This window comes from Myxine glutinosa, chromosome 8 (assembly GCF_964187855.1).
Source record: "Myxine glutinosa chromosome 8, kmMyxGlut1.1, whole genome shotgun sequence".
Taxonomy (NCBI): Eukaryota; Metazoa; Chordata; class Myxini; order Myxiniformes; family Myxinidae; genus Myxine; species Myxine glutinosa.
In genome coordinates, this window is record NC_136268.1 from 167,123,893 (window position 1) to 167,195,981 (window position 72,089).

Consider the following 72,089-nt stretch of genomic DNA (forward strand, 5'->3'; position numbering starts at 1 on the left):
CCCATCATCATGCTTCTCTGGTGCAGATTCTATAAAAGCTGCCCATCCTCATGCTGCTCTGGTGCAGATTCTATAAAAGCTGCCCATCCTCATGCTGCTCTGGTTCAGATTCTATAAAAGATGCCCATCATCATGCTTCTCTGGTGCAGATTCTATAAAAGATGCCCATCATCATGCTTCTCTGGTGCAGATTCTATAAAAGATGCCCATCCTCATGCTGCTCTGGTGCAGGTTTTATAAAAGATGCACATCATCATGCTGCTCTGGTGCAGATTCTACAAAAGATGCCCATCATCATGCTGCTCTGGTGCAGATTCTATAAAAGCTGCCCATCCTCATGCTGCTCTGGTGCAGATTCTATAAAAGATGCCCATCATCATGCTGCTCTGGTGCAGATTCTATAAAAGATGCCCATCATCATGCTTCTCTGGTGCAGATTCTATAAAAGCTGCCCATCCTCATTCTGCTCTGGTGCAGATTCTATAAAAGATGCCCATCATCATGCTTCTCTGGTGCAGGTTTTATAAAAGCTGCCCATCCTCATGCTGCTCTGGTGCAGATTCTATAAAAGCTGCCCATCCTCATGCTGCTCTGGTGCAGATTCTATAAAAGCTGCCCATCCTCATGCTGCTCTGGTGCAGATTCTATTAAAGATGCCCATCATCATGCTTCTCTGGTGCAGATTCTATAAAAGCTGCCCATCCTCATGCTGCTCTGGTGCAGATTCTATAAAAACTGCCCATCCTCATGCTGCTCTGGTGCAGATTCTATAAAAGATGCCCATCATCATGCTTCTCTGGTGCAGATTCTATAAAAGATGCCCATCATCATGCTTCTCTGGTGCATTCTATAAAAGATGCCCATCCTCATGCTGCTCTGGTGCAGGTTTTATAAAAGATGCCCATCATCATGCTGCTCTGGTGCAGATTCTACAAAAGATGCCCATCATCATGCTGCTCTGGTGCAGATTCTATAAAAGATGCCCATCATCATGCTTCTCTGGTGCAGGTTTTATAAAAGCTGCCCATCCTCATGCTGCTCTGGTGCAGGTTTTATAAAAGATGCCCATCATCATGCTTCTCTGGTGCAGATTCTATAAAAGATGCCCATCATCATGCTTCTCTGGTGCAGGTTTTATAAAAGCTGCCCATCCTCATGCTGCTCTGGTGCAGATTCTATAAAAGATTTCCATCATCATGCTTCTCTGGTGCAGGTTTTATAAAAGCTGCCCATCCTCATGCTGCTCTGGTGCAGATTCTATAAAAGCTGCCCATCCTCATGCTGCTCTGGTGCAGATTCTATAAAAGTTGCCCATCATCATGCTTCTCTGGTGCAGATTCTATAAAAGATGCCCATCATCATGCTTCTCTGGTGCAGATTCTATAAAAGCTGCCCATCCTCATGCTGCTCTGGTGCAGATTCTATAAAAGCTGCCCATCCTCATGCTGCTCTGGTGCAGATTCTATAAAAGATGCCCATCATCATGCTTCTCTGGTGCAGATTCTATAAAAGATGCCCATCATCATGCTTCTCTGGTGCAGATTCTATAAAAGATGCCCATCCTCATGCTGCTCTGGTGCAGGTTTTATAAAAGATGCCCATCATCATGCTGCTCTGGTGCAGATTCTACAAAAGATGTCCATCATCATGCTGCTCTGGTGCAGATTCTATAAAAGCTGCCCATCCTCATGCTGCTCTGGTGCAGATTCTATAAAAGATGCCCATCATCATACTGCTCTGGTGCAGATTCTATAAAAGATGCCCATCATCATGCTTCTCTGGTGCAGATTCTATAAAAGCTGCCCATCCTCATGCTGCTCTGGTGCAGATTCTATAAAAGATGCCCATCATCATGCTTCTCTGGTGCAGGTTTTATAAAAGCTGCCCATCCTCATGCTGCTCTGGTGCAGATTCTATAAAAGCTGCCCATCCTCATGCTGCTCTGGTGCAGATTCTATAAAAGATGCCCATCATCATGCTTCTCTGGTGCAGATTCTATAAAAGCTGCCCATCCTCATGCTGCTCTGGTGCAGATTCTATAAAAGATGCCCATCATCATGCTTCTCTGGTGCAGATTCTATAAAAGATGCCCATCATCATGCTTCTCTGGTGCATTCTATAAAAGATGCCCATCCTCATGCTGCTCTGGTGCAGATTCTATAAAAACTGCCCATCCTCATGCTGCTCTGGTGCAGATTCTATAAAAGATGCCCATCATCATGCTTCTCTGGTGCAGATTCTATAAAAGATGCCCATCATCATGCTTCTCTGGTGCATTCTATAAAAGATGCCCATCCTCATGCTGCTCTGGTGCAGGTTTTATAAAAGATGCCCATCATCATGCTGCTCTGGTGCAGATTCTACAAAAGATGCCCATCATCATGCTGCTCTGGTGCAGATTCTATAAAAGATGCCCATCATCATGCTTCTCTGGTGCATTCTATAAAAGATGCCCATCATCATGCTTCTCTGGTGCAGGTTTTATAAAAGCTGCCCATCCTCATGCTGCTCTGGTGCAGGTTTTATAAAAGATGCCCATCATCATGCTTCTCTGGTGCAGATTCTATAAAAGATGCCCATCATCATGCTTCTCTGGTGCAGGTTTTATAAAAGCTGCCCATCCTCATGCTGCTCTGGTGCAGATTCTATAAAAGATGCCCATCATCATGCTTCTCTGGTGCAGGTTTTATAAAAGCTGCCCATCCTCATGCTGCTCTGGTGCAGATTCTATAAAAGATGCCCATCATCATGCTTCTCTGGTGCAGGTTTTATAAAAGCTGCCCATCATCATGCTTCTCTGGTGCAGATTCTATAAAAGATGCCCATCATCATGCTTCTCTGGTGCAGGTTTTATAAAAGCTGCCCATCCTCATGCTGCTCTGGTGCAGATTCTATAAAAGATGCCCATCATCATGCTTCTCTGGTGCAGGTTTTATAAAAGCTGCCCATCCTCATGCTGCTCTGGTGCAGATTCTATAAAAGCTGCCCATCCTCATGCTGCTCTGGTGCAGATTCTATAAAAGATGCCCATCATCATGCTTCTCTGGTGCAGATTCTATAAAAGCTGCCCATCCTCATGCTGCTCTGGTGCAGATTCTATAAAAGATGCCCATCATCATGCTTCTCTGGTGCAGATTCTATAAAAGATGCCCATCATCATGCTTCTCTGGTGCATTCTATAAAAGATGCCCATCATCATGCTTCTCTGGTGCAGATTCTATAAAAGATGCCCATCATCATGCTTCTCTGGTGCAGATTCTATAAAAGCTGCCCATCCTCATGCTGCTCTGGTGCAGATTCTATAAAAGCTGCCCATCCTCATGCTGCTCTGGTTCAGATTCTATAAAAGATGCCCATCATCATGCTTCTCTGGTGCAGATTCTATAAAAGATGCCCATCATCATGCTTCTCTGGTGCAGATTCTATAAAAGATGCCCATCCTCATGCTGCTCTGGTGCAGGTTTTATAAAAGATGCACATCATCATGCTGCTCTGGTGCAGATTCTACAAAAGATGCCCATCATCATGCTGCTCTGGTGCAGATTCTATAAAAGCTGCCCATCCTCATGCTGCTCTGGTGCAGATTCTATAAAAGATGCCCATCATCATGCTGCTCTGGTGCAGATTCTATAAAAGATGCCCATCATCATGCTTCTCTGGTGCAGATTCTATAAAAGCTGCCCATCCTCATTCTGCTCTGGTGCAGATTCTATAAAAGATGCCCATCATCATGCTTCTCTGGTGCAGGTTTTATAAAAGCTGCCCATCCTCATGCTGCTCTGGTGCAGATTCTATAAAAGCTGCCCATCCTCATGCTGCTCTGGTGCAGATTCTATAAAAGCTGCCCATCCTCATGCTGCTCTGGTGCAGATTCTATAAAAGATGCCCATCATCATGCTTCTCTGGTGCAGATTCTATAAAAGCTGCCCATCCTCATGCTGCTCTGGTGCAGATTCTATAAAAACTGCCCATCCTCATGCTGCTCTGGTGCAGATTCTATAAAAGATGCCCATCATCATGCTTCTCTGGTGCAGATTCTATAAAAGATGCCCATCATCATGCTTCTCTGGTGCATTCTATAAAAGATGCCCATCCTCATGCTGCTCTGGTGCAGGTTTTATAAAAGATGCCCATCATCATGCTGCTCTGGTGCAGATTCTACAAAAGATGCCCATCATCATGCTGCTCTGGTGCAGATTCTATAAAAGATGCCCATCATCATGCTTCTCTGGTGCAGGTTTTATAAAAGCTGCCCATCCTCATGCTGCTCTGGTGCAGGTTTTATAAAAGATGCCCATCATCATGCTTCTCTGGTGCAGATTCTATAAAAGATGCCCATCATCATGCTTCTCTGGTGCAGGTTTTATAAAAGCTGCCCATCCTCATGCTGCTCTGGTGCAGATTCTATAAAAGATGCCCATCATCATGCTTCTCTGGTGCAGGTTTTATAAAAGCTGCCCATCCTCATGCTGCTCTGGTGCAGATTCTATAAAAGCTGCCCATCCTCATGCTGCTCTGGTGCAGATTCTATAAAAGATGCCCATCATCATGCTTCTCTGGTGCAGATTCTATAAAAGATGCCCATCATCATGCTTCTCTGGTGCAGATTCTATAAAAGCTGCCCATCCTCATGCTGCTCTGGTGCAGATTCTATAAAAGCTGCCCATCCTCATGCTGCTCTGGTGCAGATTCTATAAAAGATGCCCATCATCATGCTTCTCTGGTGCAGATTCTATAAAAGATGCCCATCATCATGCTTCTCTGGTGCAGATTCTATAAAAGATGCCCATCCTCATGCTGCTCTGGTGCAGGTTTTATAAAAGATGCCCATCATCATGCTGCTCTGGTGCAGATTCTACAAAAGATGTCCATCATCATGCTGCTCTGGTGCAGATTCTATAAAAGCTGCCCATCCTCATGCTGCTCTGGTGCAGATTCTATAAAAGATGCCCATCATCATGCTGCTCTGGTGCAGATTCTATAAAAGATGCCCATCATCATGCTTCTCTGGTGCAGATTCTATAAAAGCTGCCCATCCTCATGCTGCTCTGGTGCAGATTCTATAAAAGATGCCCATCATCATGCTTCTCTGGTGCAGGTTTTATAAAAGCTGCCCATCCTCATGCTGCTCTGGTGCAGATTCTATAAAAGCTGCCCATCCTCATGCTGCTCTGGTGCAGATTCTATAAAAGATGCCCATCATCATGCTTCTCTGGTGCAGATTCTATAAAAGCTGCCCATCCTCATGCTGCTCTGGTGCAGATTCTATAAAAGATGCCCATCATCATGCTTCTCTGGTGCAGATTCTATAAAAGATGCCCATCATCATGCTTCTCTGGTGCATTCTATAAAAGATGCCCATCCTCATGCTGCTCTGGTGCAGATTCTATAAAAACTGCCCATCCTCATGCTGCTCTGGTGCAGATTCTATAAAAACTGCCCATCCTCATGCTGCTCTGGTGCAGATTCTATAAAAGATGCCCATCATCATGCTTCTCTGGTGCAGATTCTATAAAAGATGCCCATCATCATGCTTCTCTGGTGCATTCTATAAAAGATGCCCATCCTCATGCTGCTCTGGTGCAGGTTTTATAAAAGATGCCCATCATCATGCTGCTCTGGTGCAGATTCTACAAAAGATGCCCATCATCATGCTGCTCTGGTGCAGATTCTATAAAAGATGCCCATCATCATGCTTCTCTGGTGCATTCTATAAAAGATGCCCATCATCATGCTTCTCTGGTGCAGGTTTTATAAAAGCTGCCCATCCTCATGCTGCTCTGGTGCAGGTTTTATAAAAGATGCCCATCATCATGCTTCTCTGGTGCAGATTCTATAAAAGATGCCCATCATCATGCTTCTCTGGTGCAGGTTTTATAAAAGCTGCCCATCCTCATGCTGCTCTGGTGCAGATTCTATAAAAGATGCCCATCATCATGCTTCTCTGGTGCAGGTTTTATAAAAGCTGCCCATCCTCATGCTGCTCTGGTGCAGATTCTATAAAAGATGCCCATCATCATGCTTCTCAGGTGCAGGTTTTATAAAAGCTGCCCATCCTCATGCTGCTCTGGTGCAGATTCTATAAAAGATGCCCATCATCATGCTTCTCTGGTGCAGATTCTATAAAAGATGCCCATCCTCGTGCTGCTCTGGTGCAGATTCTATAAAAGATGCCCATCATCATGCTTCTCTGGTGCAGATTCTATAAAAGATGCCCATCATCATGCTTCTCTGGTGCAGATTCTATAAAAGATGCCCATCCTCAAGCTGCTCTGGTGCAGATTCTATAAAAGATGCCCATCATCATGCTTCTCTGGTGCAGATTCTATAAAAGATGCCCATCATCATGCTTCTCTGGTGCAGATTCTATAAAAGCTGCCCATCCTCATGCTGCTCTGGTGCAGATTCTATAAAAGATGCCCATCATCATACTTCTCTGGTGCAGATTCTATAAAAGATGCCCATCATCATGCTTCTCTGGTGCAGATTCTATAAAAGATGCCCATCCTCATGCTGCTCTGGTACAGGTTTTATAAAATCTCCCATCCTAATGCTGCTCTGGTGCAGATTTTAAAGAATCTGCCCATCCTCGTGCTGCTCTGGTGCAGATTTTAAAGAATCTGCCCATCCTCGTGCTGCTCTGGTGCAGATTTTAAAGAATCTGCCCATCCTCGTGCTGCTCTGGTGTAGATTTTAAAGAATCTGCCCATCCTCGTGCTGCTCTGGTGCAGATTTTATAAAAGCTCCCATCCTCGTGCTGCTCTGTTGCAGATTATATAAAAGATGCCCAACCTCGTGCTGCTCTGGTGCAGGTTTTATAAAAGCTCCCATCCTCGTGCTGCTCTGGTGCAGGCTTTATAAAAGCTGCCCATCCTCATGCTGCTCTGGTGCAGATTTTAAAGAATCTGCCCATCCTCATGCTGCTCTGGTGCAGGTTTTATAAAAGCTGCCCATCCTCGTGCTGCTCTGGTGCAGGTTTGATAAAAGCTGCCCATCCTCATGCTGCTCTGGTGCAGGTTTTATAAAAGCTCCCAACCTCGTGCTGTTCTGGTGCAGATTTTATAGAATCTGCCCATCCTCATGCTGCTCTGGTGCAGGTTTTATAAAAGCTGCCCATCCTCGTGCTGCTCTCGTGCAGGTTTTATAACAGCTTCCCATCCTCATGCTGCTCTAGTGCAGATTTATAAAAGCTGCCGATCATCGTGCTGCTCTGGTGCAGATTCTATAAAAGCTGCCCATCCGCATGCTGCTCTCGCGCAGGTTTTATAAAAGCTGCCCATCCTCGTGCTGCTCTGGTGGAGGTTTTATAAAAGATGCCCATCATCATGCTTCTCTGGTGCAGGTTTTATAAAAGATGCCCATCATCATGCTGCTCTGGTGCAGATTCTATAAAAGATGCCCATCATCATGCTTCTCTGGTGCAGGTTTTATAAAAGATGCCCATCCTCATGCAGCTCTGGTGCAGGTTTTATAAAAGATGTCCATCATCATGCTTCTCTGGTGCAGATTCTATAAAAGATGCCCACCATCATGCTTCTCTGGTGCAGGTTTTATAAAAGCTGCCCATCCTCATGCTGCTCTGGTGCAGATTCTATAAAAGATGCCCATCATCATGCTTCTCTGGTGCAGGTTTTATAAAAGCTGCCCATCCTCATGCTGCTCTGGTGGAGGTTTTATAAAAGCTGCCCATCCTCATGCTGCTCTGGTGCAGATTCTATAAAAGATGCCCATCATCATGCTTCTCTGGTGCAGGTTTTATAAAAGATGCCCATCCTCATGCTGCTCTGGTGCAGATTCTATAAAAGCTGCCCATCCTCATGCTGCTCTGGTGCAGATTCTATAAAAGCTGCCCATCCTCATGCTGCTCTGGTGCAGATTCTATAAAAGATGCCCATCATCATGCTTCTCTGGTGCAGATTCTATAAAAGCTGCCCATCCTCATGCTGCTCTGGTGCAGGTTTTATAACAGCTTCCCATCCTCATGCTGCTCTAGTGCAGATTTATAAAAGCTGCCGATCATCGTGCTGCTCTGGTGCAGATTCTATAAAAGCTGCCCATCCGCATGCTGCTCTCGTGCAGGTTTTATAAAAGCTGCCCATCCTCGTGCTGCTCTGGTGCAGGTTTTATAAAAGATGCCCATCCTCATGCTGCTCTGGTGCAGATTTTAAAGAATCTGCCCATCCTCATGCTGCTCTGGTGCAGGTTTTATAAAAGCTGCCCATCCTCGTGCTGCTCTGGTGCAGGTTTGATAAAAGCTGCCCATCCTCATGCTGCTCTGGTGCAGGTTTTATAAAAGCTCCCAACCTCGTGCTGCTCTGGTGCAGATTTTATAGAATCTGCCCATCCTCATGCTGCTCTGGTGCAGGTTTTATAAAAGCTGCCCATCCTCGTGCTGCTCTCGTGCAGGTTTTATAACAGCTTCCCATCCTCATGCTGCTCTAGTGCAGATTTATAAAAGCTGCCGATCATCGTGCTGCTCTGGTGCAGATTCTATAAAAGCTGCCCATCCGCATGCTGCTCTCGTGCAGGTTTTATAAAAGCTGCCCATCCTCGTGCTGCTCTGGTGCAGGTTTTATAAAAGATGCCCATCATCATGCTTCTCTGGTGCAGGTTTTATAAAAGATGCCCATCATCATGCTGCTCTGGTGCAGATTCTATAAAAGATGCCCATCATCATGCTTCTCTGGTGCAGGTTTTATAAAAGATGCCCATCCTCATGCAGCTCTGGTGTAGGTTTTATAAAAGATGTCCATCATCATGCTTCTCTGGTGCAGATTCTATAAAAGATGCCCATCATCATGCTTCTCTGGTGCAGGTTTTATAAAAGCTGCCCATCCTCATGCTGCTCTGGTGCAGATTCTATAAAAGATGCCCATCATCATGCTTCTCTGGTGCAGGTTTTATAAAAGCTGCCCATCCTCATGCTGCTCTGGTGGAGGTTTTATAAAAGCTGCCCATCCTCATGCTGCTCTGGTGCAGATTCTATAAAAGATGCCCATCATCATGCTTCTCTGGTGCAGGTTTTATAAAAGATGCCCATCCTCATGCTGCTCTGGTGCAGATTCTATAAAAGCTGCCCATCCTCATGCTGCTCTGGTGCAGATTCTATAAAAGCTGCCCATCCTCATGCTGCTCTGGTGCAGATTCTATAAAAGATGCCCATCATCATGCTTCTCTGGTGCAGATTCTATAAAAGCTGCCCATCCTCGTGCTGCTCTCGTGCAGGTTTTATAACAGCTTCCCATCCTCATGCTGCTCTAGTGCAGATTTATAAAAGCTGCCGATCATCGTGCTGCTCTGGTGCAGATTCTATAAAAGCTGCCCATCCGCATGCTGCTCTCGTGCAGGTTTTATAAAAGCTGCCGATCCTCGTGCTGCTCTGGTGCAGGTTTTATAAAAGATGCCCATCATCATGCTTCTCTGGTGCAGGTTTTATAAAAGATGCCCATCATCATGCTGCTCTGGTGCAGATTCTATAAAAGATGCCCATCATCATGCTTCTCTGGTGCAGGTTTTATAAAAGATGCCCATCCTCATGCAGCTCTGGTGCAGGTTTTATAAAAGATGTCCATCATCATGCTTCTCTGGTGCAGATTCTATAAAAGATGCCCATCATCATGCTTCTCTGGTGCAGGTTTTATAAAAGCTGCCCATCCTCATGCTGCTCTGGTGCAGATTCTATAAAAGATGCCCATCATCATGCTTCTCTGGTGCAGGTTTTATAAAAGCTGCCCATCCTCATGCTGCTCTGGTGGAGGTTTTATAAAAGCTGCCCATCCTCATGTTGCTCTGGTGCAGATTCTATAAAAGATGCCCATCATCATGCTTCTCTGGTGCAGGTTTTATAAAAGATGCCCATCCTCATGCTGCTCTGGTGCAGATTCTATAAAAGCTGCCCATCCTCATGCTGCTCTGGTGCAGATTCTATAAAAGCTGCCCATCCTCATGCTGCTCTGGTGCAGATTCTATAAAAGATGCCCATCATCATGCTTCTCTGGTGCAGATTCTATAAAAGCTGCCCATCCTCATGCTGCTCTGGTGCAGATTCTATAAAAGATGCCCATCATCATGCTTCTCTGGTGCAGGTTTTATAAAAGCTGCCCATCCTCATGCTGCTCTGGTGCAGATTCTATAAAAGCTGCCCATCCTCATGCTGCTCTGGTGCAGATTCTATAAAAGATGCCCATCATCATGCTTCTCTGGTGCAGATTCTATAAAAGCTGCCCATCCTCATGCTGCTCTGGTGCAGATTCTATAAAAACTGCCCATCCTCATGCTGCTCTGGTGCAGATTCTATAAAAGATGCCCATCATCATGCTTCTCTGGTGCAGATTCTATAAAAGCTGCCCATCCTCATGCTGCTCTGGTGCAGATTCTATAAAAACTGCCCATCCTCATGCTGCTCTGGTGCAGATTCTATAAAAGATGCCCATCATCATGCTTCTCTGGTGCAGATTCTATAAAAGATGCCCATCATCATGCTTCTCTGGTGCATTCTATAAAAGATGCCCATCCTCATGCTGCTCTGGTGCAGGTTTTATAAAAGATGCCCATCATCATGCTGCTCTGGTGCAGATTCTACAAAAGATGCCCATCATGCTGCTCTGGTACAGATTCTATAAAAGATGCCCATCATCATGCTTCTCTGGTGCATTCTATAAAAGATGCCCATCATCATGCTTCTCTGGTGCAGGTTTTATAAAAGCTGCCCATCCTCATGCTGCTCCTGTGCAGGTTTTATAAAAGATGCCCATCATCATGCTTCTCTGGTGCAGATTCTATAAAAGATGCCCATCATCATGCTTCTCTGGTGCAGGTTTTATAAAAGCTGCCCATCCTCATGCTGCTCTGGTGCAGATTCTATAAAAGATGCCCATCATCATGCTTCTCTGGTGCAGGTTTTATAAAAGCTGCCCATCCTCATGCTGCTCTGGTGCAGATTCTATAAAAGCTGCCCATCCTCATGCTGCTCTGGTGCAGATTCTATAAAAGATGCCCATCATCATGCTTCTCTGGTGCAGATTCTATAAAAGATGCCCATCATCATGCTTCTCTGGTGCAGATTCTATAAAAGCTGCCCATCCTCATGCTGCTCTGGTGCAGATTCTATAAAAGCTGCCCATCCTCATGCTGCTCTGGTGCAGATTCTATAAAAGATGCCCATCATCATGCTGCTCTGGTGCAGATTCTATAAAAGATGCCCATCATCATGCTTCTCTGGTGCAGATTCTATAAAAGATGCCCATCCTCATGCTGCTCTGGTGCAGGTTTTATAAAAGCTCTGGTGCAGATTCTATAAAAGATGCCCATCCCCATGCTGCTCTGGTGCAGATTCTATAAAATCTGCCCAACCTCATGCTGCTCTGGTGCAGGTTTTATAAAAGCTCCCATCCTCATGCTGCTCTGGTGCAGATTCTATAAAAGATGCCCATCATCATGCTTCTCTGGTGCAGATTCTATAAAAGCTCTGGTGCATCATCATGCTGCTCTGGTGCAGATTCTATAAAATCTGCCCAACCTCATGCTGCTCTGGTGCAGGTTTTATAAAAGATGCCCAACCTCACGCTGCTCTGGTGCAGGTTTTATAAAAGCTCCCATCCTCTTGCTGCTCTGGTGCAGGCACCCTGCAGGTGACCTTGTTCTTCTGAGACATACGGTTACGACACGGTCACGGTTAATACACTGAAAATAATGTACCTTTATTTGGGAGGTGTATAGACAACTGACACCTCCATCAATCGCTCCCGAAAATAAAACAAAAATAACCCGGGTTACATGCATGAAGTAAAATATTCCCACTGCTTATAATTCAAAACACCTCCCTGCCCTGGAAAATGTGGGGACAGGAATACAGTTCGGTATTGTTTGTCTTGTAATACCTTCTCCCACCTGGAGGGGGCGCCACATGATTCACATTTACATGGAGTTTTTTTTGTTTTTTTTTTGTATACAGAGTCGAGGCTCGTGAAAGAGCTAACATTTATCAAACAAAAAATCAAAGAAACAAGCAAACAAAGTATATAAAAAGGGGAGCGGTCGACAAGATGGGGAGAGAAGGGGAGGAAGCACACAAACACAACATTTGAGAGCAGGGACATCGGGAGATGTTTTTGGAGGGAGAGGGCCTGGGGGAGGCAGGATAGGTGTAAAACGCAAGGACACCAAGGACTTCCAGGAAAGAAGTCAAAAGTCACCTCAAAAAAGTGGATTTGGGGTGAAATTAGCGGGGATAGAAAAGATCAAGGGTTTGGATTGGGGAAGATAAGAGATGGTGGTGAACAGCCGTTTTAAAGACCTGGAGGGAGGAGTGGGATTGAAGAGAGTGAGGGAGTTTGTTCCAGAGGCGGGAGAAAAGAGGAATGAAGGAGTGAAGGTGAGCAGAGAGTCTTGATTTTGGCAGTTTAACCATAAGAGGGTTGCAGGCAGATCTTGTGCGACCTGCAGGAATATTTGGGGGACAGAGACCAGAGAGAGCTGGGGGAGCAAGGCCGGAGAGGAGTCGGTAGAAGACGGAAAGACCACCAACCTGCCTGCGGTGAGTGAGTGAAAGGCCCTCGGAGATAGCGTCATCGCGGGAGATTCCAATGGCTGAACGCTTTGGTTTCAACAGCGTGAAGACGAGCTGGGTGTGAGGCAGGAGCACCAGCCCAGAGGGGAGAGCAGTACTCCATTGAGCTGTGGATGAAAGCCTTGTATGTGGTGAGGAGAGGGAAATTTGTAACATTCCCTCTTCCCCCAAGACCACCGACAAAGATAAAAACACTCCTGTACACCAATTAGGGTCATGCTGATCCAAAGTAGCATGTCTGGATGGGCTCAGAATTGAAGGAGTAGCGTGACAAACGTGAGGATGGTGGGAGGATGTCAGTCCCTGTACATAAAGAGTCCTGACATGGTGGTGTTCCTGGTGCTGAAACGGTATCTTCGCAATGTCTATTCTGGGTTGGCTGCCATTGACTTCCGAGCAGTCAATTTGGGCATCATCATCATCATTTGACAAAGGCATACGCCCGTGGTCGCCTCCTCAAATTATACAACACCGGAACCACTTCAGCCGCTTTCGACACAACCCGTCTTTCCAGCGCTGCGGATTTAAGGTCAGTAATATTGCACCCTGACCAGTCTCGGATGTTATAAACCGAACGCATCTTTGGTCAGCCTACCAAACGACGACATCCCTCCGGAAAACCATCCACTGCAGCTGCTGCTAATCCACCGTGCCGAATCACATGGCCCAGCCATGCTGCCTTGCGCTCCATCACATTGCTACTGCTGAAACACCATCGGTCGCTGATCATATCCATTAGACTCTCATGCCTGGTGTCGGTTGCCTTTAATGACAAGGTGGTGGCATCATACATTACTCTTGACATGATTAGTACCTGTGCAAGCTGTGGCTTTGTTCCTAGGCTGACACGGGTACAACGCAGGTATTTGCACCATCGAAGGATGGATTTACCCATACCTATTTGCATTTCGACCAACTTGCTGTCATCTAGAGTGTGGTTGATCAACACGCCCAGGTACTTGAAAGATGTGACACAGGGTATTGGTATCAGGTGGTATGTGATAGTGTTGTCATGCATTGTTGGCTGGATGTTGGCATCTTGCAGGATGGATAACTAACCCATACCCATCTGATATGTCATCCCATGATAGCAAGCATCTCTTCTGCATCACCGCAGTCATCACCAGGTCATCGGCGCATCTGATCTCCTTTAAGGAGATACCACTTACGTCTGGTAACCTTGGGTGTGCTGTGCGCTCATACCGCTCTCGCATGAGACACTCAGTGTATAGGCTGAAGAATGTAGGGGACAATGGGCGGCCTTGTCATACTCCGACTGGTGTCTCAAACTCGTCTGTCATCTGGCCTTTTCAACGGAGCTGCCCATTTGAGTTGATGTAGAGATCCTCATACGGTCTCATCACATCCTCTTCCATACCAAGATCCCGCAGTTTCGCAAACAGAAGTGCGTGGTTCATAGGGTCAAATGCCTTCTTATAGTCAACAAAGACCAGGTGGAGAGGGAATTTGGCTATTTGCCTGCTATTTGCTATTTTGCCTGCCAGGAGAACGCTACCTGCCCGAATGCATAGTGTCAACTTTAAGGTTTGGTGGAGGAGGAATAATGGTCTGGGGCTGCTTTTCTTGGTTCAGGCTAGGCCCCTTAGTTACAGTGAAGGGAAATCTTAACGCTACAGCATACAATGACATTCTAGACGATTGTGTGCTTCCAACATTGTGGCAAAAGTTTGGGGAAGGCCCTTTCCTGTTTCAGCATGACAATTCTGCCGTGCACAAAGCGAGGTCCATACAGAAATGGTTTGTCGAGATCGGTGTGGAAGAACTTGACTGGTCTGCGGATAGCCCTGACCTCAACCCCATCGAACACCTTTGGGGATGAATTGGAATGCCGACTGCGAGCCAGGCCTTATTTCCCAAAATCAGTGCACGACCTGACTAATGCGCTCGTGGCTGAATGGAAGCAAATCCCCGCAGCAATGTTCCAACATCTACTGGAAAGCCTTCCCAGAAGAGTGGAGGCTGTTATAGCAGCAAAAGGGGGACCAACTCCATATTAATGCCCATGATTTTGGAATCAGATGGTCTATGTTCGGGTGTCCACATACTTTTGGTCATGTAGTGTATCTTTGGATAGGAAGCACACATTTTTGGGTAATAGGTTGTAGACAGCAACCACCCATTATGGTACTACTGTCCTGACTTATACATATATACTAAATATATAAATATATAAAAAGATTATATATACTGAACAGCAAAAGAAACGTCAGTCAGAATCAATATTTTGGAGTCTTTATTTTCAAGTCATGATCAACACGAATTGAGATTTAGGAAAGACATGAAACATTACAGGTATGGTCACCACAGTTCAAACAATAATGTGAAATGTTCTGAATAAGAAAAACACAAGACCAGGTGAGAACAAGGGAGGTCAAAATCAGTATCTTGTGTGACCCCCGTGAGCGTTGATGACAGCCATACATCGTCTGTACAGGCAGTGGATTAATCGGTTGATGAAGGCATTTGTCACTTGGGCCCACACTCTGAGAAATGCCTAACTGAGTTGAGCTGCAGTTGTCGGCCTTGGTCGAACGTCATTCAGTCTTCTTTGAACCTCGTCCCACAAGTGCTCTATCGGGTTTAAATCTGGGCTGAGCGCGGGCCAGTGCATGGTTTGGATGCAATTCTGTTGCAGGAAGTTCCTTGTTGCTCTGGCAGTGTCGGCACGGGCGTTGTCCTGCTGGAAGACATGATTTCCGTGACGTCCAAAATGTGGCACATCGTGAGGTCTGAGGACTTGATCGATGTAGCGAGCAGCTGTGACACCATTGCCTCTTCTTGGACCAATATTCTGGAACACCACAGGACCGACTTTGTGATTGAGAGCAATAGCAACCCATACCATGATGTTTGGACCATCCCACGAGTCTCTTTCCATCACACAGTCATCTGAGTAGCGTTCCCCATGTCTATGCCAAACTCTCACTCTGCCATCTGCCGTGGAAACACAGTATCGGCTCTCGTCCGAGAAAAGAACGGTTCTCCACTGCTGGTAACGCCAATTGTGATGCTGTGTGGCTCACTGTAGTCGGTCACGGCAGTGTCGAGCTGTAAGAATGGGGCCACGATACGGCCTGTGACAACGGACATCCCTGTTCTTCAAACGTCGACGGACTGTATCACCACTAATGTGTCTCTGGTGGGTTCCAACTGTTTGTCTTGCAGTTTCTGTAGCCCTGGTAAAGCGATCTTGGATGTGATGACGCACAATCTGTCAATCCTGTCGTGGTGTTGTTACCCTCGGTCTGCCACTGTGTGGGCGGTCATCGGTGCTGTTGGTGGCCTGGTATCATTCCTGTAACCTGTAGATGGTTCTCACGTTGACATGGAAAGCATTGGCAACCATTCGTGCAGTCTGTCAGCTTGCAATCATCCAATAGCCTGGTCTCTCTGAATCTTCGTAAGTCTGGGCATGCGCTGGCATCGAAACATGAATGATGAACACACGTTTTGGGGTGCCTTTTATCGGGAAAGTCACAAGGACACGCACGTGCATTTTGATTTCCATGGGAATCATGCACGACTTTGTACCATGGTCGTTTTTTTGCCTGTGTTTTGGTGACCTGTTTTTATCCACTTGTGCACCACTGTCGGTAGTTAGAATTAAATTTAGATACAGACTAATGTAAATAACGAGATATCTAAACGAAATGCATTGATATTTCTATGGGAAATGTTCAGGAATTATTTTTATGAAGTGACGTTTCTATTGCTGTTCAGTATATATATATATATATATATATATATATATATATATATATATATATATATATATATATATATATATATATATATATATATATATATATATAAAAATATATAAATAAATATATATACTATATGCAATATGCATATATGCAATATGCATATACTATATGCATATTATATATGCAATATATATATATACAATATATATGTGCCATAACAATGCTCCGTGAATTCAGGTGTGCCATATAAACCATTCTCAAATGTTGTACTTGTGTGCTTTTCTCTCTGCCCCCATCTTGTCTCCCACTCCCTTTATTTTGTCTTATGTGTCCGTTTTTTCTGTTTGTTTTTTTGTCATTTATGTTAGCTCTTACACGAGCCTCGATCTTGTACACAAAAAAAAAAAGAAAAAAAAAAAGATCGTTTTAAGGCCATTTTTCCCCGCTAGAGCGGGTGTTAGCCTTGTGGGACCCATGGCAATCATGGTTCCCTGTTTGAGGCAATGTTTTTATGGCCGGATGCCATTCCTGACCCTAACCCTTAGTCGCCTCTTACGATGCGCAGGGATACAGTGTACCTATTCTAAACCGGGGTACACACCGGGATCATTCATCCCAGCAAGCTGGTACTCAATTTGCCGACCTCGGAAAGATGACAGGCTGAGTCAACCCCCCTGGTGTTAATTCGGCGATCACCGGGATTCAAACCCAGGATCCTAGAATCCCAAGCCGCACCCTAATCGCTAAGTAGAATCCCAAGCCGCACCCTAATCGCTAAGCCAACACCAGGCTCTATGATTTGGCTTTTGTCTTTTCGGACACTCATGAAACAACTAAATTCTAGCAAAGATCTTATGAGTTTACCGACCAGAAAGAAAATTAGAGAGTTCATAGAACACCTTACCCCGCGCAGTCTCTTGAGAAACACGGACACGGACGGGGTCGACGAGCGGCAAATTCCATTGGTCATGATGACGTAAAATGCTGCAATAATTTTCCAAGTACTGCTAAACGGAAGGGGTTTGAAAGTTTCAAAAACGTGATCTATGTTCTACAGTGTTCAAGTATATAATTAAATTGATATAAAACAGTGATTTTAAAGGTTGTCGAAAAAAAAATCCCGTAGTTTACCGACGTTGATGCAGCGTCTTTTACGACACCCTCTCGAACACACATTACATTAGTTTTTTGTGCCTGTTGTTTGTGTATTTTATGACGTCTTTAATAACAGGATGTTTCCTGTTTGGAATGATTTTCAATCCTGTTTGATTACCAGACAGTTGCGGACAAAGTAAAAATATCATCTCACTCCTCTCTGAACACGTGTGTTTGGGACGAATGATAAACGACAAACTTGTCCAAATATCCATGTTCCGTTTCATGTAAAAAATATAACATTCCATTTAAATCAAGCTGATAGGGTGCCGGCTAGGGTGCCGACTTAGGATCCAAGGATCCTGGGTTCGAATCCCGGTCGATCGCTGAATTAACGCCAGGGGGTTGACTCAGCCTGTCATCCTTCCAAGGTCGGCTAATTGAGTACCAGTTCACGGGTAATTCCCTGTTTGTCGTTAAAGGTGACAAAAAGGGTTGGCGGCAGGAAGGGCATCCGGCCGTAAAACATTGCTTCAAAAAGGGGACCAAAAAAACAACAACAACCACGGTTCCCGAAAAAGGCCAACCCCCGCTTTGCGGAGAAAAATGGCCTCTAAAGGTGGTTTTATTTAAATCAAGCTGATGCTCAATCATAAAGTGACGTTTGTAGACAGACAGAGACAGAAGTGACCCGATTGTTTAATCCTGCTTTTCGCTTCACCTGGGAGAGGTAATGATATGAAATCATACAGGTTATTACAAGGTAATGCAAATGGAGCACTGTATTGCAAGATACCGACACTCAGTGCTGTGTTTTGGGAGATAACCATGGCGACCCAAGGGGAAGCGCTTGGTGACGCAGTCCTGGTGTGGTGAAAGCACCAATTCAGGTTTGACAAGATCTTTTGATTGGTTAAAATAACATTCATAACTGCACAACAGTCCTGAACTTCATTCCGCAGAAACAATAATCACCATTAGGCCCTAGCTGGAAAGACTTCAACTCGCATCCAATTTGAATCCCTGACTTCAACTCGCATCCAATTTGAATCCCTGACTTCAACTCGCATCCAATTTGAATCTCTGACTTAAACTCGCATCCAATTTGAATCTCTGACTTAAACTCGCATCCAATTTGAATCTCTGACTTCAACTCGCATCCAATTTGAATCTCTGATATCAACTCGCATCCAATTTGAATCCCTGACTTCAACTCGCATCCAATTTGAATCTCTGACTTAAACTCGCATCCAATTTGAATCTCTGACTTAAACTCGCATCCAATTTGAATCCCTGACTTCAACTCGCATCCAATTTGAATCTCTGACTTAAACTCGCATCCAATTTGAATCTCTGACTTAAACTCGCATCCAATTTGAATCTCTGACTTCAACTCGCATCCAATTTGAATCCCTGACATCAACTCGCATCCAATTTGAATCTCTGACTTAAACTCGCATCCAATTTGAATCTCTGACATCAACTCGCATCCAATTTGAATCCCGGACTTCAACTCGCATCCAATTTGAATCTCTGACTTCAACTCGCATCCAATTTGCATCTCTGACTTCAACTCGCATCCAATTTGAATCTCTGACTTCAACTCGCATCCAATTTGAATCTCTGACTTCAACTCGCATCCAATTTGAATCTCTGACTTCAACTCGCATCCAACTCTTCCATGAGCCTAGACCTACGTATTAAGTGAATAAATAAAATCCATGGATCCATGATATATCTAGCAACGTTGGATTCATAAATAAGCAGCGTGATGTAATTATCAAATCTTTATACAAACATCACTGTTTGTGGTGTACTGATGGACGTGTCGTGTCACCCCAGATCCAATCTTTTGAAGTACCGACTTCTTTCCTGGAAGTCCTAGCAGTGTGCATGTGTTTTTTTTACCTCTCCCACCCTCCACCCCCCATTCCCATGCCTCCTCCCCCCAAGCCCTCTCCCTCCCACAGATCTCCCAATGTCCCTGCTCTCAAATGTTGTACTTGTGTGCTCCCCCTTCTTGTCTCCCGCTCCTTTTATTTCGTCTTATGTGTCCGTTTGTCTTTTTTGTGATCAATGTTAGCTCTTACACGAGCCTCGACCTTGTATACAAAACAAAACAAAACTGTAAACCCCACCATCAACAACATGTGTCTCCGGATTTTCACAGGTGGTCCGTCTCGGGAACGAGGGAATATTACAGACCGTACCTCACCAGGTTACAACCACACACCTTGTGGGAAACCCTAACAGCCACCGCAGCCTGAGGCAGTGTGCTTCTTCCACATAACTCACCTCAAACAGACTCACCCTGTCCTTGTCAAAACACCTGCTACGATCTGCCTTGACTTGCCAGAGAATGGCCATCAATTTCTTTACTTTGGATTTTCAAGGACAATGTGGCACATAAGTCTTCTCACGCAGCGTTAATGAAGACTTATGAACATCTGCCCCTCACATCATGTTCCTCCTGTCGAGGATAAACAATCTGGGGCCTTCAGCTGCTTTCCTCCTCTTTCCAGGAGTCAAAATCCAATGCAAAGGTAAAATCAAAACAGACTGTGCGCAGAAAATGTCCACTTCCTCTGAGTCTTTGAGGTCAGGAAAGAGACAGAGATCATAGTTATTGGGACATGCAGAGTCGTCCATTTGTCCTTTAAATGACCTGCATTAATACGTTGTTGAGTTACGTCGTCACCTGCTTGATGCATTCAACAATTTCCACCTGTTCGTTCTAACAAATTGGTTGTGAAGAAACGACCATTTCCGCTACAGAAAATGGTAAGTGCTTCATCAAATTAATGAAAGGCAAAATGATGTTTGCATCCATGAGAGACAAAGTGGTAATTGGCGCAGTGTGCGCCACACGTTTCAGCTCCGTTAATTCAGAGACTCAAATTGGATGCGACGAGCAGGGACGACAGTCCAATGATTTAAAATCGAGGAGGATTTTGTACAGCAGGTCAAGGCTCGAGGAAGACCTGGAACACTGAACGGATGAGGACGCAAAGAACGAAAGCAACAGTACAGAGATGGGTGAGTGGGGGACACTAACGGCAGAGTTGAACCACAAAAGAGAGGAATACCTGGATAAATAATGGGTGTGGGAGGAAGGAGGGGTAGCGGAAGATGCATGGGGTGAACAACACGGATACAGAAGCAAACTCTCAGGAAGGGAGAGATGGATATTTGGAAGGAGGAGGGATTGGGATGTTGTCGATGGTATAGAGAGAGGATCATCGTTTTGGATGGGGGATGATCTGAGAAGGTGATGAACAGCTATTATCACTATATATATATATACAAGATCGAGGCTCGGCTAAGAGCGAACATTAATCACAAAAAACATAAACGGACACACGAAACATACAATAAAGGGAGCGGGAGACAAGATGGGGAGAGAGAGGGAAGCACACAAGTACAACAGCAGAGAACAGGGACATCTGAGATCTGTGGGAGGGAGAGGGCTTGGGGGGAAGAGGACAGGGGAATGGGGGTGTGGGGTGGGAGAGGTATAAAACACATAGACACCGCTAGGACTTCCAGGAAAGAAGTTGGTATTTCAAAAAGGTGGATCTGGGGTGAATTAACGGAGGTAGAAAATATCAAGGTTTTGGATGGGGGATGACAAGGAATGGTGGTGAACAGCTGTTTTAAAGACCTGGAGGGAGGAGTGGGATTGAAGAGAGTGAGGGAGTTTGTTCCAGAGGCGGGAGAAAAGAGGAATGAAGGTGAGCAGAGAGTCTTGATTTTGGCAGTTTTACCATACGAGAGTTGCTGTCAGATCTTGTGCGACCTGAAGGAATATTTGGGGGACAGAGCACAGGTAGAGCTGGGGGATCTAGGCCGGAGAGGACTCGGGAGAACACAGAAAGACCTTAACCGGCCTGCGGTAAGCGAGTGAAAGGCCTCAAAGTTAGATGCCAATGATTTTGAAAGCTTTGGATTCAATAGAGTGATGCGGAGCTTGGTGTGTGGCAGGAGCACCGGCCCAGAGGGGAGAACAGTACTCCATTGAGCTGCGGATGAAAGCCTTGCATGTGGTGAGGAGCTCAGGTGTGCCAAGGAAGGACTTCGCACGACGGAGGATGCCCAGTCGGCGACTGGCTTTTGAGGCCAGATTTGAAATGTGGTTTTCCCAAGAAAGATCATGGCAGATAGTGAGACCCAAAAGCTTGAGTGACAGAACTTCTTGGAGAAGATTGTTCAGAAAGTGGATGGGAGGGTTGTCCAGTCGGTCTTTTCGGAGAGACATAGTAAGAGTGTGAGATTTGTCAGGAGTGAAAGACATGTTCCACTTGTTTGCCCAGTCTGTGATTTTGTCCAGGTCTGCAGAGAGTGAGGACTGAGGAGGCTGCAGACTGCCGATCTGAGGGATGAGGAATGGAGCGGCAGAGAGTGGAGTCATCAGCAAAGAGATAGAGAGGATTTTCCAGAGAGTCGGAGAGATCATTGATAAAGACCAGAAAAAGCACAGGGCCCAGAACACTGCCTTGGGGAACTCCAGCCTGAACAAGAAGGGGAGATGAGAGAAACCCATTCAGGGTCACATGTTGACTGCGACCGGTGAGGAAGTCTTGGAGGGAAGGATGATATTGAAGGGTATGTGGAAGGTGAGAGGTTGTGCATAATGGCTGATAATATAATAGTTTGTAGCGGTTACCTTATTCGCATGTCGCGGTTAACTTATTCGCATGTCGCGGTTAACTTATTCGCATGTCGCGGTTAACTTATTTGCATGTCGCGGTTAACTTATTCGCACGTGGCGGTTACCTTATTTGCATGTAGCGGTTACCTTATTTGGTCATAATTCACGTGCACGGGCCTGTGGGGCTTTTGGTTGTGTGGACGTGACGCACGCGCGGTTGTTGGAGCCACGCCCTCCGAAGAGGGTTTTGGCTTTACAAAAGCTGTACGACTTCCGTTCGCGATCAGTGTGCTGGAGATTTCTGTACCAATAAACGAGCTTCGAACCCTACGAAATGGCCTCGTCTTCTCGCCTTCCACAACTCCTAAACTGGTGACCCCGGCTGCCCCCGAACGGATTCAGGGGCTGCAAACGAACACGGCAAACGCACCCTGGCCAGGGAAGCCACCTAAACTGGTGACCCCGGCTTCTCCCGAATGGATTCGGGTGCAGTTTCAAACGCAGTTTCGATCGAACTGCCGGAGTTTTGGAAACGACGAGCGGCCATGTGGTTCGCGCACCACGCTCGGCTCCTCCTCTACGACCAGAGGGGCGAGCCTGCTCCAGGACCCTCCGAAGGAACGCAGTTACGAGATGTGGGTGGCACTGCTGCTCATCTCTTGCGCGCGCACTGACGTTGGCAGCACGGCTGCTTCGTTACCTTCGTGCGCACTGCTGCTCGCAACTCGCGCAACTACTACTCCTACTCTGAAACATTGGGAGGCCCGCGAGGAACCTCGGCAGCCTCCCCCGAGGCCTTGACCAGCCCCTCGGTCGGCTCAACCCCACACGGGGTTTTTTCACGCATACCGAGGCCGAGCACTGCTCGAGCCTTCTCGGCACTGCCGAGCGAGCCTGCAAACTACGTACATGCCCGTGAGAGTGCATTCTGGGGGGGGGGGGGGGCGCATGTAGCGGTTACCTTATTCGCATGTCGCGGTTAACTTATTTGCATGTCGCGGTTAACTTATTGGCATGTCACGGTTAACTTATTCGCATGTCACGGTTAACTTATTCGCATGTCGCGGTTAACTTATTCGCATGTGGCGGTTACCTTATTTGCATGTAGCGGTTACCTTATTTGGTCATAATCCACGTGCACGGGCCTGTGGGGCTTTTGGTTGTGTGGACGTGACGCACGCGCGGTTGTTGGAGCCACGCCCTCCGAAGAGGGTTTTGGCTTTATAAAAGCTGTACGACTTCCGTTCGCGATCAGTGTGCTGGAGATTTCTGTACGAATAAACGAGCTTCGAACCCTACGAAATGGCCTCGTCTTCTCGCCTTCCGCAACTCCTAAAAGTTCGACAAAACAACTCTTGCTTTAAGGTGTGGATTTGAGGCCTACAACATAGTGATAGGGAGCACATGATTCAACTAGATGGTATTCATAGAATACTTATGTTCATAGATTCATTCATAGAATACTCAACTTGGTGTGAGCCAACTCTTCTGTTTTTAAACGTTTCTTTTTTTTGATCCAATATGGCTGCGAGACCACGTGAGCGATGACATCATAAATTTTTATTCACTAATATAATTGTTGCATAGATCTCGCTCAATAAATTTAAAAGTGATCAGACTAAGCGTTGTCCCTGTCGAAGTATGACTATTCCCCATATGGAGTTATTTACAATGAGCCACGTTTCAATTTTTTTCCATAGAGTGGTTTTAGAGATATAGAGGTGCAACCTTTTTTGTTTTTTCCATCATGGCGCCTGCAACACATGAGCTATGACGTCACTCATCATTATCATTAAAATATTCTAAAAGAGGAGGCGCTCCTATGGTGAAAATTTCGTGTCCATCAGACCAACAGTTGCTGAAATTTTAAAAATAATTATCGGATGGATAAGTGTTGTATTTGTCTAATTATGACATCATAACGAAGGCACCGATGACATCATCATTAACATATCTTATTTCCCATGGGGAGTAGTTGACAATGAGTCAGGTCTCAATTTTTTCCATGGAGTGGTTTCAGAGATATAGAGGTGTGAAGTTTTTCCAAGATGGTGCGTGTACCACGTGACCTATGAAGTCATAATAATCATTAAAATATTCCACATGAGGAGGCCCTCCTATGGTGAAAATTTCTTGTCAATCGGACCAAGAATTGCAGAGAAAAAAAATTCATACTGATTGAATCAAGCATTGTACTTGTCGAATTATGACGTCATAATTAAGGTGCCGATGACATCATCATTAGCATATCTTATTCCCCAAGCGGAGTACTTGACAATGAGCCATGTTTCATTTTTTTTCCATGTTGTGGTTCGGAGATATAGAGGTGCAACTTTTTTCGATTTTCCAAGATGGCGCCTGTACCACGTGACCTATGACGTCATAATTATCATTTTAAAAATTCCACAGGAGGCGCCGCTCATATTCTGAAAATTTCGTGCCAATCGAACTAACAGTTGCAGAGGAATTTTTTTTTTCATACTGATCAGATCAACCATTGTACTTGTCAAATTATGACGTCATAATTAAGGCACCGATGACCATCATCAACATATCTTATTCCCCATGGGGTGTACTTGACAATGAGCCATGTTTCCATTATTTCCATTGAGCGCTTTGGGAGATAGAGGTGTAACGTTTTTCCAAGATGGCGGCCGAACTACGTTACCTATTACGTCATAATTGTGAATAAAAAATTTCTGCAGGCGGAGGCGCTCCTATGGTAAAATTTCGTGTCAATCTGACCAACGGTTTCCGAGAAAAAGAATTTTTAAAATGCAGACACGCACACGGCACACGCACGCACCCGAATGCTTAACCCTGTTTTCGCTTCGCGAGCGCAGGGTAATAAAATGATGTGGGACTCCAGCCAAGGGTGTTGTGAAAAGACCTTAGAAGAAGGAAGTGTCTAAGAGATAAAGGCTGCCGATAGACCTGGCCTTAAAAATGTTCCCCATGAGATATGCAACAAGGAAAATTTATTTCAATAGATTTAGGACTCAAATAACTTTTCATCATCTTCATGATCGGCTGGAAGAACCCTTTGAAGATTATCTCAAGATGAAATCGTTTTACTGGAGGAGCTTGTGCATCCATCATGCACGGCAAGGTCATTAGGAGACATACATGTACTTCAACATAGCTTCCAATAACGTTGGTAGTAAATGGATAAATACATCGACACGTTATATGGGATTTAACTCTGGGATCCCAGCACCAGGAACTGTGTATATTGTCAGATGGGAACACCAAACATTCCAGACTTTCTTACAAACTGAGTCAATATTCATCCCAACACATTCGATTCTGAATTAATATGTCGGGATGGCATCGGCTCCGCTTATTCCGTCATGAATGTTAAAGGATGCATAACGGGAACGTTGGACATTTTGGCTCGATACCTGCCAGGAAATTTTGATCGCTAACTGCGAATACAGCATCACAACAACAGGTGACGTGATGAAGAGCAGGTAAAAAAAAAGAGCTACAACTCATCTGTATTACATCATTGCATTGCAGGGAAAGTCTCCCACGAGATAGAGCAGAGATTTTCATGGGAAGCCCATTGGGCTAATCGGTTGTGTGGATAAGACTGCCGGATCCAGGATGCACCTACACCTGGAAATCTCGAATTCTTTCACATCTGGTCTTCCCGAAACACCTTCCAAGCACCATTCCGCTTGAATCCCCACGCATTCATCGTGGCAAGACGCCGTCGTTTGAACAGACATCCCTTGGTGTCATCATAACCTCACCGTCCTGGAATGTTTCCAGGAAGTGCAATTACAAAAAGAAATAGTCGAATAAAAGACGCTCCAAAGGGACCTCAGGGCTCATCCATGTAACTGGGAATGCAAATGGGAATGCCGACGCGAAACGCAGACACCTGCGCATTCGGAATCATGGTAACCTGGAATAATGAGGTCCATGTATTTTTAGCACCAATATACAGTAGAATCCTATTAGGAGGAACACTCGGGATGGATTGCCTTGTAAAGATTGGAACTTTTGATCGACAATCCATTGTTTCAAATTCATTCCAAGTTGATAGAACACAAAGACTCTTTACGTAACGACTTGAAGAAGAAGAAGAAGAATATAACACAAAGTTTCATGTAGAAACGTTGATGGAAATATCAATTAAAATCGGTTTAGCCCTTGTGGAGGAATTCAATAAAAGTCGAAGGTATGGTCACCTGGTTCAGTGTGATCATGGACAAACAGGAACAAAGTGTAACCACAATTGATGAAATGCACATCGATTGCTCATTTTGTGGGAGTGGGGGAGGTGGAGGGTGATGTCACACATGTGTTGTCCTTGCTTGCCCGGAATGCACGAGGCATCCTGGGGAGCGTGACGACAGAGGGTGATGACATAACACTCACTGTAGCGCGTTGTCTTTGCTTGCCAAAAATGCAGGTGGAGTGCCATTTTGTAGAGTGGGGGGAATGAGGCCAGTGACGTATATAAAGAGAGTCTGACCATCTTTTGATCTCGACCGATTCGCGACGTCATTGGCCGAGCCGTGTCACGTGATTTTACCTTACCTGGGTAAGGTAAATTCCGAGATGCGTATTACGATTAGCCAATAACGTGGATTTTGTCTCAAGGCTCCAAGGATTATATTTCAGGAGAAAGTCTAACACTCACCAGTAAATAGTAAATTCACTAGTAAATGTCACATTTAAATTTGTTGTCACAATCGATCGCGACCTTTGAGCATCAGATTCTTCACGTCCGAGATGTCACACCTTTGGTCACTGAACGAGGAAACTTTGATCTACGTAAATCCCAAAATGTATTTTGTGTCTTGCTCAGTATGCCACGTTTGATTCAGGCCCATCAATAACTCAGGATCGATTTTCACCGAATTAAAATCATTCACTTATTACGTTTCCTCTGCATGAAATGCGTAAAATGCAGATTACCTTTTGTTTTTCCTCGAGTTTTTCTTATTATTCTTCTTCCACCCTATTTTTTACCTCCAAATTTTTTTTAATTAATGTTCTCAGCAACTGTTGGTCCGATTGACACGAAATTTTCATCAAGTGGTCGGCAAGGCACGGATAATTTTTTACTACTAATTATGACGTCATCGGTCACGTGTTATCTTGGAAAAAACGGAAAAACGAAAAAAACAAAAAACGAACACATATTGGAAAGAACGAAAAAAATTGCACCTCTATATTTCCGAAAGCACTGCATAGAAAAATTGAGACATGGCTCATTGTAAAGAACTCTCCATGAGGAATAAAATATGTTAATGTTGATGTCATAGGTGCATCCATTATGACGTCATAATTCGACAAGTACAAAACTTCATCCGATCAACATGCAATTTCTTGAGCGTCATGTAGGCATAAATTGGTGGAGAAAAAAAAGAATGATGACGTCATCGGTCACGTGGTTCGGCCGCCATATTTGTTTTAACACAAAAGCCTTAAAAACACTGAAAATACATCCTGGCGAGGGTTTGCAATCTCTGATTGCTCTTTTTCTTCTTGGTTTTGTGTTCTCGCCGCTATTGAATCTTCTATCGCTGGCACATTGATATTGTCGAACTCTTGGCACATTGAAGTGTAATAATAAATTTATTCACAATTGACTGAGCTGTACATTCCCACTTGTAATATCAGAAGATAGTCAATTCCTTTTTTTGCAATTTCTGAAGATTATAATATTTCAATGATATAATTGTGGAAGGCTATCATGCTTCTCTCGTGCATATATCGATCTATACCTATATATACCTATCTATATATCTATACCTCTCTATCTATCCATACCTATCTATCTATCTACACCTATCTATCTATCAATACCCATCTATCTATACTGATATATCTATCTATACCTATCTATCTATCTCTCTATACCTATCGATCTATCTATACCAATCTATCTATCTATCTATAGCTATCTATCGATACCTATCTATAACCTGTCTATCTATCTATTTATACCTGTCCATCTATCTATACCTATCTATCTATCTATACCTATCTATCCATACCTATCTATCGATACCTAACTATCTATCTATCTATACATATCTATCTATCTATCTATATCAGTCTCTATCAATATCTCTCTATCATTCTCTCTCTCTCTCTCTCTCTCTCTCTCTCTCTCTCTCTCTCTCTCTCTCTCTCTCTCTCTCTCTCTCTCTCGCGCCCCCTGCTGGCCGTTCGTGTGTTGGGCGTGGCGTCATGGCGGCTGTGAGCAACTGCTCTGTGGTGTAGCGAGTTATTTGTGAGTTTTCCTCCTCTCCTGCCCTCCCCTGCCCCCCCCCCTCCCTCTCCTTTCCATCCTGTGTACTTTGGCATTTTGTTTTTCATCCTTCCTATACCTTTGTCTTCAAGAGAGAGAGGTTTGAGAGCGGACCCATTTTGGGTGCGGCCTACCGGCTTCGACGACGCTTTGTAAGCCTTTTTGTGCTTATACTGCACGTTTATTATTTATTCTAGTTTGATTTATTTCGTTTTGGTACCTACTTGTCCGGTTCGGACAAGTGGGGGGGGTGTTAATTCGCTGGGATGGCGAATGCACGCTCTCGGTTAGAGGCGTTCGACAACTTAACAAGGAAGCATGCATTTGTGTGTGTTCCACCCGAAGGAACTTCCACTGAGGACATTGTTTTGTCGGTGGGGAAAATAATCGGTTGTGAAAATGTACGAGCAGCGTCGAGAATGAATCAAAAAGTTGTTGTATTTGTGTCCGATGAAAAATTCGTTCACGATATTGTAAGTGCGGGTTTAACCACAGAGACAGGTCTCTTTGTCTTGGCGTCGCCTATGGACACTCCGTCGATGAGGGTCGTCATATCTAACGTACCCCCATTTATAACCTGCAACCAGCTGATGTCCGTTTTGTCCCGATACGGAACAGCTGTGTCAAAAATCACAATGATTCCGCTCCGGTCTCAGGATGAACGTGTTAAACACGTGATGAGCTTCAGACGGCAGGTGTATATGGTGCTTCCGGATCGAGGCGATGACACGGGGTTAAACATCACGTTCAAGGTAAAGGTGAACAACCATGAGTACCAGATGTATGCGTCATCGGCCTCATTAACATGTTTTCAGTGCGGAGCTTTTGGCCATGTGAAAAGGTTTTGTCCGAAGGTATCGTGTGTAAGGTGTGGTGAAGCAGGTCATAGTGACGCTGATTGTAAAAGAGATAACACCCCGGTCTCTAACGTACGAAACAACGTAAACCGAAATACCCGAACGGTTCCTACCGACGCTCCCTCGCACTCGAGGAGTAGGGATAATACTCCTGTTCGTGTTGGTGAAAACGACAACACCGCTGATTCGGTAAATAATGAAATAACCCCAGATAACCCACCTGTGGTGGCAGATGCTACGTGCAGTGAGGAGATGGAAGAAAATCCCATTGTGGTGACAAAGAAACGAAGAGCACCTGGTGCTTGTAACTCCAACATTACTTTGAAAAAGGTAGTGTTGGATAAAGACAGTGTGGGTGCAGACGCCCTGGAACGTCTTTCTCAGGTGTCCACAAGCTGTGTTGACACCAGGGAGAAGGAACATGAATTAATTAATTCTGAAACATTATCGGGCAGCACCGAAAACCTGGGAGAAAAAGTAGATGGTGAGACTAAAGATGATGGTGAGCCCATTAGTGAGCCGCCACCTTCACTACCTGCTGAGACCGAGCGGATTGGGAATGTCTCAGCCCCAAGCTCCTCTTTACCCCTGCAAGATCTAAATCATGACACTGGTTCGTCAACTGAGCCAGTGAACATCTCCCTGCAGGAGGGTGAAGCCGAGATTTCAGCTCCTGCTGAATGTCCCGGGTACCAGAGTGAGGATGACTCTACCATAGAACATTCCAGCAAATCTTCGGACTTGGCTGGAATCAAAATGGTGACTGTGCAGACTGATATATGTGACCCGGGTGGAGCTGTTTCTGATTTGTCAGATTCAGAGGATGAAGTTGAGATGACTGAGTTGTCTCAATCTTCATCAGATCAGTCATCCATAGCCCCTCAACTCGTTATTTCTTTTCTGAATGACACCTACCGACACCGAAATGTGATTGTAAAAGATCATTTTCCTGATTTAATTTCATTCATCCAGGCTGCAAAGGACATAATTAGGAGGCCGGATGAATTTCATTTAACAAGGTCGCTGTTTCATCGGCTTAGAAAGGCTGTTACAAAAGCAGGGAGCGAGATTTCCCAGCAACCGCTCACGCCTTTTGATAATCCATGAAAAAAATCACCTTTGGAACCTTAAATATGAATGGCGGAGGTGCAAGCCAAAACCGCCAGGTTCAGGTGAAAAGTTTATTTGAGCGCAAGAAAATTGATGTGCTCTTACTCCAGGAAACCCATATAATTCAAAATGGGGAGTACGACTGGTGTCGCCTCTTTAAAGGACAATGCTTTTTTAGTAACATGTCTTCTTCTTCTGCTGGTGTAGCCTTCTTACTCAGACCAGGCCTGGTACCTGAGTCATGCCTCTTCCAGGAGGTGATTAAAGGCTGGTTTATTTCATTGGAACTGGTCATTAATAATTTTCGGTTTACACTATTCAACGTTTATGCACCAAGTGAGAGTGTGGAACGAAGAGCTTTCTTTTCATCTTTAATTCGACACATGCAGTCGATAGATCTCAATAATTGTATTTGCATGGGGGGTGACTTTAATTGCACCTTTAAACCCAGTATAGACCGAAATACAGCAGAACCTCATCCCGAAGGTAGTACTGATTTGTTAAATTATTTTTCGGCAGTGGGTGTGCTAGATGCACGGAGACTGCATTACCCCAACAAATCTGAGTATACTTGGGGACGATGTGCCAATGGGAGAATGACCTTCGCTAGACTTGACCGTTGGTACATAAACTCACAGTTCAGGAATGCGGTTATCTCTCCAAATCATTTTCCATCTTTGTTTTCTGATCATCATTTAGTTACCATGGGCCTCTTTTTCCCTCAACCCTTACGCAAAAGTGCATACTGGAAATTCAATACCAGTCTTCTCGAAGATGCTTTGTTTAAAGACGCCTTCCGTGCTTTTTGGGTCATCCAACTTTCAAGAAAGCCCTCTTTCTCTTCTTTAGCATTATGGTGGGATAATACAAAAGCTCAGATTAGAGTGTTTTGTCAGCAGTTTGTTTCAAATGGAACTGACATAAAAAATATAACAATGGCTTGTTTAGAAGCTGATATTATACGGTTAGAGTGTAAACTGGCTAAAGATAATATCAGAAGAGACCACAGGTTATTGGTTGAAAAGAAGGCTCAACTGAGAGAGCTGATTCAGGAGAAAGCAGCAGGCCTGTTAATTAGATTAAGAATAAACAATTTAAAGGTATCAGACACCCCGAGTAAATCTTTTTTCCAAATGGATTTTGTCAATAAGTCACCCAAAACCCTTTTCTCTGTACATGACTTTAGGGGAAACATGGTTGCCAACCCTGGAGATGTAAGGTTGTGCATTAGAGAGTTTTTTTCAAAAGTCTATGCAAAACAAAATGTTTGTGAGCAAACCATGGAATTTTTAACTTCTCACCTTTCATCCCTAACTGAGCCTCAGTGCCTGGGCCTGGATTCAACAATTACTTTGCCTGAGCTAACGCAGGCCCTAAGTGAAATGGACTCGGGGAAAGCTCCTGGGATTGACGGCCTACCGGCAGAATTTTTCTTGGCTTTTTGGGACCTTTTGGGCCCTGAATTATTGAATGTCCTGGAATCATCCTTGGTGCTTGGAGAACTCCCACTAAGCTTCAGAAGAGCAGTGGTGTCGCTGATTCCAAAGACTGGGGATCTACGACAGATAAAGAATTGGCGGCCGGTCTCGTTATTATGTACGGACTATAAAATATTGTCAAAAGTGTTGGCCAGTCGGTTGAAGACGGTAATCGGTGATCTAGTCCACCATGATCAGAGTTACTGCATCCCAAACAGATCTATTTATGATAATATTTTTTTGATTAGAGACTTAATGGAATGTGATTGCTTGGAAAAAGATTTTGGGATAATATTCCTGGATTTGGAAAGGGCTTTTGACAGTGTGGATCATGTTTTTTTGTATCGGGTGCTAGAAGCATGTGGCTTTGGTGTCAATTTTAGGGCCTACGTGACTTTGTTGTACAACAATATATTTAGTTTATTTAAAATAAATAACGAACTCAGCTCTCCGGTACAGGTCCAAAGAGGGGTGAGACAAGGATGCCCGGTTTCTGGGTTATTATTTTCCTTGGTAATGGAATCACTCCTAATTTTATTTAGGAAAAATATTTCAGGAGTGACTGTATCCCCTGGGAGTCCTTCAGTAGTTGTATCGGCTTATGCAGATGATGTCTGTGTGGTTGTTAAGAAGGAGAGTGATATCCCAGCACTTGTTGAATGTTTAAATCTTTTTTGCCTCGCTTCTTCTTTGAAGTGTAACTGGGACAAGAGTAAGGCCTTATGGATTCCCTGTCTCAAGAACATTCCACCTGGAAGAGTGCTGGTACCACCTGTGCATCTACCAACAAAGTTAAAATGGGTGGAAGACGGAGTCAAATACCTTGGGGTTTTCCTGGGATCTCCACATTACGTCCTCAAAAATTGGGACGGGATTGTTGAGCATGTCAAAAAAAGACTGGGACTGTGGAAACGAGCTCTGCCCCACCTTTCCTACAAAGGCAGGGTTCTAGTGGTGAATAATTTGGTGGCTTCTTCCCTGTGGCATAGGTTTATCTGCCTTCAGCCGCCAGAGGCACTACTAAAGGCAGTGCAGAGGCTACTCGTGGATTTTTTTTGGAGTGGTCACCATTGGTTACTACCAAATGTCATATGTAGCCCCTTGTCTGAAGGTGGCCAGGGACTGATCGACATAAAAAGTCGTATCATGGCTTTTCGGCTGTGTACCATACAGCAGTTGCTGTACAAGGAACGACTGCCAAGCCGACTTCTGGCCTATCACGTGCTGCGAAAAGCAAGCGGGCTCGGATATGGCCTTGAACTTTTCTTAGTCCAACTCCAACATGTCGACACATCTCATCTACCATCATTCTATCAGAGCCTTCTGAATGCCTGGCAAAGCCTTTCGACTAGTCGCCAGCAAGAAACCTATGCGACAAGCATGTTTGTGGAAGAACCCCTTTTTTACAACCTACTGTTTCCTGCAATTCCAAGAAGCCGAGACTTTTATCAACACTTTATTACAGCGGGCATAATCAAAGTGTTGGACCTCCGCCATGATTCTGGTTGGGGGTGGAAGTCGGTGCAAGAGATAGCCGATATGACTGGAATATGGTCAAACAGAATAATCGGAAGAATACTAAAGGGAATAGTAAAGAAAAGCTTCCAACTTGGACTAAGATGGACCCAGGAAGTTTTGGTGACATCCAATGACTGGCATTTTCCTGGTTTATTGGTACAGCCTAGTCACGGAGACTTGCCCCCAATTAGTGAGGGACAAAACATTTTTCAGAAATGCAGTAGTAAAGACCTGTATCGGTTATGCACTGCAGTTCTGCTTGGGAACTCACCGTTAAATGGAGTGGCCAGGTGGAAAGGGCTAATGCCGGAAGGACTCCCATCTGAGCCTGCATGGGAATCAGTATACAGTAAGCTGGTAAGCAAAAGGACAGGTGATCTCCAGTGGCGAATGATACACTGGATCATTCCATCTAATAAATTAGTGAGTCATTTTGCGCCCACATCTACGTGTTGCCCGTTCTGTGTTTACACAGAGGATGTGTTCCATGCGTACGTTGATTGTGCAAGGCTTGTGCCTTTATTTCAATGGCTGAACTACATGGCTGGAAAAATGAAGATCACTTTTTCTCTGCGATCATTTATTTTTGGTTTCAATGATATGAAAGAACATGTACATATGTTGTTTTTGTTTTTAGTGGCCACGGCGAAAATGGCAATTTATTTATCGAGGAAGGAAAAACTGAAAGGAAAGCCGATTGGGCAATGTGATGTCTTGTTCTTTTTTAATGCCTTGATATCTGCAAGACTCAAACTTGAATTTTGTGATTCTGGAAGAAAGAAATGTATTGATGAGTTTATGAACATCTGGTGTTTTGATGGGATCTGCATGGTGCAGGAGAATGAATTATTGATATATTTGTAGGTTTGTTGGGATTGAATCAGTGTGTGGTCAGTTTTTCTGTTGTTGTTTTTCTTTTCTAGTTCATTGGACTGTTTTGATTTCCTGTCATTATCTCTTTTTCTTTTCTGTATTTTTGATTATTGTGCCTGTATTGAATAGTATCTTCACCGACTGGCTTGTATTTTTATATTTTTGTAATAAAAAGTCTCTCTCTCTCTCTCTCTCTCTCTCTCTCTCTCTCTCTCTCTCTCTCTCTCTCTCAATCTCTCTCTCTCTCTCTCTCTCTCTCTCTCTCTCTATCTATCTATCTGTCTATCTATCAATATATCAATCTCTCTATATCAATCTCTCTATATCAATCTCTCTATATCAATCTCTCCATATCAATCTCTCTATATCAATCTCTCTATGTCAATCTCTCTATGTCAATCTCTCTATATCAATCTCTCAATATCAATCTCTCTATATCAATCTCTCTCTATCAATCTCTCCATATCAATCTCTCTATATCAATCTCTCTATATCAATCTCTCTATATCAATCTCTCTATATCAATCTATCTATATCAATCTCTCTATATCAATCTCTCTATGTCAATCTCTCTATGTCAATCTCTCTATGTCAATCTCTCTATGTCAATCTCTCTATGTCAATCTCTCTATGTCAATCTCTCTATATCAATCTCTCCATGTCAATCTCTCTATGTCAATCTCTCTATGTCAATCTCTCTATGTCAATCTCTCTATGTCAATCTCTCTATGTCAATCTCTCTATGTCAATCTCTCTATGTCAATCTCTCCATGTCAATCTCTCCATGTCAATCTCTCCATGTCAATCTCTCCATGTCAATCTCTCCATGTCAATCTCTCTATGTCAATCTCTCTATGTCAATCTCTCTATGTCAATCTCTCTATGTCAATCTCTCTATGTCAATCTCTCTATGTCAATCTCTCTATGTCAATCTCTCTATGTCAATCTCTCTACGTCAATCTCTCTACGTCAATCTCTCTACGTCAATCTCTCTACGTCAATCTCTCTACGTCAATCTCTCTACGTCAATCTCTCTATGTCAATCTCTCTATGTCAATCTCTCTATGTCAATCTCTATATGTCAATCTCTCTATATCAATCTCTCTATATCAATCTCTCTATGTCAATCTCTCTATGTCAATCTCTCTATGTCAATCTCTCTATGTCAATCTCTCTATGTCAATCTCTCTATGTCAATCTCTCTATGTCAATCTCTCTATATCAATCTCTCTATATCAATCTCTCTATATCAATCTCTCGATATAAATCTCTCTATATCAATCTCTCTATATCAATCTCTCTCTATCAATCTCTCTCTATCAATCTCTCTCTATCAATCTCTCTCTATCAATATCTCTCTATCAATATCTCTCCATCAATCTCTCTCTATCAATCTCTCTCTATCAATCTCTGTCTATCAATCTCTCTCTATCGATCTCTCTCTATCGATCTCTCTCTATCGATCTCTCAATCAATCTCGCTCAATCAATCTCGCTCAATCAATCTCTCTCTATCAATCTCTCTCTATCAATCTCTCTATATCAATCTATCTCTATCAATCTCTCTCTATCAATCTCTCTCTATCAATCTTTCTCTGTCAATCTCTATGAATCTCTCTCTATCATCTCTCTCTATCAATCTCTCTCTATCAATCTCTCTCTATCAATTTCTCTCTATCAATCTCTCTCTATCAATCTCTCTCTCTCTATCAATCTCTCTCTATCAATCTCTCCATATCAATCTCTCTCTATCAATCTCTCTCTATCAATCTCTCCATATCAATCTCTCTCTATCAATCTCTCTCTATCAATCTCTCTATCAATCTCTCCATATCAATCTCTCCATATCAATCTCTCCATATCAATCTCTCTCTATCAATCTCTCTCTATCAATATCTCCATATCAATCTCTCTCAATCAATCTCTCTCTATCAATCTCTCTCTATCAATCTCTCTCTATCAATCTCTCTCTATCAATCTCTCGATATCAATCTCTCTCTATCAATCTCTCTCTATCAATCTCTCTCTATCAATCTCTCTCTATCAATCTCTCTCGATCAATCTCTCCATATCAATCTCTCTCTATCAATCTCTCTCTATCAATCTCTCTCTATCAATCTCTCTCTGTCAATCTCTCTCTATCAATCTCTCTATATCAATCTCTCTCTGTCGATCTCTCTCTATCGATCTCTCCATGTCAGTCTCTCTCTCTCTCAATCTATCTCCATCAATCTCTCTCTATCAATCTCCCTCTATCAATCTCTCTCTATCAATCTCTCTCTATCGATCTCTCTCTATCGATCTCTCTCAATCAATCTCGCTCAATCAATCTCGCTCAAACAATCTCTCTCTATCAATCTCTCTCTATCAATCTCTCTATATCAATCTATCTCTATCAATCTCTCTCTATCAATCTCTCTCTATCAATCTCTTTCTATCAATCTCTCTCTATCAATCTCTCTCTATCATTTTCTCTCTATCAATCTCTCTCTATCAATCTCTCTCTCTATCAATCTCTCTCTATCAATCTCTCTCTATCAATCTCTCTCGATCAATCTCTCTCTATCAATCTCTCTCTATCAATATCTCTCTATCAATATCTCTCTATCAATCTCTCTCTATCAATCTCTCTCTATCAATCTCTCTCAATCAATATCTCTCAATCAATATCTCTCTATCAATCTCTCTCTATCAATCTCTCTCTATCAATCTCTCTCTATCAATATCTCTCTATCAATCTCTCTATCAATATCTCTCTATCAATCTCTCTCTATCAATCTCTCTCTATCAATCTCTCTCTATCAATCTCTCTATCAATATCTCTCTATCAATCTCTGTATCAATATCTCTATATCAATCTCTCTATCAATATCTCTCTATCAATCTCTCTCTATCAATCTCTCTCTATCAATCTCTCTCTATCAATATCTCTCTATCAATCTCTGTATCAATATCTCTGTATCAATATCTCTCTATCAATATCTCTCTATCAATCTCTCTCTATCAATCTCTCTCTATCAATCTCTCTCTATCAATATCTCTCTATCAATATCTCTCTATCAATCTCTCTATCAATCTCTCTATATCAATCTATCTCTATCAATCTCTCTCTATCAATCTCTCTCTATCAATCTCTCTCTATCAATCTCTCTCTATCAATCTCTCTCTATCAATCTCTCTCTATCAATCTCTCTCTCTCAATCTCTCTCTCTATCAATCTCTCTCTATCAATCTCTCTCTATCAATCTCTCTCTCTATCAATCTCTCTCTATCGATCTCTCTCAATCAATCTCTCTCTATCAATCTCTCTCTATCGATCTCTCTCAATCAATCTCTCTCTATCAATCTCTCTCTATCAATCTCTCCAGATCAATCTCTCCATATCAATCTCTCTCTATCAATCTCTCCCTATCAATCTCTCTCTATCAATCTCTCCATATCAATCTCTCCATATCAATCTCTCTCTATCAATCTCTCTCTATCAATCTGTCTCTATCAATCTCTCCATATCAATCTCTCCATATCAATCTCTCTCTATCAATCTCTCTCTATCAATCTCTCTCAATCAATCTCTCTCTATCAATCTCTCTCTATCAATCTCTCCATATCAATCTCTCCATATCAATCTCTCTCTATCAATCTGTCTCTATCAATCTCTCTCTATCAATCTCTCTCTATCAATCTGTCTCTATCAATCTCTCCATATCAATCTCTCCATATCAATCTCTCCATATCAATCTCTCTCTATCAATCTCTCTCGATCAATCTCTCCATATCAATCTCTCCATATCAATCTCTCTATATCAATATCTCTCCATCAATCTCTCTCTATCAATCTCTCCATATCAATCTCTCCATATCAATCTCTCTCTATCAATATCTCTCTATCAATCTCTCTCAATCAATCTCTCTCTATCAATCTCTCTCTATCAATCTCTCTCTATCAATCTCTCCATATCAATCTCTCCATATCAATCTCTCCATATCAATATCTCTCTATCAATCTCTCTCTATCAATCTCTAGTTATAAGATGCCTCATGGGTCATCATACAGGTGCTTACACATATAGCTATAGGATGCTTCATGGATCATCACACAAGTGCTTACACATATAGCTATAGGATGCTTCACAGATCATCAGACACGTGCTTGCACTTATAGTTATAGGATTCCTCATGGATCATCACACAAAGTGCTTACACATATAGCTATAGGATGCTTCACAGATCATCACACACGTGCTTGCACATATAGTTATAGGATTCCTCACGGATCATCACACACGTGCTTACACATATAGCTATAGGATGCTTCACAGATCATCACACACGTGCTTGCACATATAGTTATAGGATTCCTCACGGATCATCACGCAAGTGCTTACACATATAGCTAAAGGATGCTTCACAGATCATCACACACGTGCTTGCACATATAGTTATAGGATGCTTCATGGATCATCACACAAGTGCTTACACATATAGCTATAGGATGCTTCACAGATCATCAGACACGTGCTTGCACATATAGTTATAGGATTCCTCACGGATCATCACGCAAGTGCTTACACATATAGCTATAGGATGCTTCACAGATCATCACACACGTGCTTGCACATAATGTTATAGGATTCCTCACAGATCATCACACACGTGCTTGCACATATAGTTATAGGATGCTTCATGGATCATCACACAAGTGCTTACACATATAGCTATAGGATGCTTCACAGATCATCAGACACGTGCTTGCACATATAGTTATAGGATTCCTCACGGATCATCACGCAAGTGCTTACACATATAGCTATAGGATGCTTCATGGATCATCACACAAGTGCTTACACATATAGCTATAGGATGCTTCACAGATCATCACACACGTGCTTGCACATATAGTTATAGGATTCCTCACAGATCATCACACACGTGCTTGCACATATAGTTATAGGATGCTTCATGGATCATCACACAAGTGCTTACACATATAGCTATAGGATGCTTCACAGATCATCAGACACGTGCTTGCACATATAGTTATAGGATTCCTCACGGATCATCACGCAAAGTGCTTACACATATAGCTATAGGATGCTTCACAGATCATCACACACGTGCTTGCACATATAGTTATAGGATTTCTCACGGATCATCATACACGTGCTTACACATATAGTTATAGGATTCCTCACGGATCATCACGCAAGTGCTTACACATATAGCTATAGGATGCTTCACAGATCATCACACACGGGCTTGCACATATATTTATAGGATTCCTCACGGATCATCACACAGGTGCTTACACATATAGCTATAGGATGCTTCACAGATCATCACACACGTGCTTGCACATATAGTGATAGGATGCTTCATGGATCATCACACAAGTGCTTACACATATAGCTATAGGATGCTTCACAGATCATCAGACACGTGCTTGCACATATAGTTATAGGATTCCTCACCGATCATCACGCAAGTGCTTACACATATAGCTATAGGATGCTTCACAGATCATCACACACGTGCTTGCACATATAGTTATAGGATTCCTCACGGATCTTCACGCAAGTGCTTCCACATATAGCTAAAGGATGCTTCACAGATCATCACACACGTGCTTGCACATATAGTTATAGGATGCTTCATGGATCATCACACAAGTGCTTACACATATAGCTATAGGATGCTTCACAGATCATCAGACACGTGCTTGCACATATAGTTATAGGATTCCTCACGGATCATCACGCAAGTGCTTACACATATAGCTATAGGATGCTTCACAGATCATCAGACACGTGCTTGCACATATAGTTATAGGATTCCTCACGGATCATCACGCAAGTGCTTGCACATATAGCTATAGGATGCTTCACAGATCATTACACACGTGCTTGCACATATAGTTATAGGATTCCTCACAGATCATCACACACGTGCTTGCACATATAGTTATAGGATTCCTCACGGATCATCACACACGTGCTTACACATATAGCTATAGGATGCTTCACAGATCATCACACAAGTGCTTACACATATAGCAGAAATCCATACATCGAGGTCATACATGAGTTTGTCGAAAAGCTCGGTTTGTAAGCACCCGCAGAGTACGGTCTATAAAGCATTTTATTCCTGAAATTCCATGATATTTAAGTTCACGCCACGAGTTGCTAATTCCCAGTGGAGCAGTTCGAGCGCCGAATACCAAAACGTGTCCTACGATCGGGCCTTGATCCGCTCGGACTCACATGTACAACCACGGATGAATGGTCAACGTCAACCTCATATGGTGACGACAATCTATGAAGCTACATCACCTGCCCAGGTATTTTCGATTATCATAGCACGTTCGAATAGAACAAAGGGCCGATGAGCTCGCAAAGAGTGATTCCCTCCTCCGGAGGGAGGATCCCTTAACAACGGGGACATGAAGAGTGACCGTAGGAGGGTCCCTTAACAACAGGTACATGAAGAGAGACCGTAGGAGGGTCCCTTAACAACGGGGACATGAAGAGTGACCGTATGATGATCCATTGACAACATGTACATGAAGAGCGACCGTAGGAGGATCCATTGACAACAGGTACATGAAGAGCGACCGGAGGAGGATCCCTCAACAACAGGTACATGAAGAGAGACCGTAGGAGGATCCCTTAACAACGGGTACATGAAGAGCGACTGGAGGAGGATCCTCAACAACAGGTACATGAAGAGCGACCGTAGGAGGATCCCTTAACAAAGGGTACATGAAGAGCGACCGTAGGAGGATCCCTTAACAACAGGTACATGAAGAGCGACTGGAGGAGGATCCTCAACAACAGGTACATGAAGAGAGGCCGTAGGAGGATCCCTTAACAAAGGGTACATGAAGAGCGACCGTAGGAGGATCCCTTAACAACGGGTACATGAGCGACTGGAGGAGGATCCTCAACAACAGGTACATGAAGAGAGGCCGTAGGAGGATCCCTTAACAAAGGGTACATGAAGAGCGACCGTAGGAGGATCCCTTAACAACGGGTACATGAAGAGCGACCGTATGAGGATCCATTGACAACAGGTACATGAAGAGCGACCGTAGAAGGATCCATTGACAACAGTTACATGAAGAGCGACTAGAGGAGGATCCCTCAACAACAGGTACATGAAGAGAAACCGTAGGAGGATCCCTTAACAACGGGTACATGAAGAGCGACTGTAGGAGGATCCCTCAACAACAAGTACATGAAGAGAGACCGTAGGAGGATCCCTTGACAACGGGGACATGAAGAGTGACCGTATGAGGATCCATTGACAACAGGTACATGAAGAGAGACCATAGGAGGATCCCTTAACAACGGGTACATCAAGAGCGACTGGAGGAGGATCCCTCAACAACAGGTACATGAAGAGAGACCGTAGGAGGATCCCTTAACAACGGGGACATGAAGAGTGACCGTAGGAGGGTCCCTTAACAACAGGTACATGAAGAGAGACCGTAGGAGGATCCCTTAACCACAGGTACATGAAGAGAGACCGTAGGAGGATTCATTGACAACAGGTACATGTAGAGCGACCGGAGGAGGATCCATCAACAACAGGTACATGAAGAGAGACCGGAGGAGGATCCCTCAACAACAGGTACATGAAGAGTGACCGGAGGAGGATCCCTCAACAACAGGTACATGAAGAGAGGCCGTAGGAGGATCCCTTAACAAAAGGTACATGAAGAGCGACCGTTGGAGGATCCCTTAACAACGGGTACATGAAGAGTGACCGGAGGAGGATCCCTCAACAACAGGTACATGAAGAGTGACCGGAGGAGGATCCCTCAACAACAGGTACATGAAGAGAGACCGTAGGAGGATCCCTTAACAAAAGGTACATGAAGAGCGACCGTTGGAGGATCCCTTAACAACGGGTACATGAAGAGTGACCGGAGGAGGATCCCTCAACAACAGGTACATGAAGAGTGACCGGAGGAGGATCCCTCAACAACAGGTACATGAAGAGAGACCGTAGGAGGATCCCTTAACAAAGGGTACATGAAGAGCGATCGTAGGAGGATCCCTTAACAACGGGAAAAGCGCTATACAAAATAAATGAATTATTATTATTATTAAGAGTGACCGGAGGAGGATCCCTCAACAACAGGTACATGAAGAGTGACCGTAGGAGGATCCCTTGGCAACGGGCACATGAAGAGTGACCGTAGGAGGATCCCTTAACAACGGGTACATGAAGAGTGACCGCAGGAGGATCCCTTGGCAACGGGCACATGAAGAGTGACTGTAGGCGGGTCCCTTAACAACGGGTACATGAAGAGTAACTGTAGGAGGGTCCCTTAGCAACAGGTACATGAAGAGTGACCGTGGGAGGGTCCCTTAACAACGGGTACATGAAGAGTGACTGGAGGAGGGTCCCTTAGCAACGGGTACATGAAGAGTGACCGTCGGAGGGTCCCTTAGCAACGGGTACATGAAGAGTGACCGTAGGAGGGTCCCTTAGCAACGGGTACATGAAGAGTGACTGTAGGAGGTTCCATTAGCAATGGGTGCATGAACAGTGACCGTAGGAGGTTCCCTTAACAATGGGTACATGAAGAGTGACAGTAGGAGGGTCCCTTAGCAACGGGTACATGAAGAGTGACTAGGAGGATCCCTTAACAACAGGTCCATGAAGAGTGACCGTAGGAGGGTCCCTTAGCAACGGGTACATGAAGAGTGACCGTAGGAGGGTCCCGTAGCAACGGGTACATGAAGAGTGACCGTAGGAGGGTCCCTTAGCAAAGGGTACATGAAGAGTGACCGTAGGAGGTTCCCTCAGCAATGGGTGCATGAAGAGTGACCGCAGGAGGTTCCCTTAACAATGGGTACATGAAGAGTGACAGTAGGAGGGTCCCTTAGCAACGGGTACATGAAGAGTGAATGTAGGAGGGTCCCTTAACAACGGGGACATGAAGAGTGACCGTAGGAGGGTCTGTTAGCAACGGGTACATGAAGAGAGACTGTAGGAGGGTCCCTTAACAACGGGTACATAAAGAGTTACCGTAGGAGGGTCCCTTAGCAACGGGTACATGAAGAGTGACAGTAGGAGGGTCCCTTAGCAACGGGTACATGAAGAGTGACAGTAGGAGGGTCCGTTAGCAACGGGTACATGAAGTGACATTAGGAGGGTCCCTTAGCAACAGGTACATGAAGAGTGACAGTCGGAGGGTCCCTTAGCAACGGGTACATGAAGAGTGACAGTAGGAGGGTCCCTTGGCAACGGGTACATGAAGAGTGCCCGTAGGAGGGTCCCTTAGCAACGGGTACATGAAGAGAGACTGTAGGAGGGCCCATCAACAACGGGTACATGAAGAGAGACTGTAGGAAGGTCCCTTAGCAATGGGTACATGAAGAGTGACCGTAGGAGGGTCCCTTAACAACGGGTACATGAAGAGAGACTGTAGGAGGGTCCCTTAGCAATGGGTACACGAAGAGTGACCGTAGGAGGGTCCCTTAGCAACGGGTACATGAAGAGAGACTGTAGGAGGGTCCCTTAGCAACGGGTACATGAAGAGGGACCGTAGGAGGATCCCTTAACATCGGGTACATGAAGAGCGACCGTAGGAGGATCCCTTAGCAACGGGTACATAAAGAGTGACCGTAGGAGGATCCCTTAGCAACGGGTACATGAAGAGCGACCGTAGGAGGATCCCTTAGCAACGGGTACATGAAGAGCGACCGTAGGAGGATCCCTTAACAACGGGTACATGAAGAGAGACTGTAGGAGGGTCCATTAGCAACGGGTACATGAAGAGCGACCGTAGGAGGATCCCTTAACAACGGGTACATGAAGAGAGACTGTAGGAGGGTCCATTAACAACGGGTACATGAAGAGTGACTGTAGGAGGGTCCCTTAACAACGGGTACATGAAGAGTGACCGTAGGAGGATCCCTTAGCAACGGGTACATGAAGAGAGACTGTAGGAGGATCCCTTAGCAACGGGTACATGAAGAGAGACTGTAGGAGGGTCCCTTAGCAACGGGTACATGAAGAGCGACCGTAGGAAGATCCCGGGGCGACTGGGAGATGAAGAGTGACCGTAGGAGGATCCCTTAGCAACGGGTACATGAAGAGAGACTGTAGGAGGGTCCCTTAGCAACGGGTACATGAAGAGAGACTGTAGGAGGGTCCCTTAGCAACGCGTACATGAAGAGAGACTGTAAGAGGGTCCCTTAGCAACGGGTACATGAAGAGCGACCGTAGGAGGATCCCGGGGCGACGGGGAGATGAAGAGTGACCGTAGGAGGATCCCTTAGCAACGGGTACATGAAGAGTGACCGTAGGAGGATCCTTTAGCAACGGGTACATGAAGAGCGACCGTAGGAGGGTCCCTTAGCAACGGGTATATGAAGAGCGACCGTAGGAGGATCGCGGGGCGACGGGGAGATGAAGAGTGACCGTAGGAGGATCCCTTAGCAACGGGTACATGAAGAGAGACCGTAGGAGGGTCCCTTAGCAACGGGTACATGAAGAGAGACTGTAGGAGGGTCCCTTAGCAACGCGTACATGAAGAGAGACTGTAGGAGGGTCCCTTAGCAACGGGTACATGAAGAGAGACCGTAGGAGGGTCCCATAGCAACGGGTACATGAAGAGCGACCGTAGGAGGGTCCCATAGCAACGGGTACATGAAGAGCGACCGTAGGAGGGTCCCATAGCAACGGGTACATGAAGAGCGACCGTAGGAGGGTCCCATAGCAACGGCTACATGAAGAGCGACCGTAGGAGGGTCCCTTAGCAACGGGTACATGAAGATCGACCGTAGGAGGGTCCCTCAGCAACGGGTACATGAAGAGCGACCGTAGGAGGATCCCATGGCAACGGGTACATGAAGATCGACCGTAGGAGGGTCCCTCAGCAAAGGGTACATGAAGAGAGACTGTAGGAGGGTCTCTTAGCAACGGGTACATGAAGAGTGACCGTAGGAGGGTCCCATAGCAACGGGTACATGAAGAGCGACCGTAGGAGGGTCCCTTAGCAACGGGTACATGAAGATCGACCGTAGGAGGGTCCCTCAGCAACGGGTACATGAAGAGCGACCGTAGGAGGGTCCCTTAGCAACGGGTACATGAAGATCGACCGTAGGAGGGTCCCTCAGCAACGGGTACATGAAGAGCGACCGTAGGAGGATCCCATGGCAACGGGTACATGAAGATCGACCGTAGGAGGGTCCCTTAGCAACGGGTACATGAAGAGTGACCGGAGGAGGATCCCGGGGCGACGGGGAGATGAAGGGCGAGAGGAATTGCGCTAATCCTGGCGACGGGAGGCGTGTTTGGTACAAGCAACATGGGACACATCAAAAGTGCGAGGAAGCGGGAGGTGAAGACGGGAAATGATGGTAAAGGTGAGGATAACGCGACGTGTGTAACGCACAAACAGCTCGGATTCCACACAAAGGAACCAACCGGTGTCTCGGCCATGAAAACAAAGCGAGTAGCGAGTACCAGAATCCATGGTGACCTACGTTTACCTTTCGGTGCCTCTTCCTCCTCTGGTTCCTGACGTTCCTGTGCGCGCTTTTTGGCGTCTCCTCGCTCATGGCACCAGCGTCGTATCCGAGCGGTGGGAACGCGGACGCGCGCGCACTGAGAACGCGCGCTGGATGGAGCGACAGGGGACGAGGAGGAGCGATGCGACTGAGGAGGAGGAGCGAGACGTTGCAGGAGGAGGAGCGATGCGACAGAGGAAGAGGAGCGAGGCCCTGGAGCGTCGAGGGCTTTTGTAAGAAGAAGAAGAAGAATACCCGCTAAATAGTCTCAAATGGCTGACTGATGTTTCTGCGCTGATATGAAATCACATTAAGCGAATGTTCCAAACGTCCGTTGGACTTCACAGAGAGAAATGATGGTTTCCGTTGTTGATTGGGGAAATCAAGCGCTGCAAGTGCAACAGCGAGCAACAATTAGGTTGTTGCTGTGTCGCGACATCAAGATGCCTGGATGGAGCAGGTTGTTTTCTGGAATAATTAGTGCGGATCACGGGATCGTTGTGTCATCCCACGGTCGCCGTTGTGGACTCAAAGACTGGTGTGGATTTAAAATTGTGCATCAGGTAGAAAAGGAAAACAAGACTCCATTTGTAATGCGTTTTCCCAGTGGGAGAAAACGCAACTGGAAGGACTAAAGGGAAGAATGGCGACAGGTTGAAAATTTCCAGCGCGTCCCATCAGACCCATACACAGCACCGCACCGCACCCCGCCCATACACAGCACCGCACCCCGCCCATACACAGCACCGCACCCCGCCCATACACAGCACCGCACCTTGCCCGGACACGGCACCGCACCCCGCCCATACACAGCACCGCGCCGCACCACGCCCATACACAGCACCGCACCGCACCCCGCCCATACACAGCACCGCACCTCGCCCATACACAGCACCGCACCCCGCCCATACACAGCACCGCACCTCGCCCGGACATAGCACCGCACCCCGCCCAGACACAGCACCACACCCCGCCCAGGCACAGCACCGCACCCTTCCCAGACACAGCACCGCACCCCGCCCAGGCACAGCACCGCACCCCACCCAGACACAGCACCGCACCCCGCCCAGACACAGCACGGCACCCTTCGCAGACACAGCACCGCACCCCACCCAGACAGCACCGCACCCCGCCCAGACACAGCACGGCACCCTTCCCAGACACAGCACCGCACCCCGCCCAGGCACAGCACCGCACCCCACCCAGACACAGCACCGCACCCTTCCCAGACACAGCACGGCACCCTTCGCAGACACAGCACTACACCCCACCCAGACACAGCACCGCACCCCACCCAGACACAGCACCCTGCCCAGACACAGCACCGCACCCTGCCCAGACACAGCACCGCGCCCTGCCCAGACACAGCACGGCACCCTTCGCAGACACAGCACTGCACCCCACCCAGACACAGCACCGCACCCCACCCCGCCCAGACACAGCACCCCGCCCAGACACAGCACCGCACCCTTCCCAGACACAGCACCACACCCCGCCCAGACACAGCACCGCGCCCTGCCCAGACACAGCACGGCACCCTTCGCAGACACAGCACTGCACCCCACCCAGACACAGCACTGCACCGCACCCCGCCCAGACACAGCACCCCGCCCAGACACAGCACCGCACCCTTCCCAGACACAGCACCACACCCCGCCCAGGCACAGCACCGCACCCTTCCCAGACACAGCACCGCACCCCGCCCAGGCACAGCACCGCACCCCACCCAGACACAGCACCGCACCCCGCCCAGACACAGCACGGCACCCTTCTCAGACACAGCACCGCACCCCGCCCAGGCACAGCACCGCACCCCACCCAGACACAGCACCGCACCCTTCCCAGACACAGCACGGCACCCTTCGCAGACACAGCACTACACCCCACCCAGACACAGCACCGCACCCCACCCAGACACAGCACCGCACCCTGCCCAGACACAGCACCGCACCCTACCCAGACACAGCACCGCGCCCTGCCCAGACACAGCACGGCACCCTTCCCAGACACAGCACTGCACCCCACCCAGACACAGCACCGCACCCCACCCAGACAGCACCGCACCTCGTCCAGACACAGCACCGCAAGTAGGGACGTAAAGGAGCTTCGAACACACTATTTGGGACCGATCCCAAAAACTCACAATGGTTCAACTCGCTTTGCTCGTCTTACTATCACTCGTCTTTATTCCCAATCCCAAATAGCATGTCAGAAGCTCCTTTTAGTAAGGGAAACATGAAAATCTGTTAACTAAATTGTTACCAAAAAATTTCTTCACCAATATGTTTGTAAAGGTGTGTAATAACATGTGTTAAAATGTTGAAGGTCAACTCCCGTGGGAAACCCAGAAAAAAGCTGTTGAATTCGGGTACCGAAAAATTATTTTCGAGAATTTTTATTTTTTAAATCGGCCCTTAAGTAACTTATGAGGGTCAAATAAGGGTTTTTCATGATTCTGAGTTGATTGTTAACATTTATATTTCACCACAGACACTCCTTTGTGGAAAAATAATTTCTAAATATATCTCATTTTCTACTTTGCAGGACATGGAGTCCAGCAATATGGATGAAGACGTTACTCCACCTGTGCTCAATTGCTTCATCTGTGCACGCTCGGATACACCAGCTGAAAGGCTCATACAGGCAACTCCTAAGGGATACTCAACTTTATTGAAACAAGCAGAAACTGTCGAAAATGTTACTGTTGTGGAACGTATGAAGGAGGCTCAAAAGGAAGGAAAACTGAGGTACCACCAGAAGTGTAAAAATGATCTGTACAACAACTTTGTTGCAACCACCAAGAAGTCAGCTCAAGCATCAAAGGCAGAGAAAGAGTCATCAAAGTTGAAGAGAAGACGCACTACTTGTGAGTTCAGTTCATCAACTGGCTGCAGTTCTAGAAGATCACAGTCAGTTGACCTCCTGTATAAGGATGTATGCATTCTTTGCAACCAACCAGCCCAGCTCTACAAAAATAATCCAGCACAAGCTAGAAAGAAATACAGAGTGCCAGATAATTTGACTGCAGATACACTGAAGGCAAGCTTGCTGAAGACAGCACGGAGTCGCGGGGATGACTGGGGCACTGAAGTCACTGGACGCCTGGAAGGGATCAACGACTTGGTAGCAGAAGAAACACTGTACCATTTGCGATGCAAACTTATGTTTGCGAGAGGTGACAGTTTGTCCAAGACTGATGAGGAAGGAAAAAGGAAGAGAGGACAGAGGAGTATTGATGAGGAGCGAGAGGCAGTTTTTATTGAATTCTGCGAATGGTTAGACTCAGAATTAGAGCATGGGGTAATGAACATGGACCAAGTCCATGAAAAGCTGCAGGAGTTTGATCAGTCACCAGAGAAGAGCCTTTCTTATTCAAAGCATTGGCTAAAGATAAAACTTCTAGAGAAATACGAAGACACCTTGTATTTCACAACACAGGAAAGAAGGGCAGATGTACTCTGTCTCAAAGATGGCACCGACAATATTCTGCGAGCGCATCATGCTAATCTTGACCATGGAGATGAGAAGACTCAGATCATAAAGACGGCACTCAAGTTCATATCCAATGATATTGCCTTGATTGATTTAGGTCCAAAGTCATACCCCACCACACACAGTATGACTGACATCGATAGTCAGCTGACACTTGTTCCTGCAAGCCTTAAGATGTTCTTGAGACCGATTGTCAAGACAGACGAAAGAGTTGCCGTTTGGGGGCAGAATTTTATTAAGGCCTGTCGACCTCGGTCTGGAGTATTGCCACACCAAATGGGGCTTGCCATACAACTTGATCATAGATTTGGGTCAAAATGGATGCTCAACAAGTTCCACCGGCTGGGATACACTGAGTCTTACACGGAGACACAAAACTACAAATACTGCTTCCTTAATAGTAGGAATGGAGATGATGTTCCAGATACTCTGGCACTCTTGACACCATTGTGGAGGAAACCGATGAACAGATCAATGATGAGGTTGCGGTTGATGCTGCGCTTGAGGATCAATCGGTGATGACAGCCAAAGTGCCAGCCAGTGAAAGTGAATTGTCAAGTAATGATCAGGTGGTCTTTATGGAGGTTGGGGAAACAAACAATGCAGTCACTCCGTTTGTTGGAGACAATATAGATTTAAACATTGTCTCTATTCACGGAAACACTCCCTTTCATTCAATGGGTTGGATCGAAGTCACCTCTCCGGCACCACCTTTGCCAGATCCACAGACAACAGCAGCTTTCCCCCGGGTGAAGTTGAAGGCACTCGACAAAGCTAAGATCCTGAGAGGAACTGAAGTAAAGATTATTCCATTTACGAACAGGAAACAGATAGGAACGAACGCGATCATGTTTCTCCCCCTCGCTGAGCTTTCCTCCTCCCTGGCTCATGATCAGCCACTCCTCACTCCAGGTGACACACTCTGGGCAGCGGGGTGGGTGATCAAAGCCAACGATCCTGAGTTCCCACACTCCAACTGGAATGGCTGGATGAAGAGAATCCATGCTAATGATGCAAAGCAGAGCACACAGATCGAGTTCCTCCCAGTTATTGAAGGAGACCCTAATGTCTGAATGAATGAGTTATTGAAGGAAACCAGAGACTCTACCTCCAACAGAGGGTGCAGCTGCACAACATTCACTCCGTGCCTACCTGCAGACCCGGGACTGGATCCTTCTACAGAGCATGTCTCTGAACCCCAGTGACTATGGATGGACAATAGGTGTGCATGGGTATGAGCCAGTTCCAACACTGGACCCCACGGCTCCTGAGGAGCTATTGCAGTTCACGAGCTGTAATTGTCATGGAGATTGCAGCAACCGGCGATGCAGCTGCAAGAAGAATGGGGTCACGTGCATCTCGGCCTGTGGAGTCTGTAATGGCATTACATGCAGAAACTGCAGTCATGATGTTGTTGAGTCTGAAGAAGACATAGACAATGACTGTTGAAACTTCTGACATTGTGAATGAGAAATAACTCTTGAGTATTATATATGCATGTGAAATAAAAGCTACTTTGTGTGTAAATGTAAAAGTGAAAATATAAATGTTAACAATCAACTCAGAATCATGAAAAACCCTTATTTGACCCCTCATAAGTTACTTAAGGGCCGATTTAAAAAAATATAAATTATCGAAAATAATTTTTCGCTACCCGAATTCAACAGCTTTTTTTCTGGGTTTCCCACGGGAGTTGAACTTCAACATTTTAACACATGTTATTACACACCTTTACAAACATATTGGTGAAGAAATTTTTTGGTAACAATTTAGTTAACAGATTTGTGAAATATCTCATAAAATGCCCTTACTATTTACGTCCCTACTCCACTGCGTGGGGCTGGCTTCGCCCTTTAGAGTAGATTAAAATATATATTTCTATTTTAAGGGATTAAAGTATTAATTTTTTATTTTAAGAAACTCACTCATATAACCTATAAAGATTTGATCATGTGTGATCTCTCTAATGAGATACTTTTTTTTGGAACAATCATCTCCATCAAGAATATTTTAAAACTAGTGGGGTCACCCGTGAGAATCCCACGGTCCATGGACGTGTGTGACATTTGGACATCTTCATTTAGTTGCTGCACATTCAGTTTTACAAAATGGTGACTGGCAATTTATCAGATCCACAAATGATGTAATTTACACAATATATTTACTTCTGATAACATGTGAATGCATGTGCGTGCACATGGGAAATACAGTTTGAAATGTGTAATTACATCTCATGTAAAAAGTGACTTCAAGAGCTCAAATCCTCTCCCTCCATGTCCCCATCCCTCCCACATCACGCACACTGCACCTGAGTTGTGGGTCACATACAAATGGGGGTGTGGGTCACACACACACACACACACACACACACACACACACTGGGGAGTGGGTCACACACACACACACACACACACACACGGGAGTGGGTCACACACACGGGGGGGGGAGGGGATTGGGTCACACACACACACACACACACACACACACACACACACACACACAAACACACACACACACGGGGGAGGTAGTTTCTCCACCAAAAGCAAGAACGTTAACCCGTAAGCAATTGACTAGTTTCCCGACTGCATGGATCATCAGCTGGGCACCGTTCTTCTTCGAGGTTTAAATCCTTTCAGATTACATCTCAGACCCATCAGACACACACGGAGCGGGGGTGGTGGGGGGATGGGTCACACACACATACACACTCACACACATGGGGGAGTGGGTCACACACACACACACACACACACACGGGAGTGGGACGCACACACACACACACACACACACACACACAGAGGAGTGTGACACACACACACACACACACACCGGGGGGGGGGGGGGGGGAGTGGGATACACACACACACACTCACACATGGGGGGGGGAGGAGTGGGTCACACACACAAACACACACACACACACACACACACACACACACAGGGGTTGGAAAGTACTGTATTGAAGTAATGTATTGTTAAATTCCATGGTTGGAAAAGAGTTGACTCGCTTAAAACAAACTCTGTATATACAGTCACATGAAAAAGTAAGTACACCCCATGTAAAGTTTTGACTTTTTCAACATATTTCAACATACGAGTAAGTACATAGTTTACGAGTAAGTACAGTACAACATACGAGTAATAGCTGTACAACTCGTACAGCTATATGATCTTCATTTCAACAATATTGGTAGATAAAGGTGATATTGTGGCGGACACGAAAGCACTGACGTGGTGACATCACCCCGCACACCAAGTGGGAGTGGGCCACGCCCGGGAGAGAGGCATGGCCTCACGATATACACGGGGTGCGCAGCCCTGAGCAGCTCAGTGTTACAGTGAGCTCTTGAATAAAGACTCTTACAAATTACCGCGTTGTCCGCTTCCTTCTTGCTTACAAGCAGTGCGCGTAACACCCCGCTTTACTGGTGACCTCGACGTTGGATCTGCCATAGCGATCCTTCCAAACACGACGCCATTGCCATGGCCAACAACGCGATGTCAGTTAAACTTCCCGAATTTTGGGAGGCCTAGGCCGAAGTTTGGTTCGTCCAAGCCGAAGCCCAGATTCAGCTTCGGCGCCTCACCGGCGACGACACGCGCTACTGCCACGTCGTCGCCTCCCTCGGGACCGGCACGGCCGCTCGAGTTGTGTCCGTCCTTCGCCACCCACCGGACGGCCACAAGTACGAGGCACTCAAGCGGCTGCTCCTAGCCACGTTCGGCCTCACGGAGGACGTACGGGCCGACCGCCTCCTGGATCTCCCCGAGCTCGGCGACACGCACCCGTCGGTCGGAATGGACCATATGCTGTCGCTGTTGGGCGACGAAGCCCCTGGTTCTCTATTCCGGGCGCTTTTCCGTCGCCAACTTCCAGCACAGGTACGCCTCGAGTTGGCCGGGATCGTGCTAACGGAACCCCGAGCATTGGCCGCCGAGGCGGACAGGTACTTCGTGGCTTCGGACACGCGGGCGAGAGTCGGTGCGGCCGTCGCGGACCTCGAGGCTGATGCTGCTGCCCACCTCGTGGATTCCGAGGCTGATGCTGATTCACAGCATCAGCTTACACAGCATACGCAGCATGCTGATATGCACCTCGTGGCCGCCGCCACGCCCCGCCCACCGCCGTGGCGAAAACCGCCACCACGGGGAAAACCGCCGGCTCCACTGGCCTGGCGGAGCCAGCCGCACTCCTCCAGCTCCACCACCTGGTGCTGGTTCCACGCCAAGTTCGGCCACGAGGCTCGACAGTGTCATCCGCCATGCTCCTTCAACAGGACGGGAAACGCCCGGGCCGGCACTCGATAGTGGCAATGAGCGCCGGCCGTTCGAGCAGCCTGCTGTTCATAACGGACACCTTATCCGGGTGCCGTTACCTGTGCGACATGGGAGCGCAGGTGAGTGTCGTTCCTGCCGGTACGTCGGACAAGCACGCCGCGGGCGGGGGCCCCGTGCTGTTTGCCGCGAACGGGACGCCCATCCATACGTACGGAAAACGCTGCCTCTCTCTGCGGTTCGGAGGGCAGGTTTTCCGATGGTCGTTCGTCACCGCCGACGTGCCCATGGCATTGCTTGGCGCGGACTTCCTGTGCGCCAATGGGCTCCGGGTCGACGTAAAGCACAGACGTCTTGTCCAGGCCGAGACGTTCAGCTCGCTCGCTTGTGCGCTGCCCAGCTTGTCGAGCAGCTCACTGAGCGGCTCACCGAGCGGCTTGCCAAGCGGCTTGCCGAACGTTTCGGTTCCGGCCACGCTGATCTGTACGCTTCCGGCAGCGGACGAATTCACCCGCCTACTCGCCGGCTTCCCGGCCCTCATGCGGCCCACCTTCTCGGCAGGGGCCGTCAAGCACGGGGTGGCCCATCACATCCCCACCGTCGGGCCACCGGTCTACGCCCAGGCACGCCGCCTTGAGCCGACGAAGCTGGCGGTAGCAAAAGCGGCGTTCGCTACCCTGGAGCGACTCGGCATCGTTCGGCGCTCGGAGAGTGCTTGGGCGTCGCCGCTGCACATCGTGCCGAAGCCCGGTGGGGGATGGCGACCGTGCGGGGACTATCGCCGTCTCAATGACGCCACCACCCCTGACCGCTACCCCATCACCCACATTCAGGACTTTTCCGCCCGTTTGGTGGGCATGTCCTTCTTCTCGAAGGTGGACCTCATACGCGGCTACCATCAGGTCCCCGTCAGGCCGGAGGACGTCCCGAAGACGGCGGTCATCACGCCGTTCGGACTCTTCAAATTCCTGCGGATGCCCTTCAGTCTGAAGAATGCGGCTCAGGCATTCCAGCGGCTGATGGACAGCATCCTGCGCGACTTGGATTTTGTATACGTCTACCTGGACGATATCCTCGTCGCCAGCGCGTCCCGCGAAGAGCACCTACACCACCTCCGCACGCTCTTCGAACGCCTGGGCCAGCATGGCCTGATTGTGAACCCCGCAAAGTGCCGGTTCGGTGTCGCCGAAATCGATTTTCTGGGGCACCGCGTCACCAGGCACGGAGCCGTCCCCCTGCCGGCCAAGGTGGAGGCGGTGAAGGGGTTTCCGCACCCCTGCTCGATCAGGGGGCTGCAGGAGTTCCTGGGCATGTTGAACTTTTACCATCGGTTCCTGCTCCGTATCGCCCAGCTCCTGCGCCCCCTGCACGAAGCTCTCCGAGGTAAGCCGGGCAAAGGCGACGTTACCTGGACCGAGCAGATGGACGCGGCGTTCACGGGCGCGAAGCTCGCCTTGGCTAACGCCACCATGCTCGCGCACCCGGCGCCCGATGCACTGATCGCCCTCACCACCGACGCCTCGGACTACGCGGTGGGCACAGTGCACGAGCAATGGGTGCGTGGAGCTTGGCAACCGCTGGCGTTCTTTAGCCGGCAGCTTCGCCCGCCCGAACGCCGTTACAGTACCTTTGACCGCGAGTTGCTCGGGCTTCACTTGGCGGTCAGGCACTTCCGCCATCTGCTCCAGGGCCGTGCCTTCACGGCCTTCGTCGACCACAAGCCGCTGATCTTCGCGATGGGCAAGGTCACCGAGCCGTGGTCGGCCTGGCAGCAGCGTCACCTCTCGGCCGTGTTCGAGTACACGACGGACATCCGGCACGTCGCGGGGAAGGACAACCCGGTGGCAGATTGCCTTTCCCGGGCCGTCGCCCACCCAGTCCACCTCAGCATCGACTATGCCCGGATGGCAGCGGACCAGGCCGCTGACCCCGACGTCCAGGCCATGCGGACCGCCGTCACGGGCCTCCGCGTTACTGAGGTGCCGTTCGATGGCGCGGGCACGGCCCTCTTGTGCGACGTCTCCCTTGGGTGGCCTGGCCCCATCGTGCACGCGGGCTGGCAGCGCCAGGTGTTTGACGCCATCCACGGCCTGTCCCACCCGGGCGCGAGGGCCTCCCAAAGGTTGATCGCCGACATATTCGTCTGGCATGGCCTCCGGAAGGCCGTCCGCGGCTGGGCCAGGATGTGCCTCGCGTGCCAGCGCGCCAAGGTGCACCGGCACACCCAGGCCCCGTTGGCCCCGTTTACGGTGCCGGAACGCCAGTTTGACCACGTCCACGTGGACCTGGTGGGCCCTCTGCCCCCCTCTCGGGGTTTCACCCACGTCCTCACCATGGTGGACCGCACCACCCGGTGGCCGGAGGCCGTGCCCTTGGCGTCGACGATGGCGGCGGACGTCGTGCAGTCTTTCATCGCCACCTGGGTCGCCCGGTTCGGCGCCCCCTCAGACATCTCGTCTGACCACGGCCCCCAGTTCACCTCGGAGCTCTGGGGGGCGGTCGCGCAGGGGCTCGGGGTCCGGCTGCACCGAACCACGGCCTACCACCCCCAGGCTAACGGCCTGTGTGAGCGATTTCACCGCTCATTGAAGGCCGCGCTCCGGGCCACCCTCCGCGACGGCGGCTGGGTCGACAGGCTCCCCTGTGTCCTGCTGGGCCTCCGGACGGCGCCCAAAGAGGACCTGCACGCATCCGCGGCGGAGTTGGTCTTCAGGCAACCGCTGCGGGTGCCGGGCGAGTTCCTCGCCGACTCCACGGCACCATGGTCCGCGGCACAGCAGCGCTCCGCTCTGCAGGAGACCGCCCAGAGGTTTGCCCCGGTGCCAACAGCACGCCACGGGCACCCACCGATGCACGTCGCCCCGGAGCTTCGCACGGCGGAGTACGTCTTCGTCCGCCACGATGCCCACCAGACACCACTGCGGCCCCCGTACGACGGGCCTTCCCACGTGCTGGAGACCGGGGTGAAGCACTTCACCCTGGACATCGGCGGTACTCCTGACCGCGTTTCTGTGGACCACCTCAAGCCGGCCCACCTCGACGTGGACCATCCACCGCCAGTGGCCCGACCCCCGCGTCAGGGCCGCCCCCCTGCGGGCGGACCCCCGGCACCGCCCAGCCCCGCCGCCACGCAGCCCCCCGGTCCTGCACCCATCCCAGGGGCAGCAGAAGGCATCCCAGATGGCATCCCTGCATCCCAGACACCGCCAGTCGCCAGGGGGCGCTTCGGCCGGGTCATCCGTTTGCCCCGCAAACTGACCCTTCAGGTGCGCGGGGATTCTGGGGGGGCGCGTGTGGCGGACAGGAAAGCACTGACGTGGTGACATCACCCCGCACACCAAGTGGGGGTGGGCCACGCCCGGAAGAGAGGCGTGGCCTCACGATATACACGGGGCGCGCAGCCCTGAGCAGCTCAGTGTTACAGTGAGCTCTTGAATAAAGACTCTTACAAATTACCGCGTTGTCCGCTTCCTTCTTGCTTACAAGCAGCGCGCGTAACACCGCGCTTTAATATAATATAACAAATATCATGAAACATTTACATTTTGTCGTCCATTGTGTAATTTAAATAAACATAAATGCAAATTTTGCATGTGGAAAAAGTAAGTACACCCTTGGCTCTAATAGGTGGTATTGCCTCCTTTGGCAGAAACAACCTCAAGTCGGCGTTTCTTATAACTGTCTACCAGTCTGTGACATCGACTGGGAGAAATTTTTGCCCACTCCTCCATGCAGAATTCTTTCAGCTGTGCAATGTTTGAGGGGTTTCTTGCATGCACAGCTCGTTGCAAATCCCCCCACAACATCTCGATGGGATTTAGATCCGGGCTTTGACTGGGCCATTCCAGAACCCTCCATTTCTTTCTTTTCAGTCATTTGTTGGTGGATTTACTGGTATGTTTAGGGGCATTGTCATGTTGTAAGGTCCACCTTTGGTTGAGCTTCAACTTTCTGACAGATGGCCTCACATTATCCTCAAGCACCCTCTGGAACAATGAATAATTCATAATGGATTCTATGATGGTGAGCTGCCCAGGCCCTGATGCAGCAAAGCTGCCCCAAACCATAATATTTCCACCGCCATGCTTTACAGTTGGTATCAGGTTCTTGTGGTCAAATGCTATCTTTGGTTTTCACGAAACATGTCTTCTGTTACTGTGGCCAAATAGCTCCTCCTTTGACTCATCTGTCCAGAGCACATTGTTCCAGAAGTGCTGGTCTTTGCCTAGGTGTTCATTGGCAAACTTTAGTCTTGCCCTGATGTTCTTTCTGGACAGCAAAGGTTTCCTCCTGGCACACCTCCCATGTAGATCAAATTTGTGCAGCCTCTTTCTCATGGTAGACTCGTGCACTTTGACATCAACAGTGGCAAGAGCTACCTGTAGGTCCCATGATGACATTCTGGGGTTCTTAGAGACTTCTTTCAGCATCTTGCGGTCTGCTCTCGGGCTGAACTTGCTGGGGCGGCCTGGCCTGAACAAGTTGGCAGTTGTTTGGAATCTTCTCCACTTGTAGATTATCTTCCAGACAGTCGAATGATTGATTTCAAATTGTTTGGAGATCTTTTTAAATCCCTTCCCAGACTCGTAGGCATCTATAACCTTCTTTCTGAAGGCATCAGAGAGCTCTCTTGATCTAGGCATGGTGACGCTGCACACTTCAACAACAAAGAGCAAACCAAACTAAATGTCTGAGGTTTAAATAAGACAAGTTCCTCCAAGATCCACTCCAACGATGTTCCAATCATTTGCACCTGAGCTGGTGCACCTGATTCTAATTTTAGGTCGATGTAGTGATGAATGTAGGGGTGTACTTATTTTTTCTACATGCGAAATTTGCATTTATGTTCATTTAAATTATACAATGGACGACAAAATGTAAAGGTTTCATGATATTCGTTATATTATATTGTGGCGGACACAAAAGCCCTCTGGCGTGGTGACATCATTCCGCGCACCAAGTGGGTGGTGGCCACGCCCGAGGGGTAGGCGTGGCCTCATGATATACACCGGGCGTGCAGCCCGGAGCACGCCAGTGTTACAGTGAGCTCCTGAAATAAAGACGCTTATAAGTTACCGCTTGTCCGCTTCCTCCTTGCTCGCAAGCAGCGCGCGTAACGCCGCGCTTTACTGGTGACCCCCTCGATGTTGGATCTGCCGGAGCGATCCTTCCACACGCGACGCCATTGCCATGGCCAACTTCATCAAACTTCCCGAATTTTGGGAGGCTCAGGCCGAAGTCTGGTTCGTCCAGGCCGAAGCCCAATTTCAGCTTCGGCGCCTCACCGGCGATGACACGTGCTATTGCCACGTCGTCGCCTCCCTCGGGCCCGGCACGGCCGCTCGAGTTGTGTCCGTCCTTCGCCACCCACCGGACGGCCACAAGTACGAGGCACTCAAGCGGCTACTCCTAGCCACGTTCGGCCTCACGGACGCACGGGCCGACCGCCTCCTGGATCTCCCCGAGCTCGGTGACACGCGCCCGTCGGTCCGAATGGACCATATGCTGTCACTGTTGGGCGACGAAGCCCCCGGTTCTCTATTCCGGGCGCTTTTCCGTCGCCAACTTCCAGCGCAGGTTCGCCTCGCGTTGGCCGGGACCGGGCTAACGGAACCCCGAGCATTGGCAGCCGAGGCGGACAGGTACTTCGCCGCTTCGGACACGCGGGCGAGAGTCGGCGTGGCCGTCACGGCCCTCGAGGCTGATGCTGCTGATGCTGCTGATGCTGCTGATCCACAACGTCAGCTTATACAGCATACGCAGCATGCTGATACGCACCTCGTGACCGCCGCCACGCCCCGCCCACCGCCGCGGCGAAAACCGCCACCGCGGGGAAACCCGCCAACTCCACCGGCCTGGCGGAGCCAGCCGCGCTCCTCCAGCTCCACCACCTGGTGCTGGTTCCACGCCAAGTTCGGCCACGAAGCTCGGCAGTGTCATCCGCCATGCTCCTTCAACAGGTCGGGAAACGCCCGGGCCGGCGCTCAATAGTGGCGATGAGCGCCGGCCGTTCGAGCAGCCTGCTGTTCATAACGGACACCTTCTCCGGGCGCCGTTACCTGTGCGACACGGGAGCGCAGATGAGTGTCGTTCCCGCCGGCACGTCAGATAAGCACGACGCGGGTGGGGGCCCCGCGCTGCTTGCCGTGAACGGGACGCCCATCCGTACGTACGGAAAACGCTGCCTCTCTCTGCGGTTCGGAGGGCAGGTTTTCCGTTGGACGTTCGTCACCGCCGACGTGCCCATGGCACTGCTTGGCGCGGACTTCCTGTGTGCTAATGGGCTCCTGGTCGACGTCAAGCGCAGACGTCTTGTCCAGGCCGAGACGTTCAGCTCGCTCGCTTGTGCGTTGCCCAGCTCGTCGAGCAGCTCAATGAGCGGCTTGCCAAGCGGCTTGCCAAACGGTTTGGTTCCGGCCACGTTGGTCTGTACGCTTCCGGCAGCGGACGCATTCACCCGCCTCCTCGCTGGCTTCCCGGCCCTCACGCGGCCCACCTTCTCGGCGGGGGCCGTCAAGCATGGGGTGGCCCATCACATCCCCACCGTCGGGCCACCGGTCTACGCCCGGGCACGCCGCCTCGAGCCGACGAAGCTGGCAGTGGCAAAAGCGGAGTTTCGCTACCCTGGAGCGACTCGGCATCGTTCGGCGCTCAGAGAGCGCTTGGGCGTCGCCGCTGCACATCGTGCCGAAGCCCGGCGGGGGATGGCGACCGTGCGGGGACTATCGCCGTCTCAATGACGCCACGACTCCCGACCGCTACCCCGTCCCCCACATTCAGGACTTTTCCGCCCGTTTGGCGGGCATGTCCTTCTTCTCGAAGGTGGACCTCATACGCGGCTACCATCAGGTCCCCGTCAGGCCGGAGGACGTCCCGAAGACGGCGGTCATCACGCCATTCGGACTCTTCGAGTTCCTGCGCATGCCCTTCGGTCTGAAGAATGCGGCTCAGGCGTTCCTGCGACTGATGGACAGCGTCCTGCGCGACTTGGATTTTGTCTACGTCTACCTGGACGATATCCTCGTCGCCAGCGCGTCCCGCGAAGAGCACCTACGCCACCTCCGCACGCTCTTCGAACGCCTGGGCCAGCATGGCCTGATTGTGAACCCCGCAAAGTGCCGGTTCGGCGCCGCCATAATCGATTTTCTGGGGCACCGTGTCACCAGGCACGGAGCCGTCCCCCTGCCGGCCAAGGTGGAGGCGGTGAAGGGGTTTCCGCGCCCCCGCACGATCAGAGGGCTGCAGGAGTTCCTGGGCATGGTGAACTTTTACCATCGGTTCCTGCCCCATGTCGCCCAGCTCCTGCGCCCCCTGCACGAAGCTCTCCGAGGTAAGCCGGGCAAAGGCGACGTTACCTGGACCGAGCAGATGGACACGGCGTTCACGGGCGCGAAGCTCGCCTTGGCTAACGCCACCATGCTCGCGCACCCGGCGCTCGATGCACCGATCGCCCTCACCACCGATGCCTCGGACTACGCGGTGGGCGCGGTGCACGAGCAATGGGTGCGTGGAGCTTGGCAACCGCTGGCGTTCTTTAGCCGGCAGCTTCGCCCGCCCGAACGCCATTACAGTACCTTCGACCGCGAGTTGCTCGGGCTTCACTTGGCGGTCAGGCACTTCCGCCATCTGCTCGAGGGCCGTGCGTTCACTGCCTTCGTCGACCACAAGCCGCTGATCTTCACGATGGGCAAGGTCACCGAGCCGTGGTCGGCCCGGCAGCAGCATCACCTCTCGGCCGTGTCCGAGTACACGACGGACATCCAGCATGTCGCGGGGAAGGACAACCCGGTGGCGGATTGCCTTTCCCGGGCCGTCGCCCACGCAGTCCACCTCGGCATCGACTATGCCCGGATGGCAGCGGACCAGGCCGCTGACCCCGACGTCCAGGCCTTGCGGACCGCCGTCATGGGCCTCCGCGTCACCGAGGTGCCGTTCGACGGCGCGGGCGCGGCCCTCTTGTGCGACGTCTCCCTCGGGCGTCCTCGCCCCATCGTGCCCGCGGGCTGGCAGCGCCAGGTGTTTGACGCCATCCACGGCCTGTCCCACCTGGGCGCAAGGGCCTCCCAAAGGCTGATCGCCGCCAAGTTCGTCTGGCATGGCCTCCGGAAGGCCGTCCGCGGCTGGGCCAGGATGTGCCTCGCGTGCCAGCGCGCCAAGGTGCACCGGCACACCCAGGCCCCGTTGGCCCCGTTGGCCCCGTTCACGGTGCCGGAACGCCGGTTTGACCACGTCCCCATGGACTTGGTGGGACCTCTGCCCCCCTCGCGGGGTTTCACCTACGTCCTCACCATGGTGGACCGCACCACCCGGTGGCCGGAGGCCGTGCCCTTGGCGTCGACAACGGCGGCCGATGTCGTGCAGGCTTTCATCGCCACCTGGGTCGCCCGGTTCGGCGCCCCCTCAGACATCTCGTCCGACCGCGGCCCCCAGTTCACCTCGGAGCTCTGGGGGGCGGTCGCGCAGGGGCTCGGGGTCTGGCTGCACCGAACCACGGCCTACCACCCCCAGGCTAACGGCCTGTGTGAGCGATTTCACCGCTCATTGAAGGCCGCGCTCCGGGCCACCCTCCGCGACGGCGGCTGGGTCGACAGGCTCCCCTGGGTCCTGCTGGGCCTCCAGACGGCGCCCAAGGAGGACCTGCGCGCATCCGCGGTGGAGTTGGTCTTCGGGCAACCGCTGCGGGTGCCGGGCGAGTTCCTCCCCGACTCCACGGCACCATGGTCCGCGGCACAGCAGCGCTCCGCTCTGCAAGAGACCGCCCAGAGGTTCGCCCCGGTGCCAACGGCATGCCACGGGCACCCACCGACGCACGTCGCCCCGGAGCTTCGCACGGCGGATTACGTCTTCGTCCGCCACGATGCCCACCGGACACCACTGCGGCCCCCGTACGACGGGCCTTTCCGCGTGCTGGAGACCGGGGCGAAGCACTTCACCCTGGACATCGGCCGTACTCCTGACCGGGTTTCGGTAGACCGCCTCAAGCCGGCCCACCTCGACGTGGACCATCCACCGCCAGTGGCCCGACCCCCACGTCAGGGCCGCCCCCCTGCGGGCGGACCCCCGGCACCGCCCAGCCCCGCCGCCAAGCCACCCCCCGGTCCTGCACCCATCCCAGGGGCAGCCAGGGGCATCCCACCTGGCATCCCTGCACCCGGGACGCCGCCGATCGCCAGGGGGCGCTTCGGCCGGGTCATTCGTCTGCCCCGCAAACTGGCCCTCCAGGTGCGCGGGAATTCTGGGGGGGGCGCGTGTGGCGGACACAAAAGCCCACTGGCGTGGTGACATCATTCCGCGCACCAAGTGGGCGGTGGCCACGCCGAGGGGTAGGCGTGGCCTCATGATATACACCGGGCGCGCAGCCCGGAGCGCGCCAGTGTTACAGAGAGCTCCTGAAATAAAGACGCTTATAAGTTACCGCTTGTCCGCTTCCTCCTTGCTCGCAAGCAGCGCGCGTAACGCCGCGCTTTAATATCACCTTTATCTGTCAATATTGTTGAAATGAAGATCAAATAGCTGTATGTTGAAATATGTTGAAAAAGTCAAAACTTTACATGGGGTGTACTTACTTTTTCATGTGACTGTACACCCCAAGGATATGGAAAAATATCATTAGACTTCGGTTCGATCCTGAACTTCAGTATTCAGTCGGTGTATTTTTACTGCGTAATTATATAAACAACGAGGTCCTGGGAATGTTCTCTCCTCTCCTTTTCCTCTCTCCTTCCCCTCTCGTCTTTCCTTCTCTCATTCCTCTCTCCCATTCTCTTCTCTCATTCTGCCCTCTATTTCCCCGTGCTCACATAACAGTCAACACATTCAAAACGGCTGTTGGAATACGTCGCCGATTTTCTCAACTTTTGCTGAAACTGAGACTTGAACCATCCTCGCGACTGTGATGGTGAATTTGAGTTGAGATAAAGCGTGAGGGAGACTCAATGAATGACCTTTATGTTACATGCCTTTGAAAATGCATTTCGTCCTATAAACGGTAACTTTAATTGAATTTTCTTCCCGTTTTTTTCAACCGAGTCTAAAACCATGTTAGCGTCTGTGAAAAATGAAATTAGATATCGAATTAGAGTTTAAATAAAACTGAGAGAGAGAGCAAGACACCAAGGGCCTAACAAAAGAGGCCTCAAAGCTATGCGAGTAAACAACATGGTGGATATTTGTTTTTGAAGCCCCTTCCAGACTGGGTAAAGCCACACCCCTGGACAGACTCACAGACTCACAGAATCACATAGGGAGAATATAATATAGATAAAACATTTTCATCTCCTTATTGTTCAAGATAATTCTTTTGTAGATTAATAAAATTATATACTTCTCTTAGAGTTCGATTTTGGCCTCCTCCTGAACCACATACCATCTTAAGATAATACTACATAATCTTTCCTTTAAAGTTTTTTTTTGTTGTTTTTTTTTGTTTTTGTATACAAGATCGAGGCTCGTGAAAGAGCGAACATTAATCACACAGAAAGACAAACCGACACATAAAACATATAACATCGGGAGCGGTAGACAAGATGGGGAGAGAGGGGGAAGGACACAAACACAACATTTGAGAGCAGGGACCGAGAGACATGGAGACATCGAGAGATCTGAGAGAGGGCGAGGGCTTTGGGGGGGGGGGGGACATGGGAAGGGGGGGTGGGAGAGGTATAAAACATATGGACACTGCCAGGACTTACAGGAAAAAAGTTGGAATTTCAAACAAGGTGCATCTGGGGTGAATTAGCGGGGGTAGAAAAGATCAAGGTTTTGGATGGGGGAAGATAAGAGATGGTGGTGAACAGCTGTTTTAAAGACCTGGAGGGAGGAGTGGGATTGAAGGGAGTGAGGGAGTTTGTTCCAGAGGCGGGAGAAAAGAGGAATGAAAGAGTGAAGGTGAGCAGAGAGCCGAGATTTCGGCAGTTTAACCATCAGAGGGTTGCTGGCAGATCTTGTGCGACCTGTAGGAATATTTGGGGGACAGAGCACAGAGAGAGCTGGGGGTGCAAGGCCGGAGAGGAGTCGGTAGAAGATAGGAAGACCACCTACCTGCCTGCGGTGAGTGAGGGAAAGGCCCTCAGAGATAGCTTCATCGCGGGAGATTCCAATAATTCTGAAAGCTTTGGTTTCAACAGCGTGAAGCCGAGCTAGGTGTGAGGCAGGAGCACCGGCCCATAGGGGAGAATAGTATTCCATTGAGCTGCGGATGAAAGCCTTGTATGTGGTGAGGAGCTCAGGTGTGCCGAGGAAGGACTTCGCATGACGGAGGATGCCCAGTCGGCGACTGGCTTTGGAGGCCAGCTTGGAAATGTGGTTTTCCCAAGAAAGATCATGGCAGATAGTGAGACCCAAAAGCTTGAGCGACAGAACTTCTTGGAGAGGATTGTTGAGAAAGTAGATGGGAGGGTTGTCCAGTCGATCTTTTCGGAGAGACATAGTAAGAGTGTGAGATTTGTCAGGATTGAAAGACATGTTCCACTTGTTTGACCAGTCTATGATTTTGTCCAAGTCTTCATAGAGTGAGTAGGCTGCAGACTGCCGATCTGAGGGAAGAGGAATGGAGCGGCAGAGAGTGGAGTCATCAGCAAAGAGATAGAGAGGATTTTCAAGAGAGTCAGAGAGATCATTGATGAAGACCAGAAAAAGCACAGGGCCCAGAACACTGCCTTGGGGAACTCCAGCCTGAACAGGAAGAGGAGATGAGAGAAACCCATTTAGGGCCACACGTTGACGACGACTAGAGAGGAAGTCCGCCAGCCATGCGTGGAGATTTCCATGGATACCAAAGGAGGAGAGTTTGGGGAGCAGAGCGGGGTGCCAGACAGTATCGAAGGCACGTGATATGTCGAGGGAGACAGCTCTAATTTCCTGTTTGGCATTGAGGACCTCCATCCATTGTTGAGACAGCAGAAGCAGCATGTCCAGAGTAGAGTGACCTGGTCTGAAACCAAATTGATGATCAGAGATCAAGCCGTTGGAGAAGAGGAAAGATTTCATATCCGAAGCAATGATGGATTCCATGACTTTGCTGATAATTGGGAGAAGGCTGATTGGTCTGTAGTTGCTAAGATCTGTTTTTGCACCTTTTTTGTGCAAAGTGGTGCTGTTGGCTGATTTCCAAGCAGATGGCAGTTGACCTTGAGCAAAAGAGAGGGTGAAGAGAACAGAGAGAGGGTGAGATAGAGCGGCAGAGCAGGATTTTAGGACCCGTGGGCTGATGCCGTCGGGTCCAGTTGCAGAATCAGAGTCGAGGGTTGACAGAAACTTTTCCACCTTGTCAGGAGGAAAGGACACGGAGTCCAGGAGCAGCTGGGTACGACTGGGTATGTTGGGTACAGAGAGGGATGGGTTTGGGACACAACATTTAGAGGCAAACACAGAGTTGAGGCATTCAGCTTTTTCACGTGCGGAGTCAGCTGTGTAGCCATTTGAGGTAAGGAAGGGGATGGAGGGGGAACAAACACCAGAAACGGATTTGACCAGATGCCACCAGGATTTGGAAGAGGGAGACAGATAAGAGAGTTCGGTCTTGAGAATGGAGAGATATTGTTTCCTGGCTCTCCTGAGGGTGGACACACACTTGTTTCTGGCTTTGTGAAGGGAAATGAGATTTCCTTCCGTTGGATTTGCTTTCCAGGAGACGAAGGCAAGTTGTTTCTGGACAAAAGCCTCACCACAAGATTCCGTGTACCATGGACGGGAGGAAGGGTATGACAACTGAAGACGAGATGGGATAAATCTGTGCATGAGAGAGAGCAATTTACTTTGGAAGAATTCCCAGGATGAGTTGATGTCAGAGGTGGTAGAGATGGGAGACCAGTCCAGATGATTGATGGCTGCTTGAAGACCGTGCCAGTTGGCCCGAGTGAAATGCCAGACTCGTCGACGCTGAGCAGGCTCCCTGAGAATGGTCAGAGAGATGTCCACTTTAACAAGGACATGATCAGATGATCCGATTGGAGCAGAAGAAGAGCAGCAGACATTTTCAGGGAAGTTAGTCATAACCAAGTCCAGAAGAGAAGATGCTCCGTTGACTGAGATCCGGGTCGGGAAATTGACAGATTGTGTCAGTCCCAGTGAGTCGCAGAAGTCCTTTGCTGAGGAGCCATGGCTGGTGAGAGAGGTACTCACACCCAGCCAACTGGCATGATGACAGTTGAAATCACCACATATGAGGAAGAGAGAGTTGGGATGAGTAGATAGAAGTTGGTCCATATTAGCAGACAGCGAGATGTAGATGGAGTCATTACTGTTTGGTGGACAGTACAACACACTTATGAACAAGAGGTGGGAGCGAAGGGGAAGCCGTAGCCAGAGGTATTCCTGGGGGTGAGGTGGAGAGAGTGCAGTGCAGGGCGAGTGAGGAAGAGAGTTTTTGATAAAGATAGCAACCCCACCTCCAGGACGAGGCTCAGGTCTATCATACCGGAGGAGGGAGTAACCCGGGAGAGATACTAAGGAATCAGAGACATCATGAAGGAGGAAAGTTTCTGTTAAGCAGATCACGTCTGGTTTGACAGAAGCAACCTGTATGGAGAGATCAGTTAAGTTTGAACGAAGGCCCCGGATGTTTGAGGTCCCTACCGTTAATGAAGAGGAAGGGGGAGTATCGGATACAGAACAGGGGGGAGGAGGGGTAGGGTAAGATGTGGAAGAGGTGGAAGAGGTAGCGAGAGCTGTTGAAGGTGTGTCAGAGATTTCAGAATAGCTCGGAGAAAGGGAAGGATGGGGCGGACAAAAGGTTTGATGGTGATTGGGTGAGGCACAATGAGGTGTTATTTGAGGAGGGGGAAGAGCGAGGCAGAAGGTTGGGGGAGATGGAGGTGAGAGTTGGAAGGGGGAAGAAGTGGGGAGGACGCTTTGAGGAGGGGGAGTGAGAGGGGGGAAATTGAGAAGAAATGAGGGTGGGGAGATTTGAAGGGGAGGGGCGAGGGGGGAGTTTGGGAGGGAAGGGACAAGGGGAGGGATTTGAAAGGGATGGGATATGTGGGAGATTTGGAGGGGAGGGGTGAGGGAGGAGTCTAGGAGGGGAGGGGCAAGGGGGAGTCTTGGAGGGGAGGGGTGAGGGGGTAGTTTATGAGGGAGGGGGCAAGGGGGGAGATTTGAAAGGGATGGGTGATGGGGAGGATTAGGGGGGGAGGGGAAAGGGGGAAGATTTGAAAGGGATGGGTGATGGGGAAGATTTGGAGGGGAGGGGTGATGGGGAAGATTTGGAGGGGAGGGGTTATGGGGAAGATTTGGAGGGGAGGGGTGAGATTGGATTTTAGAAAGTGTACGATTAATGGGAAACGAACATTTATTGCAAAATGAGTTTCTTGTGACCTTCGAGTTAAAAATACGTTTAAGGATGCTGGATGGAGGATGGAGTGCAGGAGAGTTTAGGGAATGTAGAAAAAAGGCACTATAGGAGATGGAATTTTTTTTTGGGATGAATAGATTTGGTGAGCAAGTTGAAAGCAGCCTTTTAAAGAAGAAGAAGAAAAAGGTGTTATAATATATGACGGAATACATAACTTGAGGGGAAAGTGTAAACATTGAAGGTTAATAACAGTGAAAACTATCTGGGGAAATAGGGGAGAAACACGTGGTCGAAGAACGAACGAACGAATAAGAATGAATAAACGAATGAGAACAGAGAAGGGAATTTTTTTTGTTTGTTTTTTTGAGTTGAGATTTACACAAGGAAGTAGGCTATGGGGTGAAAAAACTGGGAAAATAGAGAACGAAAGTTATTGGATCACAAACGACGGACCGCTGAGAGAAAAACAAAGCCTCAAGGTTGTACACTGTGCAAGGCCTCAAGACACGACACGAATTAACACGATTTTCAATACAGGTATGAAAGATTTTCACAGAAAATCTTCCTCGGGACACAATATACGTACACACACCATAAAATAAATACAGTTATAACGAAAATACAAATGGGAACAATTACTTAACTTCGATTTCAAATCGCTCGCGACGCGGCAAAGGCCTTGCTCGCGACGCGGCAAACAGACGATTAATTTATGAAAGATAAACACCGAGAAACTTCCAAGGTGCACACTATAACTTCACACACCGAAAGATAAATACAGTTTCGACAAAATAAAATTGTGAACAGACTTAACTTTGAAAACGTGGAGACCGTGTGGAGCTTCGAGAATCGCTTCGAGAAGTATTGACAGTTGTCAAAATTTTCAGTCCATTTAAAAATGCTGGAACATCTCGAAATAGAACATAACTTATTTGTTTCAATTTTTATTCGCTTATTTGTTGTAATTTAGCGGTTGCCGAAGACGATAAGAAGAGGCCATTTCATTGGGTACAAAAGGTAGTTTATTGTACAGAAATCTCCAGCAACTGCTCACGAACGGAAGTCATAACAGCTTATATAAAACAAGCACCCTCTTCGGAGGGCGTGGCTCCAACAGCCGCGAGTGCGTCACGACGACACAACCAAACGTCCGTGTGCGTGGGTTAGAACAAACCCATCGTAATGGTAACCGTCACATGCGGATAAGTGAATAAGGTAACCGCGACATGTGCATAAGGTAACCACTACATGCGCCCCCCCAGAAGGCACGCCACGGGCGTGTACGTAGTTCGCGGGTCGAACAGAGCCGGGCCGCGGGTGGAACCGAGCCGGGCCGCGGGTGCTGAGCAGCGGTAGCAGTTGGAGTTGCAGCAGTAGGAAATGCGGGAGCGGCGAGGAGCGGTGCGCGTGAAGACAACGAGGCTCCAGTGCACGCGAAGGTAACAAAGCAGCCGTGCGTGTGCAAGAGATGAGCAGCATCAGCCTCGGGATCCGCCATAGGAGCAGCAGTAGGAATTGCGGGAGTGGCGAGTGCCAGTGCACGCGAAGGTAACAAAGCAGCCGTGCGTGTGCAAGAGATGAGCAGCATCAGCCTTGGGATCCACCGTAGGAGCAGTAGTAGGAGTTGCGGGAGTGGTGGGCGGGGCGTGGCGGCACCCACGAGGTGTGCAGCAGTACTCGGCCTTTCCATTTAGTTTTTTTAGAAAAAGAAAAAACTAAATTTAGGGATTGAAGGGAGTGTGGGAGTTTGTTCCAGAGGCGGGAGAAACGAGGAATGAAGGAGTGAAGGTGAGCAGAGAGTCTTGATTTTGGCAGTTTAACCATAAGAGGGTTGCAGGCAGATCTTGTGCGACCTGCAGGAATATTTGGGGGACAGAGCCCAGAGAGAGCTGGGGGAGCAAGGCCAGAGAGGAGTCGGTAGAAGACGGAAAGACCACCAACCTGCCTGCGGTGAGTGAGTGAAAGGCCCTTGGAGTTAGCTTCATCACGGGAGATTCCAATGATTCTGAACGCTTTGGTTTCAACAGCGTGAAGACGAGATCGGTGTGAGGCAGGAGCACCAGCCCAGAGGGGGGGAACAGTATTCCATTGAGCTGCGGATGAAAGCCTTGTATGTGGTGAGGAGCTCAGGTGTGCCAAGGAAGGACTTCGCACGACGGAGGATGCCCAGTCGGCGACTGGCTTTGGAGGCCAGATTTGAAATGTGGTTTTCCCAGGAAAGATCATGGCAGATAGTGAGATCCAAAAGCTTGAGTGACAGAACTTCTTGGAGAGGATTATTCAGAAAGTGGATGGGAGGGTTGTCCAGTCGGGCTTTTCGGAGAGACATCGTAAGAGTGTGAGATTTGTCAGGATTGAAAGACATGTTCCACTTGGTTGCCCAGTCTGTGATTTTGTCCAGGTCTGCAGAGAAACGCCAACACATCTTCGTTATCTGTCCTCGTTATCTCTACAGTAATGTGTTTGAGGTGAGGGACAGAATGGAGAGAAAGAATACATGAGCGATGGACTTCACAGGATGCCATCATGACATTGATGAATGAGACCGGTTGAAGAGTTCATCCTTGATATTTCCAAGATGATGTATTCTGGCTTGTCTCAGGATGGACAAACACTTGCGCTAAGCGTTACTGAGTGACCTGAAGTTATCTTCAGTAAGGTTACCTTTCCATATTGAGAAAGCAAGCTGCTCAACTGCAACCAGCTCTCCACAGAATGCAGTGTACCAGGTCCTTGAGGATGTTTTGGACAACTCCAAACAAAATGGGATAAATTTTGTCCATGAGAGAAAGTTGACTTTGTGACCCACAACAGGCCAACACGTATACATAACACCACCCCTCCTCCATGCTCCGGCCCCACCAACTTGGTGTCCATTGCCTATACCCTCTATTTTTCACCCAATGTTATATCATGCCCTTCATTTCCTCAAATGCATTTTGAAACTACCCCACACTCTCACCAGCAGCCCACCCATTAACCATCCCCTTAACCACCCATTAACCATCCCCTTAACCAGCCATTAACGATCCCCTTAACAACGCATTAACCATCCCTTTAACCACCCATTAACCATCCCCTTAATCACCCATTAACCATCCCCTTAACCACCCATTAACCATCCCCTTAACCACCCAATAACCATCCCCTTAACCACCCATTAACCATCCCCTTAACCACCCATTAACCATCCCCTTAACGACCCATTAACCATCCCCTTAACCACCCATTATCCATCCCCTTAACCACCCATTAACCATCCCCTTAACCACCCATTAACCATCCCCTTTCCTTTCCTTTTAGTCCTTTGTTTTGTCTTTGCTTTGGTGATGGTAAAGTGTGTTGTCTTTGTTATGGTGATGGTAAAGTGTGTTGTTGTGGTGCGGGAGCACACACGTTGAACAAAGGTAGGCCACAACGCTTTGGTTATTATCGAGCTCTTTATTACTTGCTCACTCATCCGCACTCCGTGCGCGCGGCAGCGAGCCCGCGTATATATCTCCAGGCCACGCTCTACCTGGGGCGTGGCCGCCACCCGCTGGTGCACGGAATTATGTCTCTGCGCCAGCGAGCCATCGTGTCCGCCACATGCGCCCCCCCAGAATTCCCGCGCACATGAAGGGTCAGCTTGCGGGGCAACCGGATGACCCGGCCGAAGCGCCCACGGGCGGCTGGCGGCGTCTGGGATGCCGGGATGCCATCGGGGATGACTCCGGCGGCATCTGGGATGGGTGCAGGACAGGGGGGTGGCGTGACGGTGGGGTTGGGCGGAGCCGGGGGTCCGCCAGCCGGGGGGCGGCCCCGACGCGGGGGCAGAGCCGCTGGCGGGGGGTGGTCCAAGTCAAGGTGGGCCGGTTTGAGGCGGTCCACGGAGACGCGGTCCGGACCACTGCCGATGTCCAGGGTGAAATGCTTCGCCCCGGTCTCCAGCACACGGAAGGGCCCATCGTACGGGGGCCGCAGCGGTGTCCGGTGGGCGTCGTGGCGGACGAAAACGTACTCCGCCGTGCGAAGCTCCGGGGTGACGTGCGTTGGCGGGCAACCGTGGTGCGCCGTCGGCACCGGGGCGAACCTACGGGCGGTCTCCTGCAGGGCGGAGCACTGCTGCGCCGCAGACCATGGTGCTGTGGAGTCAGGGAGGAACTCGCCCGGCACCCGCAGCGGTTGTCCGAAGACCAGCTCCGCCACGGATGCGCGCAGGTCATCCTTGGGCGCCGTCCTGAGGCCAAGCAGGACCCAGGGGAGCCTGTCGACCCAGCCGCCATCACGGAGGCTGGCCTGGAGCGCGGCCTTCATGGCACGATGGAAACGCTCGCACAGGCCGTTGGCCTGTGGGTGGTAGGCCGTGGTGCGATGCATCTGGAT